This window comes from Podarcis cretensis (assembly GCF_951804945.1).
Source record: "Podarcis cretensis genome assembly, chromosome: 2".
NCBI classification, from domain to species: Eukaryota; Metazoa; Chordata; class Lepidosauria; order Squamata; family Lacertidae; genus Podarcis; species Podarcis cretensis.
The window spans coordinates 125,997,893-126,069,981 of NC_137171.1; the positions used below are offsets into that span (position 1 = coordinate 125,997,893).

Genomic DNA, 72,089 nt, shown 5'->3' on the forward strand with positions numbered 1-72,089 from the left:
TTCCTCCATAGCTTGAGCAGTATAGTGTATTATTACAGCTAAATCTTGCTGCATCAGTTTAAGAATCTCCATAAGCTATTTTAGGGCAGTGGGATTCAAATAGGTTCTAGCCGCCCCCCCCTTTTTTTGGATCGGCTATTGCATGCACAGTTGAAGGGGCTCCATCTTCCGCAATAGTTCTGGTATTTATGTTGCTCTTAATTGAGCCTCTTCAAGATTAGGAGTAAAATAAGGTAGCAGATACAATATTACCCAATTAGCCATGATTTTTGTTTGCACAGCTTAGTATTATAGAAGTATTATAGAAGTCCGGAAGATATTTAGCAGAGAAAGGAGAAGGAGGTATCTGCTCATGGGGCCATGAGCGTGAGAAATGATGAGCTGTCGGCAACTGTGTTTGGCTCCATTCCCTGGCTCCTTCCGAAACGTCATGTGATATCATGCGTCGTGTGTGATGTCATATGTGCAACCATCCTCCTCAATCTTAGGTGCAGTTTTTATTTTTTATTTTTATTTGATTTATATACTGCCATTGATCCTAAGATATCTGGGAAGTTCACAGAATAAAATACTGTTGGCACCTTTGCCACTGGAGCTGGTGGTGGGTTCAGGGGGCTGATTTGTTTCCTAGTTTTTTCTCCGTTCTCCTCTCCTGCAAAAAATACCATGCACATTGCCCTAGTTACTGTGCTCCTTTCCCATTTGGTTTGATTTATATGAAAAAGAACGTGACTTGCAATTTCATGGAATCAAATACAACTATGTGGCACAATTCTTTTTGCAGTTATTTAAATAAGAGGGGATGGCAAATCCTTAGCTTCTTGCTGGCCGTTCAGGATGTCAATCATAACTCCTGGCTCCTACCCAACATCACCCTGGGCTACAGCATCTATGAGACCCTTTTTGATGGCAGAACGACTTCGGATGCTCTGACAGATCTGCTTGCTGGCGGGAAAATCAATATCCCAAACTACACCTGTGGAAGGCAGAAAAGGTTACTGGCTGTTCTTGAACGGGGTGAATCCGACATCTCCATGCACATTGCAGGCATGTTGGGCATCTACAAAATCCCACAGGTAAGAATGGGCTTCAAGTCAGGCACACCCCACATTTGCCATCTCATGAAACAACAAGCTATGCTGAGGATAATAGAACTATATTAATAAATAAATTGAGCAAAATGATACTAAGAAAGGAACCCTTCTGACCTAGGAATGGCCATCCGTCAAATGAATCTCAGCTGCCAGTTCAAAAAATGGATTGACCTTTAATACAATAGTTCTGGATGGGGTTGGACTCCATGCGAAATAACAGGTTGGGTCTTTGGGATAGTTTCAACATGTTGTTGTTTAGTCATTTAGTCGTGTCCGACTCTTCATGACCCCATGGACCAGAGCACGCCAGGCACTCCTGTCTTCCACTGACTCCCGCAGTTTGGTCAAACTCATGCTGGTAGCTTCGAGAACACTGTCCAGCCATTTCATCCTCTGTTGTCCCCTTCTCTTTGTGCCCTCCATCTTTGCCAACATCAGGGTCTTTTCCAGGGAGTCTTCTCTTCTCATGAGGTGGCCAAAGTATTTGGAGCCTCAGCTTCAGGATCTGTCCTTCCAGTGAGCACTCAGGGCTGATTTCCTTCAGAATGGAGAGGTTTGATCATCTTGCAGTCCATGGGACTCTCAAGAGTCTCCTCCAACATCATAATTCAAAAGCATCAATTCTTCGGCTATCGTCCTTCTTTATAGTCCAGCTCTCACTTCCATACATCATTACTGGGAAAACCATAGCTTTAACTATACGGACCTTTGTCGGCAAGGTGATGTCTCTGCTTTTTAAGATGCTGTCTAGGTTTGTCATTGCTTTCCTCCCAAGAAGCAGGCATCTTTTAATTTCGTGACTGCAGTCACTATCTGCAGTGATCATGGAGCCCAAGAAAGGAAAATCTCTCACTGCCTCCATTTTGTCCCCTTCTATTTGCCGGAAGGTGAAGGGCCCAGTGGCCATGATCTTCGTTTTTTTGATGTTGAGCTTCAGACCATATTTTGTGCTCTCCCCTTTCACCCTCATTAAAAGTTCCTTTAATTCCTCCTCACTTTCTGCCATCAAGGTTGTGTCATCTGCATACCTGAGGTTGTTGATATATCCAGCCCAGCCTTTCGCATGATGAATTCTGCATATAAATTAAATAAGCAGGGAGACAATATACAGCCTTGCCGTACTCCTTTCCCAATTTTGAACCAATCAGTTGTTCCATATCCAGTTGTAACTGTAGCTTCTTGTCCCACACAGAGATTTGTCAGGAGACAGATGAGGTGATCAGGCACTCCCATTTCTTTAAGAACTTGCCATAGTTTGCTGTGGTTGACACAGTCAGAGGCTTTTGCATAGTCAATGAAGCAGAAGTAGATGTCTTTCTGGAACTCTCTAGCTTTCTCCATAATCCAGCGCATGTTTGCAATTTGGTCTCTGGTTCCTCTGCCCCTTTGAAATCCAGCTTGCACTTCTGGGAGTTCTCAGTCCCCATACTGCTTAAGCCTGCCTTGTAGAATTTTAAGCATAACCTTGCTAGCGTGTGAAATGAGTGCAATTGTGCGGTAGTTGGAGCATTCTTTGGCACTGCCCTTCTTTGGGATTGGGATGTAGACTGATCTTCTCCAATCCTCTGGCCACTGCTGAGTTTTCCAAATTTGCTGGCATATTGAGTGTAGCACCTTAACAGCATCATCTTTTAAAATTTTAAATAGTTCAGCTGGAATATCATCACTTTCACTGGCCTTGTTATTAGCAGTGCTTTCTAAGGCCCATTTGACTTCACTTTTCAGGATGTCTGGCTCAAGGTCAAGTTTGGACATGGTGACCCTCAAGACTTGATTGGTGCAAAATGCTCTATATGAGGCTACTCCTAGACCTGTTCTGGAACCTCCAAGGGAAGCAAAATTCTACAGCTAGACCACTGACAAGAACTGGCTATTGCTAGCATGTAACACCAGGGCTAGTTCAAGTTTCTTGTATTTGTTTAAAAGATGCTTAACTTTTTGCGTCCAGGATACCTCTAGAACCACCTGATCCATTATGATCCTCCTCAATCACTAAGCTTTAAGGGTAAGTCATGGTTTGGGGTCCCCAGTGGCTCAGATGCTCAGTTCGTTTCCAACATGACCTTTGTGCATATTATTGTGGGACCAATTTTCTATAACTTCCTTCCACTTTAGGTAAAACAAGGCCCTTCTCTATTGACCTTATGTGTCCTGCTGAAGATTTATTATTATTATTGCTACAGGCATTTTAATTGAAGTTTGGTTTAATAGATGTACCTTCTTGGTTCTTTTCTTATTGACTCTTTCTTAACTGCTTAGTGACTACTGCAGTTTAGTGGTATATACATTGCTAAAATAAAATTAAAATACTTTCTTTTTCCAAATAAGGTTAAGGTTGATAATTAAATTTGTCCTGAAAAGCAAAGCATCAGTCTCTTTCCCTTCTCTCACCAGCTCAGTACTGGCTTCGTTCTTCATGATAAAAAACAATCCCCTTTTGTCAACTCAATGGCCCCAAATGAAGAAGCTCAGTACCAGGGGGTGGTCGAACTCCTCCTGCACTTCAGGTGGACATGGGTCGGCCTCTTTGCTTCAGACAATGACAATGGTGAAAAGTTCTTGAGCACTTTGACACCTCTGATGAGCAAAAGGGAAATTTGTGCTGCCTTCACTGAAAGAGTACAACGGAAAACTTCCTTGTGGTTCTCTCATGAGCCATCTGCCATGTGGAGACAAGTCAATGTATTTGTTTATTATGCAGACTCTCAGTATGGATTTTTTGTCATCATAGAGGTACAATCTTTCTTTGAAAGGACACAAACTGGGGGGAAAGTCTGGATCACCACAGGTCTTCAGGATAACATCTTGTTTTATGAGACAGAAGCCTTCCGATATGCCCATGGTTCTTTGTCCTTTGTAATGAAGCCCAAAAAGGGGGCAAAAAAGGACTACTATGACCCAATAGCTTCTGCTTCTTGGCACGAAGCATTTGGTTGTTCATATTCAAAGCATGCCTTATCTGTGAGGAGTTGGGAAAGATGCAGAGAGAAGGAGAATCAGATGCTGCTGCCCCAGGAAGAGATTGAAGGAATCCACTCCCAAGACAGTTATATCACTTACTACAGTGTCCAAGTTGTGGCTCAGGCCTTGAATGCAGCCTATTCATCCAGATCAAAGCGGAGGTTGATGGTGGGTGGAGGAGACAAGATGGAGCTTCAAAGTCTACAGCCATGGCAGGTATGGCCTCTTGCTTTTGAAGATTGTGATTTATTTTCCAACTCTGGAATCATCATGATAGGAGCATAGCATACCCTACAAGTGTCCTGGAAAAACTGGGGCATCAGCCATGTACCCATGTGACAAATAGAAGGAATAGCCAACCAATGATTTTCACCTTCAAAGGTCTTTATAATCTGTGACTACCAGGTTTCTGGTGCCACTGTATAGCCATCTTGTGGTCTAAACTACTGAATCTCTTGTCGATCACAAGGTTGGCAGTTCAATCTGCACAACAGAGTGAGCTCCAGTTGCTGTCCCAGCTCCTGCCAACCTAACAGTTTGAAAGCATATCAGTGCGAGTAGATAAATATCTACTGCTGCGGCAGGAAGGTAAACCGCGTTTCCATGTGCTCTGGGACTCGTCCCGGTCCTCTCTGCACCAGAAGTGGTTTAGTAATGCTGGCCACATGACTTGGAAAGCTGTCTGCGGACAAATGCTGGCTCCCTTGGCCTGAAAGTGGAGATGAGCATCACTCTCAAAATCGAATTCGACTAGATTTAACTGTCCAGGGGTCCTTTACCTTTTTTCTTTTTAAGCTTATAGCCTTTTTTATATAGTTTCCTGGTGCTATAGAAAACAGGATCCTGTAGCAGACAGATGACTCCATCCTTCTTAGAACTTTGTGTTCCACCTTTATTAATTCCATGATGACATACAGTGGTGCCCCGCAAGACGAATGCCTCGCAAGACGGAAAACCTGCTAGACGAAAGGGTTTTCTGTTTTGGAGGTGCTTCGCAAAACAAGTTTCCTATGGGCTTGCTTCGCAAGACGAAAATGTCTTATGAGTTCCTGTGGTCCCCCCCCCCTTTTTTCCAAGCCGCTTATCCGCATATCCGCTAAGCTGCTAAGCCGCTAATAGCGCTAATCCGCTAAGCCATCAATGGGCTTGCTTTGCAAGACGAAAAAACCGCTAGACGAAGAGAATCGCGGAACGGATTCTTTTCATCTTGCGAGGCATCACGGTACATAATTTTACATAATTTCTCAAAATCATAACCAATCTTTTCTAATGGATGCCATCCAACATGGTTTTCTCTTTTTTTAAAAAATGATATTTATTAGAAGTTTCAAAAATTACAGAAAAAAGCAAAAAAGAGAACAACAAAAAATTAACAAAGCATACATCAAAAAGGAAAAAAAATAACACATAAAAAACCAATACACCAATAGCAATAAAAAACCAAAAAAACAACAACACACACCTTCCATATTCCATATCTCCATCCTTCATTTACTTGTTTCATCGACCTCCTCACACCTCCCTTTTTGTATTCTAGTTTAGTTATCTGTTTATGCAAATTCTTTTCATCTTTCTCAATTTTTATTGGGTAATTTGTCTTAACAGTCTAACCTATTAGTTAACTCAGCAAATCCTTTCCATCTTTCACTATATTCTGTCATTCAATTTACCTTAATTTATTTTAACCTTATCTTGCTATAAGATACCTTAAAGCTTAAAACTTAGTATTTATTTATACATAATTCCTTATATCATTTCTACTAAAGCCAAATATTTTCATTCCAACATTTTTCCTAATGCTCCTTAATTTTACATTAATTCCCAAAATAATTTTTTTAAATTTTTTTTTCTTCCAATCTTCCTCCAGCGTCTCTTCTTCCTGGTCTCGGGTTATGTCAATCCTTACTGTCCATTCCATCTAATCCATCAGAGCCAGTGTGGTGTAGTGGTTAAGAGCGGTAGTTACGTAATCTGGGGAACCGGGTTCGTGTCTCCACTCCTCCACATGCAGCTGCTGGGTGACCTTGGGCCAGTCACACTTCTTTGAAGTCTCTCAGCCCCACTCACCTCACAGAGTGTTTGTTGTGGGGGAGGAAGGGAAAAGGAGATTGTTAGCCGCTTTGAGACTCCTGAAGGGGAGTGAAAGGCGGGATATCAAATCCAAACTCTTCTTCTTCTTCATCAACCTGGTAATCTTATGTCCGAGGCTCTTAAGTCTTTTCCATGTCCCTTCTGCAGATCTTCTTCTTGTTTGTACTTGCACTTTACTTCATCTTTTGTTGATCTCTTTCTTAATTTCTTTCCTTTCTCATTGAGGAGTAGGTCTCGGGGATGTTCCAACTCACAAATATCTCTGTCTCTCCTCAGCAGATCGGCCCATTCCCCACAGTCCCATTCCCCACAGTCAACAGTAAAGCCCAAAAAATGTTTAAAGGCATATTTCAAAGTCCCTCCAAACTTAAGGGCCCCCACAACTCCAGACCCCCCCTGGCCCACTCCAGATTCAACTTTCAACAACAACGGCTTATACTCCTGTAGGGCTTCGGGCTTCTCCATTTGTGTTACTTGAGGTTCAACAGCAGCCTCCTCCATTATCTTCTGCGTTTGCACTTGCTCTTTCAGAACAGGTTCTTGAGTTGGCTCCTGGATGGTTTCTGTATAAATATTCACTGTTTGTCCAAAATTTTTGACTGCAACAGTCATCAAATCCATCTTCTCGTGTATCTGCTCCAACAAAGCACTTGTCTTGCAAGAAGCAAGCACCAAAACCTCTTCCAAACACATCTTTGTTCAAGGTCACAGTCTGATCCCACGATCCTTATCACCACAGCTGTAAAATCCCCAGATCGACTCCAGCAGCAATTTAACAAGCTCCCTCTAGAGGAGACAATTTCTATTTGTATCCATCTTTCGAAAGCAGATCCAACAAAAGAAAGTTACTTTCACTTTTCAGATTTTTTGTTTCTTTTAAATGCAAAAGGCAACATTGGAGACAATTTGTTTCTCTTCTTTAACTATCTGTCAACGGATGTTACTTTCACAGTCAATGAACTTCACCAAAAATCTCTGTCTCTGACACCCCGTTCCCAGGTTTGAGACAGTGGAAATTTATCTTTCTTTACTCTCTCTCCTGCAGGCTTAAACAGTCAAAAATCCCCCTCTTTACTCCTGCATCCAAGAGGGGTTTAGATGGTTAAAACAGGAGGAATTTTAAACCTTTATGTACAACTTTCCAGACTTTAGCTTGCACGATTTTTGCTTCAGGCTATTTACAAAAACGGAAGGCGGACTTCCTGTTTTAGACCTTCCCGCTTGAGTGCCAAATTAAAGTGTTTCTAAGCCCAATTTTCCATTCTACTCACGGGTACTTGTTTAGAGTCCAGAGGTTCAGAGACGTGTGATTTAATTTCACTCTCTTCTGCAGGCTCGCTTGGTCAGGATTTCCCCCCTTTTCCCCTGCCTCCAAGGGGGGCTTAGTTGTCTCAATCAATGGGAGTTTAATCCTTTACATGAAGCTTTCCAAGACCTTAGCAAGCGACTACTTTGCTTCAGTCTATTTACAAAAAGGGAAGGCGGACTTCCTGTTTTGATCCTTCCCCGTTCAATGCCAAATTAAGGTGTTTAAAAATCCAATTTTCCGTTCTACTCACGGGTACTTGTTTAGAGTCCAATTGTCCACAGGAAAAAGTCAGCGCTCTCCGGCAACGGCTGTGCAGCTTCACTCCGTAAAAATAGTGGTCAATTCAAAACACTGTGCCGCTATACTCACGTCACTTCGGATCCCCGAAAAGGGGTTTCCTTGCATGTAGGGGGGGGCGCTCCTGGTGTCAGCCGAATCCCACGTTCCCAGGCTTCCTCTGCCTGGGATTTTTAAGGGGTCTCCACCTTCGCCGCGGCGGCAAGACCCGATTTTCGCGGAGCAGGTTCCTCTGAATCAGAGGAATTCCGCCATTACCGATGGCGCTAACCCGGAAGTCCCCAACATGGTTTTCTCTGTTGTTTTAGCTTCATTCATTCTTGAAGGAAGTCCATCTGTCTTCTAATACTTCAACTGATGGACAGTACTTGGATGAGAATGGAGCACTGGCCATTGACTTTGATATTGTGAATTGGGTGCTGTTTCCTAATAACTCTAAGGCTAGAGTGAAAATTGGGAGCGTAGAGAGACAGGAGTCCTCAAATCTAAAGTTCACCATTAGCCCAGAAACAATAGTATGGCCCACACTGTGTAAGAAGGTAGGAGAAATGTTATGTGCCTTTTTAATATCTCTGATATCTGCTACATTCTAATAGCTTGTTGAACATTACATATGAGGTTTTTATTGCAAACATGGACACTTCCCTGGAGCTAAATCCCATTGAGCTTAAAGGATCTCCCTCTTGAATAAGCATCTATAAAATTTGACAGTGAAAGAGTGGCTTACAGAATGAGCAGCTGTAATAAATATTTATTCATCCAGCTGGGAAAGCTTCCTAAAATGAAAATGGGAAGTGCAGATATGCCACACGAGCAAACTAGGTGCCAATTTTTGCACTAGGTGCAGCCTGCATGCCAACCTCAACAACACCATTTTGCCTTTGAAGCAAAGCAGAAATCAGTCAGTCCAGCATAATCTCATAACTGCACAAACACATAGCAGATGCGATGGCAACTGTGTCAGGAGTTTAGTGTGCCATTTTGTAGGAGTATTTTTTATGAAGGCTGGTTCAATTCTGATGTTTGTGCTTATTGTGATCCTAGGATTGTCATTAGGTTCTTGTTCCTCATATCTTTCTTTCTGCCTGAATTGTCTGTATGCATAGAAAAGTGCAGTATATCAATGTTAAAGGGAAGAAGCAGAAAAACTAAAGAGATTTCACAGCCATGTTGCTTTACAAAAAGCAAAAAAAGAGATCACTCCTAATTGGGTCTGAGCTCATTTTAGGCCATTGGAAGATGCTTTTAATGTTTCACGCTTCATTAAATTTTAAACAGGGTGAGTCTTTTAAAAGAGGTCCTGTGGAACATGGAGCTCTAAAGGGCAGGGCATTCTTTTCACACATGTTCCACGGAGCATCTTTTAAAAGACTCACCCTGTATGTGCTGGAAGCAGGCCAGAGTGTCTGGGGAAACCCAGCCAGATGGGTGGGGTATAAATAATAATAATTATTATTATTCTGGGATCCTTCCAAAACTCAACAATCCATTTCCTAAAGGCTCGATGCTCCTCCTTCTATTGATTTCCAGACCACGCCTCATGCAAGATGCACAAAGAGCTGTTGCCCTGGATATGCCAAGAAGATTCAGGAAGGGAAACCCCCATGCTGCTATGACTGTGCTCCCTGCTCAGAAGGGACAATCTCCACTCAGGAAGGTAGGACACGACACCAGTGGAAAGAAGCCATGGATCGAATGTTCTCTACTGGTGAACACAGCGTTCTTTCTTTATCTCTCCCATATGCCAACCATTCCCCACAACTGTAACGGCATTCAGACTGCTCTAGGTATATGACTAATGTTAACATACTGAAGTCTTTCTTTCTCTGTGCAGATGCCAATGAATGCACCAAATGTCCAGAAGATCAGCATCCAAACAAGGAGCAAGATCATTGTGTCCCCAAAGCAACCAACTTCTTGTCCTATGAAGGTTATTTGGGGAAACTCCTGGCTTGCTTTGCCCTACTCTTATCTTCAACCACAGGCTGCATTTTGGGAATATTCTTAAAATACAATGAAACTCCCCTAGTCAAGGCCAACAACCGGGACCTCTCCTACATCCTCCTCTTCTCCCTCCTGCTCTGCTTTTTGTCCTCTTTCCTCTTCATCGGACGGCCAAGGAAAGTCACCTGTCTTCTTCGACAAATGGTCTTCAGCATTGTGTTTTCATCTGCCATCTCTTCTGTGTTGGCAAAAACCATCACTGTGGTTCTGGCCTTCTTGGCCACTAAGCCTGGGAACAGGGTGAGGAAATGGCTGGGCAAGAGTCTGGCCATCTCCATTGTCATTTCCTGCTCCAGTGTGCAAGTTGTCATCTGCACCACCTGGCTGGGACTTTCTCCTCCATTCCCAGACTCTGACATGCACTCCCAGCCTGGAGAGATCATCTTGCAATGCAATGAAGGATCTGTTGCCATGTTTTACTCTGCCCTCGGCTACATGGGTCTCCTGTCTGCCATCTGCTTCACGGTGGCTTTCCTAGCCAGGAAGCTGCCTGGGGCCTTCAATGAAGCCAAGCTGATTACTTTCAGCATGCTGGTCTTCTGCAGTGTTTGGGTGTCCTTTGTGCCCACCTACCTGAGCACCAAGGGGAAATACATGGTAGCTGTGCAGGTCTTCTCTATCTTGGCTTCCAGTGCTGGGCTTCTGGGCTGCATCTTCATACCCAAGTGCTACATTATTATACTGAAGCCTGAACTGAACACGAAGGAGTTCCTGACAGCAAAAAACTAAGGGGGGGGGGGGGGGGAGAGAGATTATCAATCTTTCCTTTTTGTCTGTATTTAAAGCATTGTCAATCACTTTCAACAGGTGATGCTGAGTTCTTGTGTTCCTCCAGGGAGTTCAGGCATTCAGCTTTTGTTTAAAATTGTCATTTTCCTTTCAGTCTCTCTCTAATCTCTTTCAGTGGTTTAAACAACCACATTTTGTCTGTCCACGTCCCTCCCTTCTCACCCTCCTCAGTTGCCTCCTGGCTGTGAGGCCTGCTAGACCTGCACTCTGCTTAACAAGCCTTCTCCCACCTGGCCTTAGACAGCACTGGGTCCTGACTGACCAGCTGTAAAGGCTGAGGCTGCTGAACAATATTTTGGGTTGGGTTGGGATCTTGTTTAGAGAGTTACCGCATTTTCCGCTCCATAAGACACACTTTTCCTCCTAAAAAGTAAGGGGAAATGTCTGTGCATCTTATGGAGCGAATGTGTGGTCCTTGGAGCCAAATCGCCCGAGTGTGGCAGGCTCCTAGGCTGCTCTTTGGGGGTGGGAGCCACCCTGCTCTGCCGGCAACCTCCTCTTTCCCCTGAAGCCCCGGGAAGGTTTTGGAGCAGCGGGCAGGCTGTGCACTGTTGCTCCACACTCCTGGGCTGCTCTTTGGGGGTGGGCTGGGGAGCCATGCTCCTGTCTAGCTTTGCTGCTTTAAAGCGAATTTGCCGTTTCTCAGTGCCTCCTAATTCAACTGCAAAGGCTTGATTGCCTAACTGGATTCTGAGCTCCATTTGAAGTTTAAAAATACTAAGTTTGGGGATTTCTTCAAGTAGCAGTTTTGCGGAACTAGTCATCAATACATGTAAAGCATCTCCAAAAACCAGTAATAGTGAGCTCAGCTAAAACTGAGCAGGCATCTGGCTCAGTAATAATAATAATAATAAATTTTATTTATATCCCGCCCTCCCCAGCGGAAGCTGGGCTCAGGGCGGCTAACAACACTAAAACAGTGCAACATTATAAAAACATTATAAAAATTAATTAAAATCAAAATTGATGGCAACCATAAACTAAAGTTTTGTAAAGATTGCCAAAGGAGGGAGTCAGGCTGCGCCCTGACCAAAGGCCTGGTGGAACAGCTCTGTCTTGCAGGCCCTGCGGAAAGATGTCAAGTCCTGCAGGGCCCTTGTCTCTTGTGACAGAGCGTTCAACCAGGTTGGAGCCGCAGCCGAAAAAGCCCTGGCTCTAGTTGAGGCCAGCCTAACCTCTTTGTGGCTTGGGACCTTCAAGATGTTTTTATTTGAAGACCGTAAGTTCCTCTGTGGGGCATACCAGGAGAGGCGGTCCCGTAGGTACGAGGGTCCTAGGCTGTATAGGGCTTTGAAGGTTAAAACCAGCACCTTAAACCTGATCCTGTACTCCACCGGGAGCCAGTGCAGCTGGTATAGCACCGGATGAATGTGATCTCGCAGCGAAGACCCCGTAAGGAGTCTCGCCGCGGCATTCTGCACCCGCTGGAGTTTCTGGGTCAGTCTCAAGGGCAGCCCCACGTAGAGCGAGTTACAATAATCCAGTCTGGAGGTGACCGTCGTGTGGATCACAGTGGCTAGGTCAGGGTGAGAGAGGTAAGGAGCCAACTGCTTAGTTTGGCGGAGATGAAAAAATGCTGCCTTTGTTATAGCTGCAATCTGCGCCTCCATGGAGAGGGAGGTATCAAAGATTACACCCAAACTCTTAACGGATGGTGCTGGCACTAATTGCAACCCTGCAAGAGATTAATCCCATATCGTCCCGTCCCAGCCAGAGGACCTCTGTCTTCGAAGGATTTAACTTCAACCGGCTCCCACGTAACCATCCAGCCACAGCTTCCAAGCATCTGATCAGTGTGTCTGGGGCCGAGTCAGGCTGGCCATCCATCAACAGATAGAGCTGGGTGTCATCGGCATACTGATGGCAGCCCAGCCCAAAACTCCGGACAAGCTGGGCGAGGGGGCGCATAAAGATGTTAAAAAGCATCGGGGAGAGTATCGCACCCTGGGGCACTCCACACACCAAGGAGTGGCGGGATGACAATTCCCCCCCCAAGCGCCACCCTCTGTCCCCAACCAGAGAGAAACGAGCACAGCCACTGAAGGACTGTGCCCTGAATCCCAACATCGGCAAGGCGGTGGTCCAGGAGCTCGTGATCGACCATGTCGAAGGCTGCTGACAGGTCTAGAAGAATCAGCAATCATTTGATCTCTTTGCTGTTCCTCCATACTCCAAGCATTTGTATAGCCCTGGTTTCTCTCCCTGACTATTACTATTCTTGATTAATAATAGTAAAATGCTCAAATTTTAGTTTACGCGACAGCTGCCAATACTGACTTCCCAGTGATAATGAAAACAGCCACATTGAAATGGAATGTCTATCCTTTTTCCATTCTCTTCATTATATACCGTGGCTCGCTTTAAAGCAGCAGAGTGGACAGGAGCCACCTGCTTTGCTGTTTTAAATAGTTTAGTACAACATTTGATTCAGAATTTTTTTTTCTTGTTTTCCTGCTCTAAAAACTAGGTACGTCTTATGGTAATGTGCGTCTTATGGAGCAAAAAATACGGTAACTGGTTTTAACGTGTGTGGGGTTTTTTGTTTCTATTGAAGGAAGGGTGATGTCTCTGGGAAGAGAGGAGCTGGGGAGAGCAGGCTGCCCCCCGTTGCAGTTGTTCAGAGTAGGGGGAGGTATAGTGTGGGTGGTGAGGCAGGCCGGACCAGAAGCACATGGCACAGGGAGTGATTGTGCTGTTTGCTATCTGCTCTTCCAACCTGTTGTCCTATCAGCCAGCTCTTCGGCCTACGGCTTCTGCTGTTGCATCTCAGGTCAGCTCAGAGTAAGACCTCTTTTGTCCATGATTTCCTTGTGGATGACAAGGCCAATCGTGTCTATATCATAGAAACCTGGGTGGGTGAGCAGGGTGGAGTTGGTCTCACCTAGGTATTCAGGGCAGCATCAGGGTAGACCTCAGGGTCAGGGAGGGGAAGTTGCTGTGATCTGTAGAGATCCCATCTCTCTCTCCCCAAGTTTTCTGTCAAGTTGGGGGATCTAGAGTGTGTGTTCCTGGCAATGAGTAGTCAGGACAGATGAGGGACTCTGCTGGTTTACCACCCATCTCACTCCCCAGCAGTCTCTCTGCCTCAGCTGACAGAACTCATCTCAGAGGTAGTGTAGAGGATTCCCAGACTGTTGCTTTGGGCGGACTTCAACATCCAGACTGAGGCGAATGATTCCAGGGTGGCTCAGGACTTTATGGCTGTCATGGGGCTGTCCCAATATGTCACCATCCCATCGTATGTGACAGGCTACCTTCTGGACCTTGTATTTTCAACAGGGCAGGAAGAGGGTGATCTGAAAGTGGGGGACATTGCCATCAGTTCCTTGTCAAGTTCAGATCACTTCCTGTTAAGGTTAAGGCTATCAGACCTTTTCCTCTTTGCAGTTGGTCCACCCTTGGAGACTACTTGATCCAAGGGTTTCTAGATTGCTCTGGGGTATTTTCCAGTCAATATGTATTTGTATATTTGACAATAATTCAGTTTTGAATCTATTTCATGGTCCTTGGACATAAATTCTCTTCAATCATATATAAGGTGTTACTTTACATTCTTGTTACCAATAAAGTGAAACAACCATGTGGCATATTATTTCTTGATGCAGAGAAAGCCTTTGATCATGTAGAATGGGGCTTAATATATCGTGTATTGGATTATATTGGACTAGGCAGGGAATCTATCGCATGGATCAAGTTTATATATTTTAATTCTAAAGTCAATATTTCAGAGAAAAAGGACAAAATCAGACTCATTCAGATTTTGCAGAGACTGTCCTTTATTCCCCTTGTTGTTTACACTCCCAATTAGCAGAGGCAATCAGATGTAATGATATAACCCACAGAGTTACAACTAGTAGAGAGAGAGAAAAATTGATCTCTGCAATGACCATGTTGCATAAATTGCGGGGTAAACCTGAAAGAAACCCTTGGGGATGTCATGACTCTGCTTGATTAAATTAGCAGGATGTTGGGATATAAAATTAATATAACAAAATCAGAAAGTATGGTATTGAATGTTGACAGAAGACCAGACCAGTTGGCAGTACCACGTAGACCTCATCAAAGGAAGCCAGTTACTCTTTGTTATGTAGATGTTCATAAACAAGAGGAGTGGGCCATGTGCTGTGACCCTCCAAATATTGCGAGAAGACAACTCACATCAGCCCTGTGCTGGCTGTGCTGGCTGCTGGGACTTGTAATCAAACAAAATCTGGAGGGCACCATGTTGATGACCCCTGTTTGGACTAGCAAAGGCCAGTCCAAACCCAACTTTCCCTTTGAGAGCCATTTATCAGAAGTTTCCCAGAGTGGCTGAGACAACCCAGTCAGATGGGCAGGGTACAGATAATAAACTATGATGATTATTATATCATTGAGTCAAATGGAGGATGTTGCAAGGCGCTTGTTTATTCCCCCTATAATTACCAAAGTCATTGTCATTTATTCTTGTTCTTGCCAAAGCACAAAGGGCCCTTAACCTCCCACAACGCTCATCATTGAGCCTAGCAATATAAACATCACAATCAAGAGCAACAGTAAGTAGTTTTCATGTCTATGTGTCAAATACTCAGATGCCCCTGAGAGCCTGGCAAAGTTTGAAGGGGAGGGGAATCTTTCAGTGATATTTTCCATCATGTACAGTGGTACCTCGGATTAAGTACTTAATTCATTCTGGCGGTCTGTTCTTAACCTGAAACTGTTCTTAACCTGAAGCACCACTTTAGCTAATGGGGCCTCCTGCTGCTGCTGCGCACCGCTGCACGATTTCTGTTCTCATCCTGAAGCAAAGTTCTAAAGCCGAGGTATTATTTCTGTGTTAGTGGAGTCTGTAACCTGAAGCGTATGTAGCCTGAAGCGTATGTAACCCAAGGTACCATTGTACTTTAGATCTGAAAACCCAGCTGGACTCCAACTAGCTGAATGAGCTGCCCCAATAAAGTTCTGACTTTTAGGTCTCTACACACCAAAATAAACTTTGGACTACCCTATTTAATATATATTTATGACTATCTGAATAATTTTGACACAACATTTTTTCTAATCAAATCCACGGTGTTTTTGTAACTTAAAAAAAAAAAAAAGGCATGTTGGGGACTCCCTGAACACTGAGACAGCACCTAATCCAGGTAGGATCACATACAATGTGATAAAACAAAAGCATGTGCACAGATTATTCTGTCAACCTACAGCAGAAATTCCTAATATAAAGGTCACAATTGTGGTTCGATGTGCTTGGATTGCATCCAAGTAGGAAATGGGTTTTCACCTTGTAATGAGGATATGCCCTTTCTCCCTCATCACAAACCCAGAGGCCTATATCTGGGGATCAAATAATACATGACCTCAGTCCAGTGTGTTGGTGCTGACCTTTAAAGCCCTAAACGGCCTCGGCCCAGTATACCTGAAGGAGAGTCTCCACCTCCATCGTTCAGCCCGGACACTGAGGTCCAGCTCCAAGAACCTTCTGGCAGTCCCCTCCCTGTGGGAAGTGAGGTTACAGTGTAGCACCCTGCTTGTGGTTAACGCTTAGCTGGAATGAAATATTCAACGCAGCAATAGAGAAATTAAAATAATAATTTATTTGTCAGACAAATAAATATGAGGCACAGTGGTATATGGTTACCAAGCTCTGGCCTGGCCTCCTGCCATTCTGGCCAGCACTTATATTTCCTTAATCCAGCCCCCTTGCTCCTCCTGTGGCTGCCTCTGTCCAATCAGCCTGGTTGAAATTCCTATTGGCTGTTTGCTAGAACCAATCACAAAAGATACACCCATTTCCTCTTGTCCTTTTATGGGAAACAAAAAGCTATATATTCTTCTATCTATAAATGACAAATAAGTAGTAATATATCTTACATGTGTCTCAACAAGGAACCTTAATTACCAGCTCACCTCGCCCTATTGCCCTCCAAAACAGATGGTTAATCTTAAATTTGTATCTTAAACAGATGTCAAGGATCATCATTGAAAGATCTCCTTCCTTTGGAGGTCTCTAAACAAAAGCTTGACAACCATATGTATGCTCTAATGATGTTTCCTGCTTGGCAGGGGGGGCTGGGCTGGTGGCTGATGGCCCCTGTGATCTCTTCCAACTATATGAAATAAGAATCTAGCATAAGGATTTAACATTTCTTAGCTTCTAATTCCTTTGCATAATTACATTTAAGCCAATATATTTAATACATAACATAAATAACCTTTTAAAAGGAAAAGAAATCTTAAAAGGATCTCAGTTTAAGAAAGAAACAACTTTAGAAAAAGACTTCCCAAAATACTCTCTTCCTTTCTGCCAGCTAGATGCTTTTCCATTGCTCTTGACCTTTGAACCTTAGGAAAATATGGCTCAAGTTTAATGGGAGGCACATGGTTTTATTTTACTATTTACCCACTCTTAATTATGTTTATCTCTTTTTTTATCTTCTGTAATATGTAGGGTCAGTGTAACCTTGGCTGTCAGCCTGTAATTCCCTTTTTACGACTTTGAGAATTGTTTTCTGCTATAAATCAGGGGGCCCCCTTGTCTAGGAGGAAAAACATTGCCAAGGTTCTTAGGCAGCTGCTCTTCTGCCTGGCATGAAACATTTGAAGATCTTTAAGCTCATTTTAAAATACAGGCCCTGATCAAGCCTCAATAAAAATGCAGGCTATGATTAGATGCCTCAACAGGGATCCAGGCAGAGGGCCTTCTCGGCGGTAGCACCCTCCCTGTGGAACACCCTCCCTTCAGATGTCAAGGACATAAATAACTACACAACTTTTAGAAGACATTTGGGGGATGGGATTTCTGTCCCACATATTTACAGCCGTCTTCCCTGGACTTTCTGAGATGCTGTCTGCCATTCGAGTTACTTCTCAAAAAGTATTTCAGGGAAGCGAGAGGCACAGGAAAAGATTCCTGGAATAATAAAGAGCTTGGAGCATTTGAGGACAGACTGGTGCATTTTTGGTTTTTCAGTAGAGAAATCACTGAGCCTAGGGTTTGCCGATTGGAAGGTCAGCGGTTTGAATCCCTGCAACGAGGTGAGCTCTCGTTGTTCGGTCCCAGCTCCTGCCAACATAGCAGTTTGAAAGCATGCAGTGCAAGGAGATAAATACCGTATTTATTGCTCTATAAGACTCACTTTTTCCCTCCTAAAAAGTAAGGGGAAATGTGTGTGCGTCTTATGGAGCGAATGCAGGCTGCGCAACTATCACAGAAGCCAGAACAGCAAGAGGGATTGCTGCTTTCACTGCGCAGCGATCCCTCTTGCTGTTCTGGCTTCTGAGATTCAGATTTTTTTTTTCTTGTTTTCCTCCTCCAAAAACTAGGTGCGTCTTGTGGTCTGGTGCGTCTTATAGAGCGAAAAATATGGTAGGTACCGCTCTGGCGGGAAGGTAAACGGCATTTCCGTGCGCTGCTCTGGTTCTCCAGAAGCAGCTTAGTCATGCTGGCCACATGACCCGGAAGATCTACGCTGGCTCCCTTGGCCAATAAAGAGAGATGAGCACTGCAACCACAGAGTTGTTTGCAACTGGACTTAACTGTCATGGGCCCTTTACCTGAACTCCTTGGAGAAACACTACAACTCAGCACCGCCTGCTGAAATTGATGGACGATGCTTTGAATTTAAACCAAAAGAAGGACAAACAATTTCAGACTCTATATGACATATGGAAGTTTGAAAAAAGTAATATTGTGCTGTGGAAAAAGAAGCAAAATAGAAAGCCACGAGCCTTGGATCCCATCCAAATATGATTAGTATTTATTTGTGTAGCTGAAGTCGTTACAAGAAACAAAAACTTAAAACACAATAAAATGCATTACAAAGTTAAAATAATTATTGAAACCAGGAATTCTGCCAGGGTAGAGTTTGATTCCCTGAGGAACCTAACTTACGAACACCACAAACATTTCTCCTTAATATTGTCACTCTGATGGCAAAACAGATCATTTTCCAGAGGTGGAGGGAGATCTGATCCCTAATAAAAAAATTAACACAAATATATTTCACAGAATTGTGGAATGGATCCCATCCAGATGTTTTTTGTCCCAACAGGAAGCCATGGTTCTGGTCCAGATTCTGCTGTACAAAGTATTAATTAGTAAGTATTTTAGTAAGTATTTTACTTACTACTAAGAAGTAGCACACAGCTCCTTCTCCACCAAACCCTGGCCAATTTGGGGCATACCCCCCTGGATCTAGCCCTAGATTAAGTCCAATTAAATATATGGTTCAGAGGGTGACAGGAGAAGGAAATGCTCCATTTCGCTCCCACACCTAAACAAGAGAGTTCAGTTCTGCACGGGGCTGCTTCAAACTCTTTGCAGTGGTACCTTGGTTCTCAAACTTAATCCAGTCTGTTCCAAAACCAAAGCGTTCCAAAACCAAGGCACGCTTTCCCATAGGAAGTAATGCAAAATGGATTAATTCCTTCCAGACTTTTAAAAACAACCCCTAAAACAGCAATTTAACATGAATTTCACTATCTAACAAGACCATAAAATGAAAGCAATAAACAATATACTGCGGTCACACAATCAATCAATCAATCAATCAATAGCTGAACTGGGTTCCACACAGTCGCAAAAACAAAATGGAGCTGAAAAAACAAAAACGCAAAATAAATAACAAAAACAGACAGACCTCAGCATAATGCTCAAAACGGAACTGTGGCACCCAAAACAGAAGTGTGGTACTCAAATCGGAAGCGTAAGACTCAAAACGGAGCACATTTAGCTTCCCAAAAATTTCGCAAACCGGAACATTTACTTCAGGTTTGTAGTGTTTGGGTTCCAAGTTGTTTGAGTACTAAGGCGTTTGAGAACCAAGGTACCGCTGTATTAGAGTTCCGCCCTATTACAGATCTGATGTTTAGTGTTTTGTTGTCAGATGCTCCTTCGTGTTCAGATCAGGCCTCAGTAAAATAATGTAGCACTTGGGAATGAAGATGCAGCCTAGGAGCCCAGCACTGGAGGCCAAGATGGAGAAGACCTGCACAGCTACCATGTATTTCCCCTTGGTGCTCAGGTAGGTGGGCACAAAGGACACCCAAACACTGCAGAAGACCAGCATGCTGAAAGTAATCAGCTTGGCTTCATTGAAGGCCCCAGGCAGCTTCCTGGCTTGGAAAGCCACCGTGAAGCAGATGGCAGACAGGAGACCCATGTAGCCGAGGGCAGAGTAAAACATGGCAACAGACCCTTCATTGCATTGCAAGATGATCTCTCCAGGCTGGGAGTGCATGTCAGAGTCTGGGAATGGAGGAGAAAGTCCCAGCCAGGTGGTGCAGATGACAACTTGCACACTGGAGCAGGAAATGACAATGGAGTTGGCCAGACTCTTGCCCAGCCATCTCCTCACCCTGTTCCCAGGCTTGGTGGCCAGGAAAGCCAGCACCACAGTGATGGTTTTTGCCAAGACAGAAGAGACAGCAACTGAGAAGATGATGCTGAATGTTGTCTGTCGGAGAAGGCAAGTCACTTTCCTTGGCCATCCAATGAAGAGGAAGGAGGACAAAAAGCAGAGCAGGAGGGAGATGAGGAGGATGCAGGAGAGGTCCCTGTTGTTGGCTTTGACTATTGGAGTTTCTAGGAATTTAATGAAGATTGCCAACACAAAACCTGCAGCTAATGACAGGAAGAGGGCTAGGGAAGCCAAGAGGATCCCCCAATTTTCTTCGTAGTCTAGGAAGTTGATAATCTTGGGAAGACATTGATCTTGGTCCTTGTTTGGGTACTGATCTTCTGGACATTTGGTGCAGTGTGTTGCATCTGAGAATGAGAAAAAGAGTGGCTTTAGTATTCCTTGCATCCATAACCATGTAGCCTCTAATACTTTTTTGGGGGGAGGGGGGTGCTGATGTTCTGGAGTTCAGGAAATAACAATGTTTTATCTGTGTACTTATTTAGTTTTATCTGTGTACTTATTTAGTTTTATCTGTGTACTTATTTAGTTTTATCTGTGTACTTATTTAATTTTCACTGTTGCGCCCCTCCTTTCCTCCAAGGACAGAGAGTTGACACACAAGATTTTTATCACTTTTCATCCACTTGGAATGTAGGTAAAGCTGAGAGGCAATGACCTCCCTCCAGAGGTGTCTCTGCTGTCTTCATTCTCCCACTCTCTTTGCCTGGTTGAAGACACATTTCTTACCTTCACCTTTGGCAGTTAAGGTGTTTTGTTTTGCGGGAGATGATTACAAACTCTGAAGGGGACTCAGATACAGTGGGGTTTTTTAAAAAAGCATTTAAAATGTGTTATAACACTGTGGCACCAGATGACACTGTAGAGTGATTTCCCCTTATGATGTTTACAACACATTTTCTTGAAACTTTTTTTTGTATGTCTAGATTCAGATTTTGTATGTCTAGATAATTGTTAAGAAATTTCTCTCAGATCTCAACAGAAAATGTATCTGAGTGAATCTTCGCCCTCTTTTTATTCCCCCAAGAAATGGCCTCTCCCTTGGAGTCACCCACCTTCCTGGATGGAGATGGTCCCTTCCGCACATGGAGAACAAACATAGCAGCAAACTGGCTCCCCTTCTTTGATCACCTTGAAATATCCAGGGTGACAGTTTTCGGTGCATCTGGAGCAAGGCACAGTCTAAGCACAAAGAGAGGAAGGTGTATAAAGGGGACAATTTCTGTCTATGGAATTGGTTGATAGAGTCTGGAATGGGCCCAACAGCATCTCATGGACCACTAGCCCTGCCAGGACTTCTGGCATGTTCCTCAAAAACCTATTTGGTGTGTTTCCTTGCTTGGTGTCACTGTCAAACCCAAATTTCCAGATATCAAAATGGAATGTGGATATTCCATGTCCATTTCATGGATATGGGGCTCAAGGTATGAGGGGGACACCCTTGGATGTCAGCTCCCACCCCTGCACTGGGCAAAGGACTGCAGTCCAAGCCCTGTGTGAATTATTCCACAAATTAATGTATATCAACAGATGCCATACAGAAAAAGCTTCCCCCACCTGGTTAAACCTCTGGGGCCACAAAATAGCATCCGAGTTGATAGAGAACTTTGTGTCAATGGATGTCTCTCTCTGTATACTCCCAACTTTCACTCTGGCACGAGACTCGTTGGGAAACACCACCCAGTTCACAAGGTCATAGTTGCCTGGCAGCTCCCCATTCTCATCCAAATGCATTCCACCCATGGAGGTATTAGAAAATTGGGTTGCTCTTAAGAAGGGGTGAAGCTGGAATGAAAGTTGCTGGGAGTCACAGGCAGGCAGAGTGTTTTTGTTATGTGAATAGTGCTGAAGACCCCCTGGGTGGGTTACATGGACCCCCAGTGGGAACCACTGACCTAGATGATGATGATGATGATATTTGTACCCACCCATTTGATTGGGTTGCCCCAGGCAGTCTGGGCATTAATGACCAACTGGCCAGAGCTGTTAGAGCTCTTGGGCACAAGAGCGATGAATACAGAATCAACTCTTTTGTCAGGGATAGGCAAACTCGGTCCTCCAGATATTTTGGGACTACAGCTCCCATCACCCCTAGCTAACAGGACCAGTGGTCAGGGATGATGGGAACTGTAGTTCCAAAACATCTGGAGGGCCGAGTTTATCTATGCCTGGCTTATGCTAATGAACATATGGGGTGATTTGTTACTGAATTTTTAGCAGCAATTTGAGAGCCAGTCATTCCATCGCAGTGTACATCTTAGTGGAAACAACATATTGGAGAAGAACAGTAACAGTGCCAATTGTGACAATTGCTGCTTTGTTACACACCTGGTGCTAATTTCTGCACATGGACACAAAGTTAGAAAGTTCCTGTTATTTAATATCTTTGTTCCAATAAGCATTTTCAGTACATGGAAAAGGTCCCTGCTATGGCTATTCTTTTTTTCTTCTGTTTTATCCTATACACGGTTGGTATTGTTTTGAAACTTTCGGCACTTTTAATAAAAGATATCGTAATCGTAATCGATAATTGCGTTCTGTTGATATATTATAAACCAACCAGTGCTCACACACACACACACACACACACACACACAGAGAGAGAGAGAGAGAGAGAGAGAGAGAGAGAACAAAGGGCAGTAAATAAAGATTGAAATAGAAAAAGGTCAATGAGTGTACATCTCAGCATCGTGGGGAAGACCTGTGTGACCAGAAGGCTTGTGTTCCTGCTCTATCCGTGTTGCAGCTGCTCACTGAAGGCCAGCAGAGACAGAGGAGGAGATGAGGACACACCAACTTCAGCTAAGATGACTCCTCTCAGAGCACTAAGGAGTAACCATAGGAAAATGAGAGGGTCTTCTTATGAAATCCCTATGGTGGGCAGAAATATTGATCTGCACAAGAACCTCATCAATTGGATCTGCGTCAAAAAAGGACAAATTCTTCGTCCTGCTACTAACTAGATCTTATTTCACAGTCGGGAAGATGGATTGAAGTTGGCAAAAAGGCGAAAGGAAATACCTGCCATGGCTGTAGACTTTGACACCCCAAACTGTCTGTCCCACTCATCCTCGGCATCTGTTTCGATCTCGATGAACATGCAGCACGTAAAGCATGCGCCACGGCTTGGACATGGAAGTAAGTGGTGTAGCTGTCTTGGGAGAGGGATCTCTCCAGCTCCTCCCTGGGCAGAGTCTCCAGCTTCTCCTTCTCGGTGCATTTTGTCCGACCTTTCACAGACAAGGTATGCTTCGAATATAAGCAATAAAATGCTTTTCTCCAAAACCAATAAAGAAGATATGAAGATGGTGCATAGTAATCACGTTTGGTCAGTTTTTTGGTGTTCATTACAAACGAGAGGGAACCATGGATGTTCTCAAAATCCTTTGGAGCTGAATGCAAATTCATGTTGATGTCCTGAAAATCTGTTGTGATCCAAACTCTTGCCCCAGCTCCTCCCATGATTATATTTTGTAGTGCCATGATTGGTAGCCATCCCGTGTAAGTGTTCTCATAGTAAAGAAATACATTGACTTGTCTCCATATCATAACTGGCACATTTGGCACAAGTGATCGATATGGATTGCTTTCTGATAGCCTATGTGTGAAGGCGACACAGATTCCACAGAGGATCATCTGAGATGTCAGGGCACCCACAAACCTTTCTCCATTCTCATTGTCTGGAGCAAAGAGGCCAACCCATATCCATCCAAAATGCAGGAGCAGCTTGATAATCCCCTGGGACTGAGTATCTTCTTTGGGGAGCATCCGGTAGACAAAAGGGAACTGGGATTTATCATCCATAGCCTGAGCATTCAAGCCATAACTGATCTAGTGAGGGAAGGGAGAGAGTAGTGATTTGTTTTGGTTTCAAGATAAAAATCTTGACTCCCCTGGATAAAAAGTTGGATTTCATTCTGTCCTTCATACCTGTGGGATTTTGTAGATGCCTGACATGGTCGAAATCTGTTTTGAGATTACAGAATTGGCCCCTTCAAGCACACCCAGCAGGTTATTATTCCCTTTTCCACAGGTATAGTTTGGGATGTTGCTTTCCCCACCGGAAAGCAGGTCTAGCATGACATCGGAAGTCATCCTTGCATCGAAAAAGTTCTCATAGAGGTTGTAGCCCAGGGTGATGTTGGGTAAGATCCTGGGGTCTCTGTTGATCTCTTGGATGGTGAACAGGAAAGACAAGATGTGCCAGTAGCGTCTATCTGACACACTGCAATAAACAGATTAATAAAACAATGCGAAACTGCTCTTCACCATTTAATGAAAATAATTATGATATGATCACCAAAGAACAGCCTGTATGTTTGATGTGGGAAGAAACATATCCTTGTTTCAAGGAGAAAATCCATTTCCTGCTTCAGAATTCTGTCTCTCTCTTTCTCTCTCTCTCTGTGTGTGTTTGTAAGTGTGTGTAAAGAAGCATAAGAGACACCAGAATACAGTTACTTACTCATCAAACCTAGTTAATGGGGGCTGGGTAAAGACATATGGAAGTTGATCGAAAAATTGTTTTGGAGAGATGACCCCACTAACAAGGAAGTCTCCAGGCCGGAAGTAATTCTGCGCTCCCTTTTCTTCCCTGATCAGATTCAGGGGGCATTTTGCCTTGGGGTTTCCAAAGACTCCGTGAGGCATCAATAGGACCAGTAGAAGTAGCAGCAGGGATACCATTCTGGCAGTAGCTCCTGCACCTCTCCTGAGAGCCAGTGTGGTGTAGTGGTTAAGAGCGGTAGTCTCGTAATCTGGTGAACCGGGTTCGCGTCTCCGCTCCTCCACATGCAGCCGCTGGGTGATCTTCAGCCAGTCACACTTCTCTGAAGTCCCTCAGCCCCACTCACCTCACAGAGTGTTTGTTGTGGGGGAGGAAGGGAAAGGAGAATGTTAGCCGCTTTGAGACTCCTTAGGGTAGTGATAAAGCGGGATATCAAATCCAAATTCTTCTTCTTCTTCTTCCTGTGAGCTTATGCAAGGGGAATCTCATGCAAGACCAAAGCTGCAGTGTCATCACCCATGGAGCTAGTGGTGACTGATGACTTCAGAGTTTTTAAAGATCACACACACATCTCCCCCAATTACACCTGCTCTAAATCTTGACTCACTCTGTCTCCGACAGAGATATTATTCCCCCAGGAACGATGCAACGAGTAACCTCATGTTGGCCTTGATTCCGATGCCTCGGCAACATCCATAAATCTCTTGGGCTCCGGCTATAGAAAATCACCATGATTTCCGTAATTACAATAGGGAGAAAGCTCATCTCTGTGACATCCTTGAGGTTTGAGGGGAAGGGACAGAGCTGGAGAAAAATATTTTTGTGAGGGATAGCAAATGCAACTTTCCGTCTGACATCAGCCATGTGTTTGTGTTTGTGAGAGAGTTTGGCCTGAACTTTTGTGACAATAGGATTTGAAGAGCCCTACAAATGGGTCGGTCCATACAGCCAGTGGACAAATGGACTGTGGCCATCCAACCTTTTCTTTAAAACCTCAAATGAAGGAGAGTCTGTAGTAGAGAATCATACCATATAAGCTTGTGACTTACCGAGCATGCTCAGAAGGATGTGGTTGGTAACTGAAGGTGAAATCTGATCCTGCAATTAAATTTTAGCAGATCATGAGGAAGCTCCTTTGCTTAAACTGGTAGTCAGTACGCATGCTTTCCACTGTGGTAACTTTAGAGCAATCACATGGGTTAGTTCCTTATAAGGAAAATGGAGTGAGGGAAACCCAGTATTTGGATTGGATAGAAAATTTAAACTTAATGTAATTTGTGGAATGTGGTTTATCAATGTATAAAATGGTATGGAATGCATTAGAATGGGGCCAGAGAATTTGGGAAGAAATCTCTCCTGGTCATTTCTGTACAGAAATAAAATAAAATAAAAGTCGGAATCTTATTTTTCATAACTTGAAGGAGATGCTCCGTGTCATTCCCACACCTGAACAAGAGAGTTCATTCCTGCAAGATGTTGCTTCGACCTCTTTATTAGAGTTCAGCTCTGATAAAGATCAGATGCCATCTTTAGTGTTTTGTCATCTTGTGCTCCTTCATATTCAGATCAGGCCTTAGAATAATAATATAGCACTTGGGCATGAAGATGTCCAAGTTTGTCATCAGTCAGGTGTTTGAGTTTGGCCTGAACTTTGCGGACAAGAGCTTTAGAAAAGCCCTACACCTGGATCAGTCCAAATGACCAATGGAGGCTTGTCCAGTAGCACAACTGGGGCACTGCCACACCAACCTCAGCCTCCTCCACCCGGGACTGCCTTATTTACATGGGATGGGGGGACGTTATTTAAATGGCCCTTTAAGGATACCGTGCGAATGCAGTCTGACACACACAATACCCTCTTGCAGTGCTTTCCCACAAGCCTTCCATACTGTTTGGCTGGCTGAGTGGATTCTCTCCCTTCCCATCAGGGTAAAGTTCAGTGCTCTTTTTCTAGAAAAAGAGGTGCCGGAACTCACCACGAACGCATCACTGTTTCTCTTATAATAGCAATGGCACCCACTCTGTTCCGGCAAGCTCCAGCTGGAAAAAAAAGCCCCATTTAAGTTGGTTACTAGTTTCCTGCCTTGGTGGCTGATGCTGTATCTGATGCAGAGTCTGTCAGCTGCTGGAAATGGTGTTAATCAAAAGTTTGGGAGATTGACTAGTCTGTGGTGAATAACCCTCTACATTTGACACAGTCTTTCTTCCTCGTTTTTCAGACCTGAAATGTTGGGTGTTTAGGCCAAGGAGTGGTGCCATGGATTTGGATGCTTCTGTGGAGAAAAGGTTAAACTTTTCTCCTCAGAACAAGCAGGGATATATGAACCATCTGGGCAGAGACATGGGAGTCTCCCTCTATCTGAGGAGTTTCCCGCTCTTTTTTCCTGAGGGAGCTGAAAGGTCATGTCCAAATGGTCTCTCTGTGGAGAAATGCTGCCCTCTTTCCATGCAAGGTCTGAAGAGTCAGGGAAGGGTTGTTCCTTCTTCTAGGGGGCCACATTAAAATAATTGAATAAATACAAATTACCTCAGGAGTTTTGTCATGTGAGGATTCAAAGTATTTTTGTGGTTTTTTTCCTGAGGCAAAGCCCCATAACAGGCGTTTGTGGAAGCTCCAACTAGCTTTCCTAAATAGTGACAGTTTGAAACTAAATTTATAATCGGATTACCTCACAAGTCAACAAGGAGTATAGAGGATTTGCCTAGGGTAAAATGTTCCCAAACTCCCTCCGCCACTCTGGACCAATTGAAAGGGGCTAAGGGGGTCTCGAAGCTACCACATGAGTTTGACCAAACTGTGGGAGGCAGTGGAAGACAGGAGTGCCTGGCGTGCTCTGGTCCATGGGGTCACGAAGAGTCGGACACGACTAAATGACTAAACAACAAACAACAACAAGGGGGTCTTGGCAAACCACTTAATGGCTTTTCTGGAAGTTGTTAAGCAATTGGAATGCACTCTGCTAGATAATGATTTTCAGTTGTTAATACTGTTATGAATTCATTGAGCCCAGCTGAACGACTGGGCTCCCTTCTAATAGCCAGGCTAGCTTCCTGGTGAGGTGATAGCATGGGCAAGGTGCCATTAAGAGAAACAAAGGGTGGGTCTCTGAGCGAGAGGCCAAGTAAGGAAGCGAGGAAGCGAGAGAGTCAGAGCTGTGAACCCCTCTATGGCAGGGTCAGGTTGTACATATGTGTAAATAAACCATATATCACAAAGACACCAGTCTCCACTATACCTCATTCATTTCTTTGAAGCATTCTGGGGGAATGGGCGGCAGTGAAGAAATTAATGGAGCATAGTTACAGGTACAGTGCAAGTAGATAAATAGGGACCGCTTTATAGCGGGAAGGTAAACGGCGTTTCTGTGCGCTGCGCTGGTGCTGGCTCGCCAGCTGCAGCTTCATCACGCTGGCCACGTGACCCGGAAGTGTCTTTGGACGGCGCCGGCTCACGGCCTTTAGAGAGAGATGAGCACGCAACCCCAGAGTCGGACACGACTGGCCCGTACGGGCAGGGGTACCTTTACCTTTAGTTACAGGTACATGTATGTGTAGACAAGCGAGGCTTGTAAAGTTGATTTGATTCCTCCCTTGTTCCCAATGTCGATCTTCAATCACCCCTTCTTCCCTGGTGTGTGTCTGTGTGTATCATTTTGTGGTTTGCTTCAGGTGCCAAAGTGTAATGTCCAGTCCTACCCCCAGTGCTAAAACTCAAATGCCATGCTTAGTTGTTGTCAGGTGCTCCTTCATGTTCAGCTCAGGCCTGAGTACAATAATGTAGCACTTGGGCATGAAGATGCAGCCCAGAAGCCCAGCACTGGAAGCCAAGATAGAGAAGACCTGCACAGCTACCATGTATTTCCCCTTGGTGCTCAGGTAGGTGGGCACAAAGGACACCCAAACACTGCAGAAGACTAGCATGCTGAAGGTGATCAGCTTGGCTTCATTGAAGGCCCCAGGCAGATTCCTGGCTAGGAAAGCCACCGTGAAGCAGATGGCCGCCAGGAAGCCCATGTAGCCCAGGGCACAATAAAACATGGCGGCAGATCCTTCATTGCATTGCAAGATGATCTCTCCAGGTTGGGAGCTCATGTCAGAGTCTGGGAATGAAGGAGAAAGTCCCAGCCAGGTGGTGCAGATGACAACTTGGACAGTGGAACAGGAAATGACAATGGAGTTGGCCAGACGCTTCCCCAGCCATTTCCTCAGCCTGTTCCCTGGCTTGGTGGCCAAGAAGGCCAACACCACAGTGATGGTTTTTGCCAAGACAGAAGAGACGGCAGATGAGAAGACGATGCTGAAGACCGTTTGTTGGAGAAGACAGGTGACTTTCCTTGGCCAGCCGATGAAGAGGAAAGAGGACAAAAAGCAGAGGAGGAGGGAGAAGAGGAGGATGTAGGAGAGGTCCCTGTTGTTGGCTTTGACTAGGGGAGTTTCATTGGATTTCACGAATATTCCCAAAATAAAACCTGTGGTTGAGGAGAAGAGTAGGGCAACGGAAGCCAGGAGGATCCCCAAATAATCTTCATAGGACAAAAAGGTGATTGCTTTGGGGACACATTGACCTCGCTCTTTGTTTGGATGCTGATCTTCTGGACATTTGGTGCATTCATTGGCATCTGCACAGAGAAAAAGAGACTTTAGTCATACACTTACAGCAATCTGAATGCTGTTACAATTGTGCGGAATGGTTGGCATATGGGAGAGATCAAGAAAGAACACTGAGTTCACAGGTAGAGAAGTTCCATGGCTTCTTTCCACTGGTGTCGTGTCCTACCTTCCTGAGTGGAGATTGTCCCTTCTGAGCAGGGAGCACAGTCATAGCAGCATGGGGGTTTCCCTTCCTGAATCTTTTTGGCATATCCAGGGCAACAGCTCTTTGTGCATCTTGCATGAGGCGTGGTCTGGAAATCAATAGAAGGAGGAGCTTCGAGGCTTTAGGAAATGGATTATTGAGTTTACGGAGGATTATCATTGTTGTTGTTGTTGTTGTTTATACCCCACCCATCTGGTTTGGTTTCCCTAGACACTCTGGGCAGTTTCTAGCACATATAAAAAGATCATGAAACATGAAACATGAAAAGGCATATTTACTTTCTATGATCCAAAGTGAGCTCAGGCCCAATTAGGAATGATTCCTTTTTTGCTTTTTGTTGAGCAGCATGGCTATGAAACCTGTTAAGTGTTTTCATTTTTGAAAGTTTTCCATTAATAGGCAAGATGTTAAATTGTTTTTATATGCAACAACTGCGGCAAGAGTATTGTTAGCCCAGAAATGGAAACAAGAAGAAATTCCGACGAAAGAAGAATGACAGACGAAATTAATGGACTATGCAGAATTGGACAAAATGACAGGAAGGATTCATGATCAAGGTGTCTCCCCTGCCAGGTAAGTATGAAGAAAATGACAGGAAGGATTCAAAACCTATGGGACCAGAGATTTACAGAAGATTGGAAGAAGTACATGAATTATTTGAAGAGCAACTTTAATCAACAAATTACACTAGTAGGACTACAAGACGTTTTGTAAGGAGAAATATACGAAGTGTTACCAAGTAGAAAAAGATAGAGATATTGGTTATGAGTTTGAAATGTAATAGGGAAGATAAGAAATGCATACTGAGAGATTAGATTGGAAAATTTTCAGACAGGATTGATGGAAGTCAAAAATTTGAATAAGATGTAAAAGTATGTTTAATTACTGTTGAAAATGATATGTTAAAAAAACTAATAAAAGGTTATAATAAGAAAGCTTTCCCAGGTGGATGAATATATATTTATTACAACTGTTCATTTGGTAATTCATTTTGTAGGCCTCTTATTCATTGTCAAATTTTATACATATTCAAGTGTGAGATCCGTTAAGCTCCAGGGGATTTAGCTCCAGGGAAGTGTCCATGATTGCAATAAAAGCCTCATATGTAATGTTCAACTAGTTATTATAGTGTAGAATATATCATAGATATTTAAAAGGCACATAACATTTCTCCTACCTTCTTCCACAATGTGGACCATACTATTGTTTCTGGGCTAATGGTGAACTTTAGATTTGAGGATTCCTGTCTCTCTATGCTCCCAATTTTCACACTAGCATGCAACTTATTAGGAAACAGCACCCAATTCACAATATCAAAGTCAATGGCCAGTGCCCCATTCATATCCAAGTACTTTCCATCAGCTGAAGTACTAAAAGACAGATGGAGAAAGCTAGAGAGTTCCAGAAAGACATCTACTTCTGCTTCATTGACTATGCAAAAGCCTTTGACTGTGTCAACCACAGCAAACTATGGCAAGTTCTTAAAGAAATGGGAGTGCCTGATCACCTCATCTGTCTCCTGAGAAATCTCTATGTGGGACAAGAAGCTACAGTTAGAACTGGATAAGGAACAACTGATTGGTTCAAAATTGGGAAAGGAGCACGACAAGGCTGTATATTGTCTCCTGCTTATTTAACTTATATGCAGAATTCATCATGTGAAAGGCTGGGCTGGATGAATCCCAAACCGGAATTAAGATTGCCAGAAGAAATATCAACAACCTCAGGTATGCAGATGATACAACGTTGTTGGCAGAAAGTGAGGAAGAATTAAAGAACCTTTTAATGAGGGTGAAAGAGGAGAGCGCAAAATATGGTTTGAAGCTCAACTTCTAAAAAACGAAGATCATGGCCACTGGTCCCATCACCTCCTGGCAAATAGAAGGGGAAGAAGTGGAGGCAGTGAGAGATTTTACTTTCTTGGGCTCTATGATCACTGCAGATGGTGAGAGCAGTCACGAAATTAAAAGACACCTGCTTCTTGGGAGAAAAGCAATGACAAACCTAGAAAGCATCTTAAAAAGAAGAAACATCACCTTGCCGACAAAGGTCCATATAATTAAAGCTATGGTTTTCCCAGTAGTGATGTATGAAAGTGAGAGCTGGACCATAAAGAAGGCTGATGGCTGAAGAATTGATGCTTTTGAATTCTGGTGCTGGAGGAGACTCTTGAGAGTCCCATGAACTGCAAGATCAAACCTATTCATTCTTAAGGAAATCAGCCCTGAGTGCTCACTGGAAGGACAGAGTGTGAAGCTGAGGCTCCAATACTTTGGCCACCTCATGAGAAGAGAAGACTCCTTGGAAAAGACCCTGATGTTGGGAAAGATGAACGGCACAAGGAGAAGGGGATGACAGAGGACGAGATGGTTGGACAGTGTTCTCGAAGCATGAGTTTGACCAAACTGTGGGAGGCAGTGAAAGATAGGAGTGCCTGGTGTGCTCTGGTCCATGGGGTCACAAAGAGTCAGGAACGACTAAACAACAACAAATACCAGAACGACTGAGTGAGACCCCCTTCAACAGTGCATGAAATAGCTGATCCGAAAATGAATGTGGAGGGGAGGCTGGAACATATTTGAATCCCACTGCCCTAAAATAGTTTATGGAGATTCTTAAACTGATGCAGCAAGATTTGGCTGTGATAATACACGGTACTGCACGAACTATGGAGGAACGTTCTCAGATGCACAAAAAAATTGGAACGCTTTGAACAGTGAGCACGTTGAACACATGAAACGATTCCAAAGTCGAGTCAAAACATGTATAGTGGAACCTCGGGTTGCGAACGTGATCCGTGTGGGAGGCACGTTCGCAACCCGCAGAATTCGCTACCCACAGTGCTGCATCTGCGCACGCATGTGTCCCAATCGGGCAGTTCTGCACATGCACAAGGTGTGATTTAGCGCTTCTGTGCATGCACGGACGCCGAAACCCAGAAGTAACCCGTTCCGGTACTTCCGGGTTCAGCACATCTGTAACCCGAAAACGCGCAACCTGCAGCGTTCACAACCCGAGGTATGACTGTAGACATATAGATTTACTGGTACCAAAACTTCATTGATTGTATGAAGAGATTTTTTTTTTCCTCCACTCTTTCATTTTTTTTTTTTTATAATAATATTTATTAAATTTTGTATAACCAATAAAAAACATACATAATAACATAATATTTTCCATTATCCACATTTCATTCTCAACTTTGGACTTCCTCACATCTCTTGTTCCTGCTTTCTAAACATAAATTTTACCAGCAAATTATTAACTTGATTTAATTCATATAATATAATTTTCCAATATTTAATATCTCAAATTTTGGGCTTTAACATACACTTATTAAAGCTTAATCATAAAATATTACTTATCCCAGATTTATCTTTTCATCTTCCAATTGAATTTAAATTTATATTCTTTATAACTAGTTTGTTGAAGCCATGTTTTTACTAATCTTACATCTTTCTTAACAATCATACAATTTACAATATTTTTGTAGATAGTCCTTGAATTTCTTCCAGTCTTCCTCCACCAGTTCTTCTCCCAGGTCTCGGATTCTGCCCGTCATCTCCGCCAGTTCCATATAGTCTATCAGTTGCATCTGCCATTCTTCCAGTGTGGGTAGTTTTTGAGTTTTCCAGCTTTTAGCGATGAGTATCCTTGCTGCTGTTGTAGCGTACATAAAAAAGGTTCGATCCTTCTTTTGCACACTCTGACCAACAATGCCCAAGAGAAAGGCCTCTGGTTTCTTAGGGAAGGTATACTTAAATACCTTTTTCAGTTCATTGTAAATCATTTCCCAGAAAACCTTCACTCTAGGGCAAGTCCACCAGAGGTGAAAGAATGTTCCTTCAGCTTGTTTACACTTCCAACATTTATTATCAGACACATGGTATATCTTTGCAAGCTTGACTGGGGTCATATACCACCTGTAAATCATTTTCATAATATTTTCTTTCAAGGCATTACATGCCGTAAATCTCAAACCTGTAGTCCATAACTTTTCCCAGTCAGCAAACATGATGTTGTACCCTATGTCCTGTGCCCATTTTATCATAGCTGATTTGACCGTTTCATCCTGTGTATTCCATTTTAACAGCAAATTATACATTCTTGAAAGTATCTTAGAGCTGGGTTCTAATAGTTCAGTTTCTAACTTTGATTTTTCCACCTGGAATCCTACCTTTTTATCCAACTTAAAAACTTCTTTAATCTGAGCATAATGTAGCTAATCTCGCACTTTATCTTTTATTTTCTCCATACTCTGCAACCTCCAGTTATCTCCATCTTTTTCTATTATTTCCCAATATTTCGGCCATTTGGCCTCCATATTGAGTTTTTTCACGGCCTTAGCCTCCATGTATGAAGAGATCTTTTTTGCAGATAGTTGCTCAGATTCAGAAAGGGAGACTCCACCATGGGAGCAGGGCCAGGGCAGGAGAATGCTAGAGTCCTGTCTAGTCAACTTACATGGGATCAATTTTCAGAGGCAAATATTCTATTCAGTTATATACCCCTTGTATGGAAATTGGCAACAGGAGAGCAAAAATGGATTCCATGTGCCCCAATGGTTGCCAAAAGGCTGATGAATTTAATCAAAGGCTTGACAACATGACAACACTGGCAACATATGAACAGACAGCTTATAGACACAGACTTTCTTGGTATAAATGCAATAGTATCTGGAATGTGTTTACATAGAATATATTAGGTTATTGTATGGTAATGTAACAGTATTTTTGCTCTTTTTTCATTTTTACTTTTTTCCTCATTTCTTTCTCACCCTTTATATAAATCAAATGCTTCTAATACGTTTTTCAATAAAATCTCTGACACTCAGCAGCTTTTCATGGCTTAGAATCCTCCACCCCACGAGGGCCGGGAAGATTGGGGAAGTCTGGCTCCACTTTGTCCAGCGGTCAGTAGCTGCCACTGTATCTAAGGTCTTCTCCAGGCATTATATATCTCACAAACATTGCTTCCCATAAAATGGTTGGCATGTTTGGAATCAAAGCATGAGAGGAGCACCTGCCTAAGCATAGTAGAGAGTTACAGTTTTTAGTTGCAAAGATTACTTTAATAATAATAATAATAATAATAATAATAATAATAATAATAATAAATTTTATTTATACCCTGCCCTCCCCAGCCAAGACCAGGCTCAGGGCGGCTAACACCAGGTATAAAAACAATTGATTAAAATACAACATTAAAATGCAGCCTCATTTCAGTAGACGCTCAAATAAAAAAATTTGGGGGGATGAAAATGTCAAATCTTCACCAAGACCAACTATCCAGACTGGTCTTACGTGGACCAAAAAAAAAAAAAAAGCCAGGGAAGTCCCCCTATAAGAGTTCCATCACAGAAGGAGAAAAGAAAAAGAAAAGGGGAAGGGGATCAAGTTGATTCCGAGCCAAAGGCCAGGCAGAACAACTCTGTCTTACAGACCCTGCAGAAAGAAATCAGATCCTTTGTGCCTATCACTGCACCCAGCTATAAAAGACAAGCCTGCCTTCCAACCTTCACTTTTCTGAGTGAGAGAACCAATCTCCCGTTCATCTCCAGGTGAGGGTAGTGGTTCACTTTTGGGGCACTAATTCATGAACTTGTAGAAGATTTTATTGGGTTGAGAGTGGGAGAACTCCACAGTTTTCATGCCAAGAAATGCTCCAAGGTTCCATGAGACACAATGAAAGAATGAATTTCCTTTGGCTAACTACAGAAAACGTGCAATAGGCATATCCCATAGACCTCCATAGATCTCTAGGAGCCCATAGACCTCCAGGAGTGACCCACTCTTGCTTCAGTCACTTTCATCTTAGAGGGGCTGACCCACGTGCATCATGAGACCAGGAGTGTAGGAGAAACACATCAATACATTACTCACGCAGAAACCCAGTTCAAGGGGGTGCTGTAGAAGTTGAAGGGGTACTGCTCTCCAATGATTTTTGCAGATACTAATGCACTAATGAGATGGCTTCCTGGCCTGTAAAAATTTGCAATGTAATTGACATCCTTGATCAGATTCAGTGGGCATTTTGCCTTCTGCTGCATCCCGTAGGTTACAAGAGGGAGCAACAAGAGCAGTGTTATCATTCTGAATCCACCTGCTAGACATCCCTTCTGACTGTTCCTCTCAACTCCATAGCCAGCTTATCAGAAGAAGCCTAAACTCCTGTAAAGAGGTTTCCAGCTCTGGCTCCAGAGAGAAAGAGGAAAGGATATAGCTGAGTGGTAGAGCATTGGTTTGCACCCAAAAAGTGCCAGGTTCAACCTCTCCCAACTGTTCCAGGTAGGGCTGAGGATGTCCTCTACTTGGAGAGCTGCCACCAGTCAGTAGATAGTACTAAGCTAGAAGACAGCTGCCTATATTCTGATTAAGCTACACAAGGACTTATCCCCTACACCCTTTCACCTGACGTATATCTTGGCTGCAAGGACTCCGTGGCACACAAGATATTTTATATATCTAACTTCTCAGGCACGGTGGAGTAAATAACCTCCTGCTGCTCTTGATCATGATGTTTGTGTTATTGTTCCCAAAGGCAGCATTCAAAGGGTGTGCAAGGGGATAATAATAGATCACTGTGGTTCTGATGATTGTAAGGGGAAGAGAGGTCTCCTCTGGGAGCAGGTGCAGAGCAGGAGAAAAACATGTTGACTCAAGAGACTGAAGGTTCAAGGAGTGAGAAAGTTGAGTTTGGTTGAGTATGATTGACATCAGAAGAGCCCTGAAGCTGGATCAGGCAAAGGGCCCATAAAGTCCAGCATCTTCTTCTCAAAATGGACAGCCAGTTGCCCCAAAGGGAAGCCCACAAGGAAGGGGTCAGTGCAGCAGCCCTTTCCCTACATGGGATTCCCAAAAACTAGCACTCACAGTCTTCCTGCCTCAAACAGTGGAGGGAGGTCATCTTCATAAGGGCTAGTGGCTGTTTATAGCCTTATCCACCTCCATGATGTGGCCTAAATTTCTATTTTTATTTTAAACAAAATTCAAATACCACTTTATTGTAGATAGAGGTTTACAAAAAAATAACCCAAGAAGGATAATAAATTTCTGGGGAAAAGACAACGATAAAAACAGATATATTTAGAAATCCAAACTATTGTTAAGTAAAAAGTTAAGCTAAAGAAAGATTAAAGAACATGTCAACTTCTACATGTCTACATAGTTTATTAAGGTTTAAACCAAACCAAGACTTTTATATAGATACAATAAAAACACAGAAAGGTGTTTTTGGGAGGGAGAGGGAGAGAGAGAGAGAGAGATTCTATAAACCTATTAACAAAACTTATTTTCAACCCTCAAATCCACATGTCATTATTTAAATTTCTTTTTCAAGCAAAATGTCTATGAGAGGTTTCCAGTCTTTAAAAATGTTAATAATGGCTTTCTCTGATTCAACATGTCAATTTTGCCAACTCAGCTAAACCTGTTAGCTTTAACAGCCATTATTCCATTGTTGGTCATGATGTGTCCTTGCATCTTTGTGCATATAAAAGTTTCGCAGCGATGATCATATATGATGATTCCAAAGAGGAACACACATTCTAGTTACCCGCCCAACTAGACAGAGACATGGGTTCTCTTTAAACCCAGATCCTACCCCTTCCTGACCCTCAGGTCTGCCCTGATGCTGCACCAAATACCCAGGTGGGCACAGCTGGGTGAGGCCAACTCCAGCCTGTTCACTCTTCCAGTCAGATCTCTGTGATATAGAGACAATCATCCTCAGGAAAGATGGATAATATCTCTCTCCCTCCCTCTCTTTGTTTAGTTTTTTGCTGTCAGGTACTCCTTCGTGTTCAGTTCGGGCTTCAGTATAATAATGTAGCACTTGGGTATGAAGATGCAGCCCAGAAGCCCAGCACTGGAAGCCAAGATAGAGAAGACCTGCACAGCTACCATGTATTTCCCCTTGGTGCTCAGGTAGGTGGGCACAAAGGACACCCAAACACTGCAGAAGACCAGCATGCTGAAAGTAATCAGCTTGGCTTCATTGAAGGCCCCAGGAAGCTTCCTGGCTAGGAAAGCCACCGTGAGGCAGACAGCAGACAGGAGACCCATGTAGCCGAGGGCAGCGTAAAACATGGCAACAGACCCTTCATTGCATTGCAAGATGATCTCTCCAGGCTGGGAGCTCATGTCAGAGTCTGCGAATGGAGGCGATAGTCCCAGCCAGGTGGTGCAGATGACAACTTGCACACTGGAGCAGAAAATGACAATGGAGTTGGCCAGACTCTTGCCCAGCCATTTCCTCAGCCTGTTCCCTGGCTTGGTAGCCAAGAAGGCCAGAACCACAGTGATGGTTTTTGCCAACACAGAAGAGACAGCAGATGAGAAGACGATGCTGAAGACCATTTGTCGGAGAAGACAGGTGACTTTCCTTGGCCGGCCGATGAAGAGGAAAGAGGACAAAAAGCAGAGGAGGAGGGAGAAGAGGAGGATGTAGGAGAGGTCCCTGTTGTTGGCTTTGACTAGGGGAGTTTCATTGTATTTCATGAATATTCCCAAAATGCAGCCTGTGGTTGAGGAGAAGAGTAGGGCGAAGGAAGCCAGGAGGATCCCCAAATAATCTTCATAGGACAAGAAGGTGATTGCTTTGGGGACACATTGACCTCGCTCTTTGTTTGGATGCTGATCTTCTGGACATTTGATGCATTCCCTGGCATCTGCACAGAGAAAAAGAGACTTTAGTCATACACTTACAGCAATCTGAATGCTGTTACAATTGTGCGGAATGGTTGGCATATGGGAGAGATCAAGAAAGAACACTGAGTTCACAGGTAGAGAAGTTCCATGGCTTCTTTCCACTGGTGTTGTGTCCTACCTTCCTGAGTGGAGATTGTCCCTTCTGAGCAGGGAGCACAGTCATAGCAGCATGGGGGTTTCCCTTCCTGAATCTTCTTGGCATATCCAGGGGAACAGCTCTTTGTGCATCTTGCATGAGGCGTGGTCTGGAAATAAATAGAAGGAGGAGCTTCGAGGCTTTAGGAAATGGATTGTTGAGTTTTGGAAGGATCCCAGAATAATAATAATAATAATAATAATAATAATAATAATAATAATAATAATAATAATTTATACCCCAGCCACTCTGGCCAGCTTCCAGCACATACAGGGTGAGTCTTTTAAAAGATGCCCCGTGGAACATGTGTGAAGAGAATGCCCTGCCCTTTAGAGCTCCGTGTTCCACAGGACCTCTTTTAAAAGACTCACCCTGTTTAAAATTTAATAAAGCGTGAAACATTAAAATCATATTTACGTCCAATGGCCTAAAATGAGCTCAGACCCAATTAGGAATGATTTCTTTTTTGCTTTTTGTAGAGCAGTATGGCTGTGAAATCTCTTTAGTGTTTCTACTTCCCTTTAATATGATATACTGCACTTTTCTATGCATACAGACAATCCAGGCAGCATGAAAGATATGAGGAACAAGAACCTAACAGCAATGCTAGGATCAAAATAAGCACAAACATCAGAATTGAACCAGCCTTCATAAAAAATACTCCTACAAAATGGCACACTAAACTCCTGACACAGTTGCCATCGCATCTGCTATGTGTTTGTGCAGTTATGAGATTATGCTGGACTGACTGATTTCTGCTTTGCTTCAAAGGCAAAATGGCGTTGTCGAGGTTGGCATGCAGGCTGCACCTAGTGCAAAAATTGGCACCTAGTCTTCTCGTGAGGCATACCTGCACTTCCCATTTTCATTTTAGGAAGCTTTCCCAGCTGGATGAATAAATATTTATTACAGCTGCTCATTCTGTAAGCCACTTTTTCACTGTCAAATTTTATAGATGCTTATTCAAGAGGGAGATCCTTTAAGCTCAATGGGATTTAGCTCCAGGGAAGTGTCCATGATTGCAATAAAAACCTCATATGTAATGTTCAACAAGCTGTTAGAATATAGCAGATATCAGAGATATTAAAAAGACACATAACATTTCTCCTACCTTCTTACACAGTGTAGGCCATACTATTGTTTCTGGGCTAATGGTGAACTTTAGATTTGCAGATTTCTGTCTCTCTACGCTCCCAATTTTCACTCTAGCCTTAGAGTTATTAGGAAACAGCACCCAGTTAATGATATCGAAGTCAACAGCCAGTGCCCCATTCTCATCCAAGTACTGTCCATCAGCTGAAGTATTGACTTTCTTCAAGAATGAATGAAGCTAGAACAACAGAGAAAATCACATTGGATGGCATCCATTAGAAAAGATTGGCTATGATTCTGAGAAATTATGTAAAGAATGGTCATTATGGATTTAGTAAAGGTGGAACTCAAAGTTCTAAGAAGGATGCAGTTATCTTTTTTAAAAAAATAATATTTATTACATTTAAACATTACAAAAAAAGAAATAAAAAAGAAGAGAAAACAATACAATACAATATATAAACATTACACAACACACCATTAACACAACAAACCAAACCAAACACAGCAAAAACAATTTAAAACACGCATGATACCATTTCAATATCTTATCTTTCATTCACTTGTTTCAACGACCTCCTCACACCTCCCTTTTTGTATTCCACTTCTATTAATTGTTTCAGCAATTCCTTTCCATCTTCCTCTATTTTCTGTCATATAGTTATCTTAACATATTTTAACCTTATTTTCCCTTTAATACTCTAATAATCTATTTATACTTAATTCCTTATAACATTTCTGCTAAAGCCACATAGGTTCATTCCAACATTTTTCTAACACTCATTAATTTACAATATTTCTATAAATAGTCTTTAAACTTTTTCCAATCTTCTTCCACCATCTCTTCTCCCTGGTCTCGGATTCTGCCAGTCATTTCCGCCAATTCCATTGAAGATTACCATCATTTCCGCCAATTCCGTTGAAGATTACCATCAACCTGGTAATCTTCTGTCCGATGCTCTTAACTCTTTTCCAAGTCCCTTCTGCAAATCTTCTTCGTATTTATACATGCACTTTACTTTGTCTTCTACTGATCTTATTTTTATTTTCCTTCCTTTGAAGCTGAAGAGTAGATTTCGGGGAAACTCCCACCTAGAGATGATTTTATTCCTTCTCAGCAGGGCAACCAAATCTGCATAGTTAAACCCAAAATCCAAAAGATATTTCGGGACGTCTTTCAAAATTTCCACTATTGACTGTTGTTCTTCTAGGTTCTTCTGGTAGTTCCAACAGTCTCTTATTTTGTTCTTCTCTTTTTTCCCTCCTCTTCCAAGTCTGAAGGCCCTCACAATTTTAATCTCTTCTTGACCCAAGTCCAGGTCCCAAGAATCAGCAAATTCCTGCATGATGAAATCCATCAAACTCTCCTTCTCCAGTTCAAGTAGAGCTCTAATCCTCAAAGTCTGATTTTCTTTAAATTCAGTCGTAGAAGGCATCGACTTATGGTCATCAAATTGCATCTGTAAGGCTGGGACTCTCTCTCCAACTGTGTTGCTTTAGGTTCAAGGGCAACAACTTTCTCCCTAGCCTTCTCCGCAGTTTGCCATGTCAAAGTAGATTCCTGTGTCAATTTCTGAATAGTTTCTGTATTATTGTTCACCTTTTGTCCCAAATTGTCAATTTTGGTAGTTACCACATCCACCTTCTTGTTAAGCTGTTCCAGTGAGTTATTTATCTTACTTAATGCGACCGCTAAGGCCTCTTCTGTTGACATTCTTAACCGATTCAAGGTCAGTCCCAGAGTCTCACAGCTTTTTACCTTGCAGCTGGAAATTCCCCCAGATCAGCTCTTGTAACAGTTTCAAAAGCTTCCTCTAGAGGGAAACAGTTTCTATTTGTATTAGTCCTTTTAGACACAGTTCAAACAATAAGGTTAGTTTCAATTTTTGGTTACTTTTACACCTTTTTAAATGCAGACAGAGACATTGGAGACAATGTATTTCTCTTGTTTAACTAACTGTCAGTGAACGTTCTAGTCACGATCAATGAGCATTCCATAAGACGTCAGTCTTACTAGCAGCCCGTATCCAGGTTTGGAGTGGTGGTATTTTAACTTCCTTCACTCTCTCCTGCAGGCATATACAATCCAAAACTTCCCTCCTCTTCTCCTGCTTCCAAGGGGGATTTAATATTTTTTACTGATGGAAATTTAGTACTTTACCGTAGGCTTTCAAAGACTTTAGCTTTCAGCCTCTTTGCTTCAGTCTATTTACAAAAGGGGAAGGCGGACTTCCTGTTTTGAACCTCCCCATTTCAGTGCCAAATTAAGACATTTAAAAATCCAATTCTTCACTCTATTCACAGGTAGTTGCTTTAAGATCAAATTGTCCACAGGAAAAAGTCAGCGCTCTCCGGCAACAGCTATGCGGCTTCGCTCCATGGAAAAAGCAATCAATTTGAAGCACCGCACCGCTCACCCCATGTCGCTCCGGATCCCCGAAACCGGGTTTCCCCGCGAGTAGGGGAGGCGCAAAAGGTGCCAGCCAAATCCCACTTTCACAGGCTTCACCCGCCTGTGATTTTTTGTGGGTCTCCGCCTTCGCCATGGCGGCCAGACCCGAATTTCCACGAAGCAAATTCCTCCCGATCAGAGGAATTCTGCCATTACCGGAGGCGCCAAACTGGAAGTCTCAGAAGGATGCAGTTATCGTTCTACTACAGGATCCTTTTTTATAGCACCAGTCTTAAAGGAAGGCGTTGCCACTTTCAGGCCGAGGGAGCTGACATTTGTCTGCAGACAGCTTTCCAAGTCATGTGGTCAGCTTGACTAGACCACTTCTGGTGCAGGGAGGACTGTGACGAGTCCCAGAGCACACAGAAATGCTGTTTACCTTCCCACCACTGTGGTACCTTTTTATCTACTCACACTGGCAAGCTTTCAAACCGCTAAGTTGGCAGGAGCTGGGACAAAGCAACAGGAGCTCACCAGCAATCGGCAAGAGGCCCAGTAGTTTAGACTTTAGGATGATTTTACAGTGGCATCAGGACCCTGGCAGTCATAGATTATAAAGATGTTTGGAGGTGGAAATCATTGGCTGGATATTCCTTCCATTTGTCATATGCACATGAGAAAAAAATGGGATGTCCCAGTTTTTCCAGGACACTTGTAGGGTATGCTGTGTTCCTATTATGATGATTCCAGAGTTGGAAAATAGATCACAATCTTCAAAAGCGAGAGACAATTTATGTAATCTACCCCCCACTCTTTAACCCAAATCTAATTTTAATCCTCCTTGCCCCCCCACTTTCACACTTAATGTCAGCGCAACTGAATAGGTCCGATGTAGACAATGTAAGGTGAGAAACACTAGCAACAGTGGTTTGCAGCTGGCTCAGGAAGGACTTGTGGAGTAGCTATAATGCTCAGTAGAGACCTGAACCTCAAAGCCACGACAGTTCTAAAAGACAAAAGAGGCAGATTCATTTTTGTTAAGGGACACTAGATAGGTAAAACTAAACTGAGAATTGGCTCCATATATGCCTCAAACACAAAACAACTAGAGTTCATCCAAAAAACCCCAAAAACCCGTAAACAAATTCCTCTCCTTCTCCAAAGAAGAATCAATCCTGGGAGGTGACCTCAACCTAAATATGAGAGGTATCTCTCTGAAAACCCCCCACCTTAAATCCCCATGGCCATGTAGGGTGTGTGTGTGTGTGTGTGTGTGTGTGTGTGTGTGTGATGCGAGAGGCCATACCTGCCATGGCTGTAGACTTTGAAGTTCCATCTTGTCTCCTCCACCCACCATCAACCTCCGCTTTGATCTGGATGAATAGGCTGCATTCAAGGCCTGAGCCACAACTTGGACACTGTAGTAAGTGATATAACTGTCTTGGGAGTGGATCCCTTCAGTCTCCTCCTGGGGCAGCAGCATCTGATTCTCCTTCTCTCTGCATCTTTCCCAACTCCTCACAGATAAGGCATGCTTTGAATATGAACATACAAATGCTTTCTGCCAAGAAGCAGAAGCTTTTGGCTCATAGTAGTCCTTTTTTGCCCCTTTTTTGGTCTTCATTGCAAAGGACAAAGAACCATGGGCATGCCGGAAGGCTTCAGTCTCATAAAACAAGATGTTGTCCTGAAGACCAATGGTGATCCAGACTTTCCTCCCGGTTTGTGTCCTTTCAAAGAAAGATTGTACCTCCATGATAGCATAAAATCCATACTGAGAATCTGTATAGTAAACAAATACATTGACTTGTCTCCACATGGGAGATGGCTCATGAGGGAACCACAAGGAAGTTTTCCATTTTACTCTTTCAGTGAAGGCAGCACAAATTTCCCTTTTGCTCATCAGAGGTGTCAAGGTGCTCAAGAACTTTTCTCCATTGTCATTGTCTGAAGCAAAGAGGCCGACCCATGTCCATCTGAAGTGCAGGAGGAGCTCAACCACCCCATCATACTGAGCTTCTTCACTTGGGACCATCGAGTTGACAAAAGGAGACTGTTTTTTATCATGAAGAACGAAGCCAGAACTGAGCTGGTGAGAGAAGGGAAAGAGACCGATGCTTTGCTTTTCAGGACAAATTTAATTATCAACCTTATTTGAAATAAACTATTTTTATTTTATTTTAGCAATGTATTCCACTTAAGTGCCATAGTCCCTAAGCAGTTAGGAAAGAGTTGATAGGGAAAAAACTCAAGAAGGTACACCTATTAAACCAAACTTCAATTAAAATGCCTGCAGGAATAATAATAATAAATCTTCATCAGGCCGCATAAGGTCAATAGAGATGAGTCAGAATGGATCAGGTTACCTCTGGAGTAATATTGTGGCCAAAAACATTAATAAAGATATTGTGCTACCTCACCTCTAACTCTTTCATTTGGCAAGATGTAGTTGTCCAAACATAATATTTTGTTAGCTAGAACTTCTGCAAGTTGTATTTTATCAATATTGGGGCACGATCAGCATAGGTCATTGGGTGGATTTCAGTTTCAGTCATTTTTGCTACTGGGAATGAAGTAATGGGGGAAAATCTCTATGGATATATGAATTGTGGACATGAGAATAGAAAGAGAGGTCGTTATCAGTAGGATGGTAGAATCTCCAAATATCTATAAAGCCATTTTCTTTCAATGATGTTTTATCGTGTTTTTAATATTCTGTTTGGAGCTGCTCAGAGTGGCTTTTGAAACCCAGCCAGATGGGCGGGGTATAAATATTATTATTATTATTATTATTATTATTATTATTATTGTTGTTGTTGTTGTATTGGCTACGTTGCCTTGCTTCAGATCATAGATGAAATCATAACATTGAAACACCTCAAAGTATAATTCCACCTTTAGCATGGCTTGGGGGGGGGGTTGGTTATTTATTGTTTTGTAATTGCATATTGAAGATGATCTATATTGAAACAATTGTACATTTAGCATTAAGTTCCTTTCTTACTATCATTTTGCTCAATTTATTTAATAAATTAGTTATAGTATCCTCAGCAAAACTCGTTGTTTCATGAGATGGCAAATGTGGGGTGTGCCTGACTAGAAGCCCATTCTTACTTGTGGGACTTTGTAGATGCCCAACATGCCTGCAATGTGCATGGAGATGTCAGATTCACCCCGTTCAAGAACAGCCAGTAATGTTTTCTGCCTTCCACAGGTGTAGTTTGGGATATTGATTCTCCCACCAGCAAGCAGATCTGTCAGAGCATCAGAAGTGGTTCTTCCATCAAAATGGGTCTCATAGATGCTGTAGCCCAGGGTGATGTTGGGTAGGAGCCTGGAGTTATGATTGACATCCTGAACGGCCAGCAAGAAGCTAAGAATTTGCCATCCCCTCTTAGTCACAAAACTGCAAAAATAATTATGTCACATATTTATGTTAGATTCAGTGAAATTGAGACTCACATTCTTTTTTGTATAAAGGAAAGCCAATGGGAAAGGAGCACAGTAAGTAGGGCAAAGTGCAGCAATGTCCACAGTATCTTTGCAGGAGAGAAGAATGGAGAAAAAACCAGGACACAAATCGTCCCCCTGAACTCACCACTAGCTCCAGTGGCAGAGGTGCCAACAGTATTTTATTCTGTGAACTGGCCTGAGATATTAGTATGAATGGCAGTATATAAATTAATTGAATGAATAAATAAATAAATAAATAAATAAATAAATAAATAAATAAATTACTAAATAAATAATAATAATAATAATAATAATAATAATAATAATAATAATAATATTTTATTATTTATACCCTGCCCATCTGGCTGGGCCTCCCCAGCCACTCTGGGCGGCTTCCAAAAGAATATTAAAATACTATGATACATCAAACATTAAAAGCATCCCTAAACAGGGCTGCCTTCAGATGTCTTCTAAAAGTCTGGTAGTTGTTGTTCTCTTTGACATTTGGTGGGAGGGCATTCCACAGGGAGGGCGCCACTACCGAGAAGGCCCTCTGCCTGGTTCCCTGTAACTTGGCTTCTCACAGTGAGGGAACCGCCAGAAGGCCCTCGGTGCTGGACCTCAGTGTCCGGGTAGAACGATGGGGGTGGAGACGCTCCTTCAGGTATACTGGACCTAAGATTGAGGTATACTTGCACCTAAGATTGAGGAGGATGGCTGCGCATAAGACATCACATGCATGACATTTTGGGAGGAGCCAGGGAACAGAGCCAAACACAGTTGCCGATGGCTCCTCATTTCTCACGCTCAACACTTCCGGTCTGAGATGTCTGCATAAATAATGCTAAACTGCAAACAATGCTAATCTGTGTGAACAAAAATGATGGCTAATTGGGTAATATTGTCTCTGCTACCTTATTTTACTCCTAATCTTGAAGAGGCTTAATTATGAGCAACATAAATAGCACAACCCCCTTCATGGATCACTGCCTTGCTGTGGACAGGTCATAGTGGAGAGTTTTGACCAAACGTGATCCACCTGGAGCAGGAACCGGCAAGCCACTCGAGTATCCCTGCCAAGAAAACTCCATGGACAAAGACAACAGGCATATAAAAGTTATGACGCTGGAAGATGAGCCCCTCAGGTCGGAAGGCGTCCAACATGCTACTGAGGAAGAGCGGAGGACAAGTCCAAGTAGATTCAGAGCTGATGAAGCGTCTGGGCCAAAGCCGAAAGGTCGCTCAGTTGCGGATATGCCTGGAAGCGAAAGGAAAGTCCAATGCTGTAAAGAAAAATATTCCATAGGATCCTGGAATGTAAGAACCATGAACCTTGGTAAGTCGGATGTGGTCAAAAATGAGACGGCAAGATCAAATATTGACATCCTGGGCATCAGTGAACTAAAATGGATGCGAATGGGCGAATTCAGTTCGGATGACCATCATATCTACTACTGTGGGCAAGAATCCCATAAAAGAAATGGAATGGCCCTCATAGTCAACAAAAGAGTGGCGAAAGCTGTACTGGGACGCAATCTCAAAAATGATCTCGATACGAATCCAAGACAGACCTTTTAACATCACAGGAATCCAGGTATATGCACCAACTACTGGTGCTGAAGAAACTGAAATTCAGTAAAAACAAGACCTGGAGCTGACTGTGGCTCAGATCATCAGCTTCTTATAGCAAAAATCAAGCTTAAACTGAAGAAAGTAGGAAAAACCACAGGACAGGTTTAAGGATTTAGATTTGGTGGAGAGAGTGCCTGAAGAACTATGGATGGAGGCTCGTAACATTATACAGGAGGCAGCAACGAAAACCATCCCAATGAAAAGGAAATGCAAGAAAGCAACGTGGCTGTCCAACGAGGCCTTACAAATAGCGGGGGAGAGAAGGCAAGCAAAATGCGAGGGAGATCATGAAACATACAGGAAGTTGAATGCAGATTTCGAAAAAATAGCAAGGAAAGACAAGAAGGACTTCTTAAACGAGCAATGCAAAGAAATAGAGGAAAACAATAGAATGGGAAGAACCAGAGACCTGTTCAAGAAAATTGGAGATATGAAAGGAACATTTCGTACAAAGATTACCATAATAAAGGACAAAAGTGGAAAGGACCTAACAGAAGCAGAAGACATCAAGAAGAGGTGGCATGAATACACAGAATACCAGAAAGATATGGATGTCTCGTACACCCCAGGTAGTGTGGTTGCTGACCTTGAGCCAGACATCCTGGAGAGTGAAGTCAAATGGGCCTTAGAAAGCACTGCAAATAACAAGGCCAGTGGAAGTGATGGTATTCCAGCTGAACTATTTAAAATTTTAAAAGATGATGCTGTTAAGGTGCTACACTCAATATGCCAACAAGTTTGGAAAACTCAGCAGTGGCCAGAGGATTGGAGAAGATCAGCCTTCATCCCAATTCCAAAGAAGGGCAGTGCCAAAGAATGCTCCAGCTACCGCACAATTGCACTCATTTCACACGCTAGCAAGGTTATGCTTAAAATTCTACAAGGCAGACTTAAGCAGTATGTGGACCGAGAACTCCCAGAAGCGCAAGCTGGATTTCAAAGGGGCAGAGGAACCAGAGACCAAATTGCAAACATGCGCTGGATTATGGAGAAAGCTAGAGAGTTCCAGAAAGACATCCACTTCTGCTTCATTGACTATGCAAAAGCCTTTGACTGTGTCGACCACAGCAAACTATGGCAAGTTCTTAAAGAAATGGGAGTGCCTGATCACCTCATCTGTCTCCTGAGAAATCTCTATGTGGGACAAGTAGCTATAGTTAGAACTGGATATGGAACAACTGATTGGTTCAAAATTGGGAAAGAATTCCCCTTAATCAATGGCTTGACAACATGACAACACTGGCAACGTATGAACAGACAGCTTATAGACACAGACTTTCTTGATATAAATGCAATAGTACCGTATTTGGAATGTGTTTACACAGAATATATTAGGTTATTGTATGGTAATGTAACAGTATTTTTGCTCTTTTTTCATTCTTACTCACTTTTTTCCTCATTTCTTTCTCACCCTATCTTTTTATAAATCAAATGCTTCTAATATTCTTTTCAATAAAATCTCTGACACTCAGCAGCTTTTCATGTCTTAGAATCCTCCACCCCACGAGGGCCGGGAAGATTGGGGAAGTCTGGCTCCACTTTGTCCAGTGGTCAGTAACTACCACTGTATCTAAGGTCTTATCCAGGCATTATATATCTCACAAACATTGCTTCCCATAAAACGGTTGGCATGTTTGGAATCAAAGCATTAGTGGAGCACTTGCCTAAGCATAGTAGGGAGTTACAGTTTTCAGTTGCATAGATTGCTTTAATAATAATAATAATAATAATAATAATAATAATAATAAATTTTATTTATACCCCACCCTCCCCAGCCAAGACCAGGCTCAGGGCGGCTAACACCAGGTATAAAAACAATTGATTAAAATACAACTTAAAAACAAGATTAAAATACAACATTAACATACAGCCTCGTTTCAGTAGAAACTCAAATCAAAAACTTTTTGGGGATGAAAACGACAAATCTTCACCATGGCCGACTATCCAGACTGGTCCTACATGGGCCAGAAAAAAGCCAGGGAAGTCCCCAAATAGGAGTTCCATCACAGAAGGAGAAAAGAAAAAGAAAGAGGGAAATGGGTTCAAGTTGATTCCAAGCCAAAGGCCAGGCAGAACAACTCTGTCTTACAGACCCTGCAGAAAGAAATCAGATCCTTTGTGCCTATCACTGCACCCAGCTATAAAAGACAAGCCTGCCTTCCAACCTTCACTTTTCTGAGTGAGAGAACCAATCTCCCGTTCATCTCCAAGTGAGGGTAGTGGCTCACTTTTGGGGCACTAATTCATAAACTTGTAGAAGATTTTATTGGGTTGAGAGTGGGAGAACTCCACAGTTTTCATGCCAAGAAATGCTCCAAGGTTCCATGAGACACAATGAGAGAATGAATTTCCTTTGGCTAACTACAGAAAACCTGCAATAGGCATATCCCATAGACCTCCATAGATCTCTAGGAGCCCATAGACCTCCAGGAGTGACCCACTCTTGCTTCAGTCACTTTCATCTTAGAGGGGCTGACCCATGTGCATCATGAGACCAGGAGTGTAGGAGAAACACATCAATACATTACTCACGCAGAAACCCAGTTCAAGGGGGTGCTGTAGAAGTTGAAGGGGTACTGCTCTCCAATGATTTTTGCAGATACTAATGCACTAATGAGATGGCTTCCTGGCCTGTAAAAATTTGCAATGTAATTGACATCCTTGATCAGATTCAGTGGGCATTTTGCCTTCTGCTGCATCCCGTAGGTTACAAGAGGGAGCAACAAGAGCAGTGTTATCATTCTGAATCCACCTGCTAGACATCCCTTCTGACTGTTCCTCTCAACTCCATAGCCAGCTTATCAGAAGAAGCCTAAACTCCTGTAAAGAGGTTTCCAGCTCTGGCTCCAGAGAGAAAGAGGAAAGGATATAGCTGAGTGGTAGAGCATTGGTTTGCACCCAAAAAGTGCCAGGTTCAACCTCTCCCAACTGTTGCAGGTAGGGCTGAGGATGTCCTCTACTTGGAGAGCTGCCACCAGTCAGTAGATAGTACTAAGCTAGAAGACAGCTGCCTATATTCTGATTAAGCTACACAAGGACTTATCCCCTACACCCTTTCACCTGACGTATATCTTGGCTGCAAGGACTCCGTGGCACACAAGATATTTTATATATCTAACTTCTCAGGCACGGTGGAGTAAATAACCTCCTGCTACTCTTGATCATGATGTTTGTGTTATTGTTCCCAAAGGCAGCATTCGAAGGGTTTGCAAGGGGGATAATAATAGATCACTGTGGTTCTGATAATAGTAAGGGGAAGAAAGGTCTCCTCTGGGAGCAGGTGCAGAGCAGGAGAAAAACATGTTGACTCAAGAGACTGAAGGTTCAAGGAGTGAGAAAGTTGAGCTTGGTTGAGTATGATTGACATCAGAAGAGCCCTGAAGCTGGATCAGGCAAAGGGCCCATAAAGTCCAGCATCTTCTTCTCAAAATGGACAGCCAGTTGCCCCAAAGGGAAGCCCACAAGGAAGGGGTCAGTGCAGCAGCCCTTTCCCTACATGGGATTCCCAAAAACTAGCACTCACAGTCTTCTTGCCTCAAACAGTGGAGGGAGGTCATCTTCATAAGGGCTAGTGGCTGTTTATAGCCTTATCCACCTCCATGATGTGGCCTAAATTTCTATTTTTATTTTAAACAAAATTCAAATACCTCTTTATTGTAGATAGAGGTTTACAAAAAAATAACTCAAGAAGGATAATAAATTTCTGGGGAAAAGACGACGATAAAAACAGATATATTTAGAAATCCAAACTATTGTTAAGTAAAAAGTTAAGCTAAAGAAAGATTAAAGAACATGTCAACTTCTACATATCTACATAGTTTATTAAGGTTTAAACCAAACCAAGACTTTTATATAGATACAATAAAAACACAGAAAGGTGTTTTTGGGGGAGAGAGAGAGAGAGAGAGAGAGAGAGAGAGAGAGAGAGAGAGAGAGATTCTATAAACCTATAAACAAAACTTATTTTCAACCCTCAAATCCACATGTCATTATTTAAATTTCTTTTTCAAGCAAAATGTCTATGAGAGGTTTCCGGTCTTTAAAAATGTTAATAATGGCTTTCTCTGATTCAACATGTCAATTTTGCCAGCTCAGCTAAACCTGTTACCTTTAACAGCCATTATTCCATTGTTGGTCATGATGTGTCCTTGCATCTTTGTGCATATAAAAGTTTCGCAGCGATGATCATATATGATGATTCCAAAGAGGAACACACATTCTAGTTACCCGCCCAACTAGACAGAGACATGGGTTCTCTTTAAACCCAGATCCTACCCCTTCCTGACCCTCAGGTCTGCCCTGATGCTGCACCAAATACCCAGGTGGGCACAGCTGGGTGAGGCCAACTCCAGCCTGTTCACTCTTCCAGTCAGATCTCTGTGATATAGAGACAATCATCCTCAGGAAAGATGGATAATATCTCTCTCCCTCCCTCTCCCTCCCTCTCTCTGTTTAGTTTTTTGCTGTCAGGTACTCCTTCGTGTTCAGTTCGGGCTTCAGTATAATAATGTAGCACTTGGGTATGAAGATGCAGCCCAGAAGCCCAGCACTGGAAGCCAAGATAGAGAAGACCTGCACAGCTACCATGTATTTCCCCTTGGTGCTCAGGTAGGTGGGCACAAAGGACACCCAAACACTGCAGAAGACCAGCATGCTGAAAGTAATCAGCTTGGCTTCATTGAAGGCCCCAGGAAGCTTCCTGGCTAGGAAAGCCACCGTGAGGCAGACAGCAGACAGGAGACCCATGTAGCCGAGGGCAGCGTAAAACATGGCAACAGACCCTTCATTGCATTGCAAGATGATCTCTCCAGGCTGGGAGCTCATGTCAGAGTCTGTGAATGGAGGCGATAGTCCCAGCCAGGTGGTGCAGATGACAACTTGCACACTGGAGCAGAAAATGACAATGGAGTTGGCCAGACTCTTGCCCAGCCATTTCCTCAGCCTATTCCCTGGCTTGGTAGCCAAGAAGGCCAGAACCACAGTGATGGTTTTTGCCAACACAGAAGAGACAGCAGATGAGAAGACGATGCTGAAGACCATTTGTCGGAGAAGACAGGTGACTTTCCTTGGCCGGCCGATGAAGAGGAAAGAGGACAAAAAGCAGAGGAGGAGGGAGAAGAGGAGGATGTAGGAGAGGTCCCTGTTGTTGGCTTTGACTAGGGGAGTTTCATTGTATTTCATGAATATTCCCAAAATGCAGCCTGTGGTTGAGGATAAGAGTAGGGCGAAGGAAGCCAGGAGGATCCCCAAATAATCTTCATAGGACAAGAAGGTGATTGCTTTGGGGACACATTGACCTCGCTCTTTGTTTGGATGCTGATCTTCTGGACATTTGATGCATTCCCTGGCATCTGCACAGAGAAAAAGAGACTTTAGTCATACACTTACAGCAATCTGAATGCTGTTACAATTGTGGGGAATGGTTGGCATATGGGAGAGATAAAGAAAGAATGCTGTGTTCACTGGTAGGGAACATTCGATCCATGGCTTCTTTCCACTGGTGTCGTGTCCTACCTTCCTGAGTGGAGATTGTCCCTTCTGAGCAGGGAGCACAGTCATAGCAGCATGGGGGTTTCCCTTCCTGAATCTTCTTGGCATATCCAGGGCAACAGCTCTTTGTGCATCTTGCATGAGGCATGGTCTGGAAATAAATAGAAGGAGGAGCTTCGAGGCTTTAGGAAATGGATTGTTGAGTTTTGGAAGGATCCCATAATAATAATAATAATAATAATAATTATTATTATTATTATTATTATTATTATTAATACCCCAGCCACTCTGGCCAGCTTCCAGCACATACAGGGTGAGTCTTTTAAAAGATGCCCCGTGGAACATGTGTGAAGAGAATGCCCTGCCCTTTAGAGCTCCATGTTCCACAGGACCTCTTTTAAAAGACTCACCTTGTTTAAAATTTAATAAAGCGTGAAACATTAAAATCATATTTACGTCCAGTGGCCTAAAATGAGCTCAGACCCAATTAGGAATGATTTCTTTTTTGCTTTTTGTAGAGCAGTATGGCTGTGAAATCTCTTTAGTGTTTCTACTTCCCTTTAATATGATATACTGCACTTTTCTATGCATACAGACAATCCAGGCAGCATGAAAGATATGAGGAACAAGAACCTAACAGCAATGCTAGGATCAAAATAAGCACAAACATCAGAATTGAACCAGCCTTCATAAAAAATACTCCTACAAAATGGCACACTAAACTCCTGACACAGTTGCCATCGCATCTGCTATGTGTTTGTGCAGTTATGAGATTATGCTGGACTGACTGATTTCTGCGTTGCTTCAAAGGCAAAATGGCGTTGTCGAGGTTGGCATACAGGCTGCACCTAGTGCAAAAATTGGCACCTAGTCTTCTCGTGAGGCATACCTGCACTTCCCATTTTCATTTTAGGAAGCTTTCCCAGCTGGATGAATAAATATTTATTACAGCTGCTCATTCTGTAAGCCACTTTTTCACTGTCAAATTTTATAGATGCTTATTCAAGAGGGAGATCCTTTAAGCTCAATGGGATTTAGCTCCAGGGAAGTGTCCATGATTGCAATAAAAACCTCATATGTAATGTTCAACAAGCTGTTAGAATGTAGCAGATATCAGAGATATTAAAAAGGCACATAACATTTCTCCTACCTTCTTACACAGTGTAGGCCATACTATTGTTTCTGGGCTAATGGTGAACTTTAGATTTGCAGATTTCTGTCTCTCTACGCTCCCAATTTTCACTCTAGCCTTAGAGTTATTAGGAAACAGCACCCAGTTAATGATATCGAAGTCAACAGCCAGTGCCCCATTCTCATCCAAGTACTGTCCATCAGCTGAAGTATTGACTTTCTTCAAGAATGAATGAAGCTAGAACAACAGAGAAAATCACATTGGAAGACATCCATTAGAAAAGATTGGCTATGATTCTGAGAAATTATGTAAAGAATGGTCATTATGGATTTAGTAAAGGTGGAACTCAAAGTTCTAAGAAGGATGCAGTTATCTTTTTTTAAAAAATAATATTTATTACATTTAAACATTACAAAAAAAGAAATAAAAAAAGAAGAGAAAACAATACAATACAATATATAAACATTACACAACACACCATTAACACAACAAACCAAACCAAACACAGCAAAAACAATTTAAAACACACATCATACCATTTCAATATCTTATCTTTCATTCACTTGTTTCAACGACCTCCTCACACCTCCCTTTTTGTATTCCACTTCTATTAATTGTTTCAGCAATTCCTTTCCATCTTCCTCTATTTTCTGTCATATAGTTATCTTAACATATTTTAACCTTATTTTCCCTTTAATACTCTAATAATCTATTTATACTTAATTCCTTATAACATTTCTGCTAAAGCCACATAGGTTCATTCAACATTTTTCTAACACTCATTAATTTACAATATTTCTATAAATAGTCTTTAAACTTTTTCCAATCTTCTTCCACCATCTCTTCTCCCTGGTCTTGGATTCTGCCAGTCATTTCCGCCAATTCCATTGAAGATTACCATCATTTCCGCCAATCCCGTTGAAGATTACCATCAACCTGGTAATCTTCTGTCCGATGCTCTTAACTCTTTTCCAAGTCCCTTCTGCAAATCTTCTTCGTATTTATACATGCACTTTACTTTGTCTTCTACTGATCTTATTTTTATTTTCCTTCCTTTGCAGCTGAAGAGTAGATTTCGGGGAAACTCCCACCTAGAGATGATTTTATTCCTTCTCAACAGGGCAACCAAATCTCCATAGTTAAACCCAAAATCCAAAAGATATTTCGGGACGTCTTTCAAAATTTCCACTATTGACTGTTGTTCTTCTAGGTTCTTCTGGTAGTTCCAACAGTCTCTTATTTTGTTCTTCTCTTTTTTCCCTCCTCTTCCAAGTCTGAAGGCCCTCACAATTTTAATCTCTTCTTGACCCAAGTCCAGGTCCCAAGAATCAGCAAATTCCTGCGTGATGAAATCCATAAAACTCTCCTTCTCCAGTTCAAGTAGAGCTCTAATCCTCAAAGTCTGATTTTCTTTAAATTCAGTCGTAGAAGGCATCGACTTATGGTCATCAAATTGCATCTGTAAGGCTGGGACTCTCTCTCTCTCCAACTGTGTTGCTTTAGGTTCAAGGGCAACAACTTTCTCCCTAGCCTTCTCCGCAGTTTGCCATGTCAAAGTAGATTCCTTCTGATTAGTTTCTGTATTATTGTTCACCTTTTGTCCCAAATTGTCAATTTTGGTAGTTACCACATCCACCTTCTTGTTAAGCTGTTCCAGTGAGTTATTTATCTTACTTAATGCAACCGCTAAGGCCTCTTCTGTCGACAGTCTTAACCGATTCAAGGTCAGTCCCAGAGTCTCACAGCTTTTTACCTTGCAGCTGGAAATTCCCCCAGATCAGCTCTTGTAACAGTTTCAAAAGCTTCCTCTAGAGGGAAACAGTTTCTATTTGTATTAGTCCTTTTAGACACAGTTCAAACAATAAGGTTAGTTTCAATTTTTGGTTACTTTTACACCTTTTTAAATGCAGACAGAGACATTGGAGACAATGTATTTCTCTTGTTTAACTAACTGTCAGTGAACGTTCTAGTCACGATCAATGAGCATTCCATAAGACGTCAGTCTTACTAGCAGCCCGTATCCAGGTTTGGAGTGGTGGTATTTTAACTTCCTTCACTCTCTCCTGCAGGCATATACAATCCAAAACTTCCCTCCTCTTCTCCTGCTTCCAAGGGGGATTTAATATTTTTTACTGATGGAAATTTAGTACTTTACCGTAGGCTTTCAAAGACTTTAGCTTTCAGCCTCTTTGCTTCAGTCTATTTACAAAAGGGGAAGGCGGACTTCCTGTTTTGAACCTCCCCATTTCAGTGCCAAATTAAGACATTTAAAAATCCAATTCTTCACTCTATTCACGGGTAGTTGCTTTAAGATCAAATTGTCCACAGGAAAAAGTCAGCGCTCTCTGGCAACAGCTATGCGGCTTCGCTCCATGGAAAAAGCAATCAATTTGAAGCACCGCGCCGCTCACCCCACGTCGCTCCGGATCCCCGAAACCGGGTTTCCCCGCGAGTAGGGGAGGCGCAAAAGGTGCCAGCCAAATCCCACTTTCACAGGCTTCACCTGCCTGTGATTTTTTGTGGGTCTCCGCCTTCGCCATGGCGGCCAGACCCGAATTTCCACGAAGCAAATTCCTCCCGATCAGAGGAATTCCGCCATTACCGGAGGCGCCAACCCGGAAATCTCAGAAGGATGCAGTTATCGTTCTACTACAGGATCCTTTTTATAGCACCAGTCTTAAAGGAAACTATATCAAATTGCTATAATGTAAAAGAAGAAGAAGAAGAAGAAGAAGAAGAATAAAGGGACCCCTGGATGGTTAAGTCCAGTCAAATTTGACTTTGGGGTGTGGCGCTCTTCTCCACTTTCAGGCCGAGGGAGCCGGCATTTGTCTGCAGACAGCTTTCCAAGTCATGTGGTCATTAAGCTTTCAAACTGCTAAGTTGGCAGGAGCTGGGACAAAGCAACAGGAGCTCACTACCAATCGGCAAGAGGCCCAGTAGTTTAGACTTTAGGATGATTATACAGTGGCATCAGGACCCTGGCAGTCATAGATTATAAAGATGTTTGGAAGTGGAAATCATTGGCTGGATATTCCTTCCATTTGTCATATGCACATGAGGGGGAAAAAATGGGATGTCCCAGTTTTTCCAGGACACTTGTAGGGTATGCTATGTTCTTATTATGATGATTCCAGAGTTGGAAAATAGATCACAATCTTCAAAAGCGAGAGACAATTTCTGTAATCTACCCCCCACTCTTTAACCCAAATCTAATTTTAATCCTCCTTGCCCCCCACTTTCACACTTTATGTCAGCGCAACTGAATAGGTCCGATGTAGACAATGTAAGGTGAGAAACACTAGCAACAATGGTTTGCAGCTGGCTCAGGAAGGAATTGTGGAGTAGCTATAATGCTCAGTAGAGACCTGAACCTCAAAGCCACGACAGTTCTAAAAGACAAAAGAGGCATATTCATTTTTGCTAAAGGGACACTAGATAGGCAAAACTAAACTGAGAATTGGCTCCATATATGCCCCAAACACAAAACAACTAGAGTTCATCCAAAAAACCCCAAAAACCCGTAAACAAATTCCTCTCCTTCTCCAAAGAAGAATCAATCCTGGGTGGTGACCTCAACCTAAATATGAGAGGTATCTCTCTGAAAACCCCCCACCTTAAATCCCCATGGCCATGTAGGGTGTGTGTGTGTGTGTGTGTGTGTGTGTGTGTGTGAGTGATGCGAGAGGCCATACCTGCCATGGCTGTAGCCTTTGAAGTTCCATCTTGTCTCCTCCACCCACCATCAACCTCCGCTTTGATCTGGATGAATAGGCTGCATTCAAGGCCTGAGCCAGAACCTGGACACTGTAGTAAGTGATATAACTGTCTTGGGAGTGGATTCCTTCAATCTCCTTCTGGGGCAGCAGCATCTGATTCTTCTTCTCCCTGCATCTTTCCCAACTCCTCACAGATAAGGCATGCTTTGAATATGAACATACAAATGCTTTCTGCCAAGAAGCAGAAGCTTTTGGCTCATAGTAGTCCTTTTTTGCCCCTTTTTTGGTCTTCATTGCAAAGGACAAAGAACCATGGGCATGCCGGAAGGCTTCAGTCTCATAAAACAAGATGTTGTCCTGAAGACCTGTGGTGATCCAGACTTTCCCCCCGGTTTGTGTCCTTTCAAAGAAAGATTGTACCTCCATGATAGCATAAAATCCATACTGAGAATCTGTATAGTAAACAAATACATTGACCTGTCTCCACAAGGGAGATGGTTCATGAGAAAACCATAAGGAAGTTTTCCGTTGTACTCTTTTAGTGAAGGCAGCACAAATTTCCCTTTTGCTCATCTTAGGCATCAAGGTGCTCAGGAACTTTTCTCCATTGTCATTGTCTGAAGCAAGGAGGCCGACCCATGTCCATCTGAAGTGCAGGAGGAGCTCAACCACCCCATCATACTGAGCTGCTTCATTTGGAACCATGCAGTTGACAAAAGGCGACTGTTTTTTATCGTGAAGAACAAAGCCAGAGCTGAGCTGGTAAGAGAAGGGAAAGAGACCGATGCTTTTTTAAAGAGACCGATGCTGGTTAAAAGAATGGATTACTGGATAATGCAGACATCCTGGATTTAGAAGGTCAGGATCTAAAATTTGTCTGGCATGCATGTCTTTGGTATGGGAAGGCAAAAATTTATAAAAGTTTTATGAACCATATTCTAAGGGAGAATCTATATAGAGTTTGGGAGGAAATATAAAAATCTGCTGGAAAAGAAAACACCTTTATGATTATCTCCTATAGAGGCTATTAGAATCAAGAGAGTCAATATGGATAGGCAGTGGGCAACTTACAGAGAATTGCTACAATTTACAGAGGGGAACCTAAACTGAAATCAATGGAAAATGTAAAGAGCCATGTTACGGATTGGTTACAATATCATCAGTTACATGAAATGTTTAAAACAGACAGGAAAAATGACTTTTTAGACCAAAGCTTGATATTTGAAAAAGATCTACAAAATAAAGAAAAACTTTTATCTAAAATGTACAATCTCTTATTAGATTGGGAAACAAAAGACGAGCTTCTCAAAGCTTCTATGACACACTAGGCAATGGATATAGATCAAAATATAGACTTTAGCCTCTGGGAAAAACTTTGGAAAAGTTATTTGAAGTTCACAGCATGTTATTCCTTGAAGGAGAACTACATGAAAATGATTTACAGAAGGTATCTAAGTCTGAGTAGGCTTGCTAAGATGCATACGACTGAATCAGATAAGTGCTGGAGTTGCTAGGAGGTTGAGGGTATGTTCTGTCACATGTGGTGGACTTGTAAAAGGGTAAAAGAGTATTGGGAAATGATTCATAATAAAATAAAATAAAATAAAATAAAATAAAATAAAATAAAATAAAATAAAATAAAATAAAATAAAATAAAATAAAATAAAATAAAATAAAATAAATGTTAAAGGTACCTTCCAAAAAAAGCCAGAGACCTTTTTGTCTGGGTTAATTCAGACAGAAATTCCAAAGTGTCAAAAAAAAAGTTATTTATGTATGCCACTGCTGCCACCTGTGTTTTGTTAGCCCAGAAATGGAAAACGGGAGAGGTTGCAACCAAAGAAGAATGGCAACTTAAACTGGTGGAATATGCACAACTTGCAGATTTAACAAATAGAATAAGAAGAATATACATTTAAAGAAGATAGGAAAATGTTTATTGAATATATGGGGGAAATTGTGTACACTTGAAATGCTGGCAGCATTAAGATAAATTCAACAGTGTAAATAAGTTTTGATGGATGTAGTAATGTAATACTGAATGGTTTAGTTTTGTAAAATATGCAGAGATTAATGTTATGCAAAATGAACTATGGAAAGAGAAGAAGGGAAGTCACTGATATTGCAAGGATGTTTAAATTAGTATTTTAATTGTAAAACAGAAAATCATACACACACACACACTGCTTTTTATTGTGTATGTGATTTTATACTATTTAATTTTGTTCTGAACTTTTAATTTTTGTAATTGGTGTTTTTATCTTGATATTGGTCATTGACCATAATAAAACAACTATACTATACATTTTTGAAGGATTCTTTCTAGAAAGGGTCATTCAACCCTATCCAAAGTCCCCCTCCCCACAGTTGAAACCAGTAAGATTGGTTTTAGCTTAATTTTTTACTGAATTTGAAGCAGTCAGTAATTCTTTTTATTTTCTCTCATAGTTTCCTATTTTTTATAAAGCTGCTTTTGTGTGGATATACATATTTATGTATAGTATAAATCAAAAGCTTAGCAATTACTTAGGACCATATCATACCACCTTGGTTTAGCAAAGGACGTTTTCTGTATGATTCAGCAAGTTTAGGTCCATTTGTTAAGAATACATCATCTTAAAAAACAAAAAACAAAAATACTTCTCCGACTTTGTATCAAACATTCTGTGTGTGTGTGTGCTGCACTTTTCCGATTTTAAATCAATCACTCTGTATGTGTGTGTGTGTGTGTGCTGCTCTTCTCCAATTTTAAAACAGACACTCTCCCTGTCTTTGTCGGCAGCATCGCAGCGTGCTCGAAAGGAGGGAAATCTGAGCGCTACGGGGGTGGGTGCTATGAGCGCGTACTGCGCACGTGGTCAGTGTGAGTCTCAGCGTTTGTTTGAATTGCTGGTGCATTTTAAAACTGTTGTTTTGCTGTGTATTTCCGTGAGGGCTTCTCCCCCTCCCCCTTCATTACCCCCCCCCCCCCACTGCTCTTGGAATTTTGTTTCTCCTGAGCTGATTGCCATTTCAGGGTGCGGCAGCTCCGCTCGAAATTCCTTCAGTTGATTGCCATTGCCCTGATTGCCATTGCCCCAATTTTGCTATTGTCTCAGCTTGCTTCTGCTCTCCATTACACCCTTCCTGGTGCTCTGAGCTCCCTCGTCACCCCCCCCTTGCTTGGTTTAAAGCTGGATAGTATTTCTGGGTTTGCTTGGTGTCTTCTCCTGGTAGTTGTATTGGAAACGCAACCCTGTTGCCCCACAGTAAGAAAAGCTAGAGCTGGGTGTTTTCTTTATTCCATTTAGTTTTAAAACTTCCCTGTGCTCCGGGCTTGCACCCCCCCCCCCGGTTGTTTTAAAAGTGTGCTTTTCTCTGTGTCTGGCTGGCGATTCATTCTGTTGTGCCATAGAAACACCATTGCTGTTGCCCCATAAAAGGATAGCTATTGTTGCCTGCTGGCTCTTTGGGTAGCCATAGATACGCCATTGTTGTGCCGGCCTTAAGGCAGGGGGACAATAGCTCTTCAGCCTTCTCTTTCATAAGAGGCAGAGTTTCCCCAGGCTGCTTCCCCAGAGTTAATCTTTGTCCTTTGTTTTACCGGATTAGGTGATTGCCAGGCCGACATACTTTGTTACTTGGCAGTTGTTGCATTCAAAACCACCTGGCTTTTGGGGACAACATTGAGCTGTTTGGCTTGAGGCTTCCCTGTAATTTTCCTGCTTCTGTGTGGTGTTTCTTTATTTCTTTAGCAGCTATAGGATTGCTGAGTGTTGTTTCCTATTGTATAGTAAAGTAAAGCCTAGTTCGCAGCCTGGTTTCATTAATGGATGCTTTAGATTCTGCTTCCATGAAATTTACTTTTGTAATGGGAGTGGCTTCTCTGTTTTAAGAGAGCAGCTCCACGTGTCTAGCTGCTGCTCACTTTACTTCATTATTTAGCTGCTGATCATTTTATTTATGTATTGTGCCGCTGGGGCACCATAGCTCTTGGGACTTAGGCTTGGTACATTGCTACTGATACAGGGATATCTTCATTAATGATTGTTTATCATTTTATGATCTTATAAAGGTATTATATATTTGATTTAACTGCACATAAATAAATTTATAGACATATACAAGCGGAACAGTCAAGTGATGAATAATTATTTCATATCGTCAGTTACGGTAGACAATTGATAGTATCAGTAATTAATTCTACTTACAGTGGTAATCGATTGAACAAATAATTCCTTGATTAGATTGTAATAAATAACAATAATAATAAATAATAATAACAATAAATAAATAAATAAATAAATAATAGATAAATAATAATAGAATGATAACAACAACAATAACAATAATAATACTAATATTATTAATAATATAATAACATTAATATAAAGAGTATTATTATATTATTATTAATAATATATATATATATATATATATATATATATATATATATATAAAAATAAAGAGAATAAGTGGAATGGCATCACATACCAAGATTAAATTGATTAATTAATTAAATAAATCAATCTAAAGATAAATATATAAATAGACAAATAAAATTGATAAAAATAAAAACAAAATTTATAATAAATAATTGACATATTGCGGAACCCTCAGTTGCTTAGATCATGGTGACAATAAGGCCAAGGTTGCAGGTTCGATCCCTGTATGGAACAACTGCATACTCCTGCATTGCAAGGGGTTGGACTAAATGACCCATGGGGCCCCACACAATTCTAGAGAGCCCGAATAGCTCGATTGGTTAGAGCATGGGGCTGATTATGCCAAGGTGGGTGGTTTGATCCCTGTATGGAACAACTGCATATTCCTGCATTGCAAGGGGTTGGACTAAATGACCCTCGGGGTCCCACACAATTCTAGAGAGCCTGGATAGCTCAACTGGTCGAGCATAGTGCTGATAATGCCTAGGTTGCTGGTTTGATCCCTGTATGGGACCCCTGCATATTGAAGGAGATATTATAATATGAAGTAGGAAGCATCTTTAATACATACATATATATATATATATATATTGTCAGGGACTCAGCGGGAGCGCAGGGAGGAGAGGAGATGGAAAGCGAGGGGGAGCAATCCGAGGGCAGCGTAGGAGAATATGACAGCAGCTCGATAGATTCCATGAGCCTCTCCAGCGAATCGGAAGATTCACAGAAGGGGGCGCCGATGGGCAGGACAAGGGGCGACCCAAGGGGGACACCCCAGAAGCAAGGGGCCAGCGGGGACTCCCAGAGCAGCAGTTGCAAATCAGGACCAGCTTCCCCACCAGAGCGTAGTGGGGGGGAGGAGTTCCAGGTGTCAGAGCCCACACATGCACCACCAGCGAGAGAAGATGAGTCAGGGTGGACCACGCCTCCATCAGAGAGCGAGTTAACGGTTAAGAGGAAAGTTGCAGGCTGGGCGCGCGCGCCAAGTTCAAAGGTACAGGCGAGCGGCACAGAAGGTAGCCCGGATAGGGAACCAGGTCCTAAAGCCCGCCGGAAGGAGGGGCAAGAATCGTCAGGGTCAGCGTCAGAGGAGTCCAGGAAGGATGAGACCCTAGCGGGCAGGAGGACCCAGAGGAGAAAGGAATTTAGGAAGAGGTGGAGCAAAGCGAGAGTCTTAAACTGGTGTGGAGGGGGAGGAGACTCAGACAGGACTTCGCCGGTCTAAGGTCGGGACGTAGAGCTGCACGCTGCGGCTTTAAAATGGAGACTGAATCTCAATAAAGACTTTTGTACATAACTACAGCCTAGCGTTGGTCCTCTGTGAGCTGGGACCTGGAGGCAGCTCTGACAGTAAGTCCTGTCTCATATTTCAAAGAACCTCGCAACGTGAGAGGACGCAGCGAGGGGCGAAGATTGGTGCTTCGCGAGCTCACAAAAGCAGCACAAGATGACTACAGAAGAACGACTGGCAGCTTTGCAAGAAGCAGTGGTACAACTTAACGCAGAAATACGAGCGGCAAGGAGGAGAGAAGAGGAATCAGATGCTGTCTGCAAGGATCTGCAAAACAGGTTGGAAATGTTGACTAAACAGGGGCCACCGGCAGCCAAATCCGAAGGGATCGGGCTCGGGAAGAGAGGGGGGAGCCTGGTGTCGCATTTCGATGGGAGTCTGCAGCAATATCCTAACTTCAGAGCAGACGTAGTTTTTGCGCTAAAGTTGCTGGAGAAGGACTTTAGAGATGAGCAGGAGAAAGTAGGCTTCATACTAACGCATCTCCATGGAGAAGCTAAAGCGTGGTTGCGCAATCTGTGGAGAGATAATGATCCAGCCCTCCAAAACGCAAAAGCCTTCATTAAGGCGATGGACGCTTGTTTTTTATCAGAGATAGATGTGGATGTCGCTAGAAGAGAGATTCACGGTCTGAAACAAGGCAGAGCCACTGTAAGGCAATATCATTCCCGCTTTTTTGCATTGGTCAACGCGCTGGGATGGGAAAAGGACTCAGCGTCCGTCAGGGACCTGTTCTGGGAGGGGCTCAACGGGGCTGTGAAAGACGAAATCGCAAGGGGGGAGAGGCCACGGAGCACTCAAGAAGTGGTCCAGAAGGCGTTGACGATTGGTGTGCGGCTGGAAGAACGTCCCTGGAGCAAAGATGAAGGGCGTTGGGGACGCACGCCAGCAAGGGCACCTCCTTTCTTCCCCAGAGACTCAGCGCGCGCTCAATCCACGCCTCCACTGGGAGGGGGAGAGGAGCCGATGGAGATAGGTGGTGCCAAGGCTCAGTCAGCGACCAGAGCCCTCACACCAGGAGCAGCCAAGGTGAAGCCTCCTAGAGGGAACAGGAAGTGTTACATCTGCGAAAGTGCTCAGCATATGGCAAAAGAGTGCCCCCAGAGGCTCCACAAGCACAATGCAGCCTCAGCAAAAGTAACAGAAGCAGTTCAGCAGAGGGAACCGCAGCAGGGAAACGACGAAGTCTGGCTGGAAGCAGAGCCGCTGGGGCCCAGCCAGACGAATCAGTAAAGCAGTCCCCAGGAATCTTACAGCCCACAGACCCCCTCCCGCCCAAACCAGTGGTGCAGCTCACCGCAACACTCCAGCTTCCCAATGGGCTCACCATGGAAGTGCCTATTACCATTGACTCTGGTAGCAATGCAGACTTTATGGGGGTGGATTTCATCAAGCAACATAGCATAGCGCTCCTGCCTGCCACGATGCCCCTGAAAGTAGTGACAGTCGATGGAAGAGAATTGCTGGGGGGACAGGTGGTACAGCAAACGCCGCCAATGGTGATGCGCATTGGAAATCACCGCGAAGTCATCAGCTTCAACGTCACCCAACTGTCAGACACGCCCATAGTGTTGGGCATGAGCTGGTTGGACAGGCACAGCCCGGCATTGGCATGGTACCAGCGTAAATTGACCTTCTGCTCCTCCTACTGCTCAGAACATTGCATCATGACTAACCAGGAGGACGAGGGGCAAGAGGATGACCCACAGCTACAACTGGGCATGCTGCAAGCGGTACCCGACAAGTACAAGGCGTTTTTGGAGGTCTTCTGCGAGAAGGAAGCGGACAAGCTGCCTCCCCACAGACCCTACGACTGCAAGATTGACCTCCTGCCGGGGGCAACGCTGCCGACCGGAAAACTGTACTCCATGTCTGAAGACGAACTGCAAGAGCTCAGGGAGTTCATAGATCACAATTTGAAGCGGGGATTCATCCGAGAATCCAAAGCAGTGGGGGGCAGTCCTGTGTTCTTTGTGAAGAAGAAGGACACGCCCCAGAAGAGGCTTGTAGTTGATTTCAGAATTTTAAATTCGAAAACCAAGCCCACGGCTTTCCCGATGCCCAAGATCGACGACTTGCTCGCGACGGTGAGGAAGGGACGCATCTTCACCAAGCTGGATCTACGAGGGGCGTACAATCTTATACGCATGCGGGAGGGCGACGAGTGGAAGACGGCCATGTTCACGCCCTTGGGCACCTATGAGTATAGGGTTATGCCCTTCGGTTTACAAAATGGCTCCCACTGCTTCCAAGCATTCATGCATCACGTGTTAGCGGGGCTCCTCTACAAGAAGTGTGTCTGCTTCCTGGACGACATTCTGATCTTCTCGGAATCGCAGGAGGCTCACGAGGGAGATGTCAAGGAAGTCCTGCAAAGACTACGGGAGCACAGGCTTTACGCCAAGCTGGAGAAATGCCAGTTCGACATGACGGAGGTGGATTTCCTGGGCTACAAGCTGTCCGACAAGGGAATCGCCATGGACAGTGCCAAGGTACGATCAGTACTGGACTGGAAGAGCCCGCGCAATCGGAAGGAGGTCCAGAGGTTTGTCGGCTTTGCTAACTTTTATCGCAAGTTCATCAAGGGTTTCGCTATGCAGACGGCGGCCATCACGGACACCCTCAGCTCCAAAAAGAAGAAGTTCGTCTGGACGGAGCAGGCGGAGCAGTCCTTTCAGAAACTCAAGCGTCTTTTTGCTTCCGAGGAACAACTGCTGCATGTGAACCCCAGCAAGCCCATGAGGGTGGAGACGGATGCCTCCGACAGAGCCGTGGGGGCAGTCCTGTTGCAGCGAGACCCGCAAGGGGATTGGAGGCCGTGTGCTTTCTACTCCAGGAAACTCAGCAAGTCGGAGCAGAACTACACCATCTGGGACAGAGAGTTGCTGGCCATTCATGCAGCATTCAAGGCGTGGCGGCACTTCCTCATCGGAGCCAAACACACGGTGCAAGTTCGCACGGACCATAAGAACCTGGAGTACTGGCGCACGGCGCGGTTCCTGAACCAGAGACACATCCGCTGGGCGGAGTTCTTTGCGGATTTCGACTTCAGGATAGAATATATCCCCGGAGACAACAACGTCATGGCTGATGCGCTATCCAGGAAGCCGCAGTATCTGGAGGAAGCAGCACCGGTAGCGGCCAAACACATTTTCGCACCCAAGGCGTGGGCATGCGCTTCTGCCACAGTAGACCTGGAAGCGATACGGCGCGAGCTGCTAACAGATTCCTTCGCGCGCTCCAAGATGGAGGAGGTGCGCAGCGGCACGGCAAAGGACGACGAGTTCCAGATACGCGACGGACTGCTCCTCCGCAAGGGGGCCATCTACGTACCGGGAGATGAACTCCGCGCGACAGTACTGCAACAGCTACACGACGCACCAAGCGCCGGACATTTCGGCAAGGAAAAGACAGTGGAATTAGTAGCCAGAGACTTTTGGTGGCCCAAGATGCGGGGAGAAGTCGCGGATTACGTCACGAGGTGCGACACCTGCCAAAGGGCCAAGCCAGTACACAGACCGCCGGCGGGACTGTTAGAACCGCTACAGACCCCGTCCGAACCGTGGGAGAGGGTAGCCTTGGACTTTGTCACTGACCTGCCCAGCTCGAGGGGCAAAACAGCAGTACTCGTGGTAGTCGACATGTTCACCAAGATGGCGCACTTCATTCCTTGCGCGAAGGTGGCCACAGCGGAACAGACAGCCAAGCTGTTCATAGACCACGTGTTCAAGGTGCACGGCCTGCCACGGTCTATCCTGTCCGACAGGGGGCGCCAGTTCATCTCGAGTTTCTGGCGGAAGCTGATGGGAATCCTGAACGTCAAGGTCAACCTAGCGTCGGCAAGACACCCGCAGACCAACGGACAAGCGGAGAGGGTCAACGCCGTCATGCAGCAGTACCTGAGATGTTACGCCAACCAGCAGCCCTCGACCTGGGTGGACTATCTGCCCCTGGCCGAGTTTGCCTACAACAACACACAACACGTGTCCACGGGGGTGACACCGTTTTTTGCCAACCACGGGCGACATCCCAGGACCTTCCCGGGCTTAGAGAAAGAGGGGGAGGGGGAGCCACAGGGAGCAGAGGCATTGGCAGAGGAGTTACAGGAGGTCCATGAACAGCTCCGTAGACAGTTAGACCTAGCAAAACACGTATACAAGATGCAAGCAGACAAACACAGAAGAGTGGGGGAGGACATACGGGTAGGGGACTGGGTCTGGTTAGCGGCCCAGGCAGTGCCGGCCAGATCCTTAGCTAAGAAGAAGCTAGGACACAAGCAGTTGGGCCCTTACCTAGTCGAGGCACAGATCAACCCAGTGGCTTTCCGTTTGACACTACCGGAGGGTTCCAGAATGCACCCGGTCTTTCATAGATCGGTGCTAACGCCCTACAAGGCACCTCACAGGTTTCAGGAGCCAGGAACAGCTCCCAGTCCGCTTAGAGATGCACCCATGACAGGGGGGTCGCCGAGGGCGGGGCCACTCAACGAGGTGACGGAGATTTTGGACTCGAGATGGGGGGAAGAGGGCGTCGAATATCTCATCGCAAGGGAAGGTGCCCCGGCCAGCGCCAACAGCTGGGTGCCGTACTATGCGGTGGAGGAGCACTACCTCAAAGACGAGTTCCACGCACTCTTCCCACACAGGCCCATGCCGGAGGATTATTTTGATGAATATCTTTTCACCCCCACACTCTCAGCCAGTACGTTTCAGGGGTTCTCCTCGGCTGAGGAGACGGTTCCAGAGACTACCTCGCCGGAGGGGTCGGTCTCAGACTTGGGTGCGGAGCGCTCTTATTGGTGGGACACTCAACCCGAGGAGGAGTGGCGCAGGAGACTGCTCAGAGGGCCCTGGCACGCAGACTACCCAGAGGAAATGGGGGAACAAGGGGGCATGGACGGGTTGGGGGAGGATCCTGGTTTCGAGCACGCCGGCAACGAGATGGAAGCGGAGGAGAGCGACGTCGATGTACCCGTCACGGACTGGCAGCATGCCAGGGGGGAAGACCGGTATCCGGCAGGCACCCCCATAGCATTGGAGCACCCGGAACCCACGCCAGAAGAGGGGGAGGGGGGAAGGGGGGGCTTCGAGGGGGGGATGGATGTCAGGGACTCAGCGGGAGCGCAGGGAGGAGAGGAGATGGAAAGCGAGGGGGAGCAATCCGAGGGCAGCGTAGGAGAATATGACAGCAGCTCGATAGATTCCATGAGCCTCTCCAGCGAATCGGAAGATTCACAGAAGGGGGCGCCGATGGGCAGGACAAGGGGCGACCCAAGGGGGACACCCCAGAAGCAAGGGGCCAGCGGGGACTCCCAGAGCAGCAGTTGCAAATCAGGACCAGCTTCCCCACCAGAGCGTAGTGGGGGGGAGGAGTTCCAGGTGTCAGAGCCCACACATGCACCACCAGCGAGAGAAGATGAGTCAGGGTGGACCACGCCTCCATCAGAGAGCGAGTTAACGGTTAAGAGGAAAGTTGCAGGCTGGGCGCGCGCGCCAAGTTCAAAGGTACAGGCGAGCGGCACAGAAGGTAGCCCGGATAGGGAACCAGGTCCTAAAGCCCGCCGGAAGGAGGGGCAAGAATCGTCAGGGTCAGCGTCAGAGGAGTCCAGGAAGGATGAGACCCTAGCGGGCAGGAGGACCCAGAGGAGAAAGGAATTTAGGAAGAGGTGGAGCAAAGCGAGAGTCTTAAACTGGTGTGGAGGGGGAGGAGACTCAGACAGGACTTCGCCGGTCTAAGGTCGGGACGTAGAGCTGCACGCTGCGGCTTTAAAATGGAGACTGAATCTCAATAAAGACTTTTGTACATAACTACAGCCTAGCGTTGGTCCTCTGTGAGCTGGGACCTGGAGGCAGCTCTGACATATATATATATATATATATATATATTTGTTGTTGTTTAGTCGTTTAGTCGTGTCCGACTCTTCGTGACCCCATGGACCAGAGAGCGCCGGGCGCTCCTGTCCTCCACTGCCCCCCGCAGCTTGGTCGGACTCATGCGGGTGGCCTCGAAAGCACTATCCAGCCATCTCGTCCTCTGTCGCCCCCTTCTCCTTGTGCCCTCCATCTTTGCGAACATCAGGGTCTTCTCCAGGGAGTCTTCTCTTCTCATGAGGTGGCCAAAGTACTGGAGCCTCAGCTTCACAATCTGTCCTTCCAGTGAGCACTCAGGGCTGATTTCCTTCAGAATGGAGAGGTTTGATCTTCTTAATAAATAACACACGCACGCCGCACATACTAATTGGATAAACTATTGAACATTTAACCAAATAATTGGAAAAAATTGTTATTTATTATAAGTGAATGAATTGTTAATTAGTACATTCGTTTCAGAATCTATAACAGGTGCCTGTACAACCGCTTGTAAACAGCAGCACGTGTTTGTGGCAGTAACTTTAGCGCGTTATCCATGGCTCCTAAGAGGAAGTGCTCTGCGGCGGAGTCAGCTCACACCTCAGGCTGCATGGGTGCCACATGGACAGGATAATAACACCAAACCTATTTCGCACTACCTAAAGGCCTTTAGATCGTTCATTGGTGATTATGAGCAGCATTTTTTCGAGCAACCCCTAACCCCATGCCCTCCGCTGCTACCCCTGATACGATACTAGATTCCCAGGTGGTTCCGGAGAGCCTGCCTTTCACCCAAGTTGATGACCTCCCAGGCACCTCTGCCGCCCTCTTCAACGTTTCTCAGTTTTCAGGCACAGGCCCAAGCTCTCTGGCAATAACTGCGGCAGTGAAAACTAGGCCTCTGGCCCTCAGAATCTGCATTGGGTCGCCTGTGCGGAGGCCGCCGGCCTGTGTCAATAACCCTGTTGCGTCCAGTTCTTCCGGTTCTTTGCAGAATATGCAGCCCGCTTCCAGGATCCATCTAGCATGCTGGGATCTAATTGAAGATGTCACCTGGTCTGTGGTGGTCGTCCCGTATGTTGAGAAGAAGCCATTAGATTCTTATCGCACTGGTAAGCCGGACCTGAGAAGGGAGCCAAAGCGCAAGGCCAAGGTACGTTGGGAATTCAATAAGGGGTCATGCCAAAGGCAGTCTTGTAGGTATCTGCACGAGTGCGAGAGCTGTGCAGGGGTACTTCCAGCCGTGGCGTGTTACAGAAGGCAGCAGCCCTTTAGGGAAGGCGGGGTGCCAGTGCCAGGGAAGCCCCCGCAGCAGGGAACAGACGATAGGGACCCTCCGGGTCTAGCATTTTCACTGATCCAGCTCCCTTCTCTCCACATTCTTCGATTGAAGTCTTCGATTGGGCACTAAGACTTATTCGGATTTTTGGTTACGAGGCACTCTTGACAAAACGTGACATGGAGTCAGCCTTCTGTCTATTGCCAGTTCATCCCAATGACTCTCATTGGCTGGGATTAAAATTTCAAGGGAAATATTACATTGGCAAGCTGACACGTTACCTCAGTGACTTTCTACTCGTTGGGAAGCCCAATACTGGCGAATGTGCCTCCCTTCTGGAGGCCTTTTCAGCTTTGGCCCAGGAGCTGGGAGTTCCCCTCGGTGACTTTCTACTCGTTGGGAAGCCCAATTCTGGCGAATGTGCCTCCCTTCTGGAGGCCTTTTCAGCTTTGGCCCAGGAGCTGGGAGTTCCCCTCGGTGACTTTCTACTCGTGGGAAGCCCAATTCTGGCGAATGTGCCTCCCTTCTGGAGGCCTTTTCAGCTTTGGCCCAGGAGCTGGGAGTTCCCCTCGGTGACTTTCTACTCGTTGGGAAGCCCAATACTGGCGAATGTGCCTCCCTTCTGGAGGCCTTTTCAGCTTTGGCCCAGGAGCTGGGAGTTCCCCTCACAGCAGATAAGGCGGACCATCAACGGATCTTACTTGCCTGGGTATAGAGCTTAACACAGCAGCTCAATCCGCCCGCCTGCCAGTGGGGAAAATGGTTGCCCTTAAGGAAACAATTCGTCAAACCCTTCCCGAAATAATAATAATAATAATAATAATAATAATAATAATAAAAAGTCGCTCTTAGACAGGTCCAGTCCTTGCTAGATCATTTCAACTTCGCATGTAGAGTAGTTTCACCAGGCCGCCCATTTCACTCCCGCTTAGCCAGGTTGTCAGCGGGCCTCAAGCATCCGCACCATAGAGTAAGACTTCTCAAGTCGGTCAAGGCGGATTTTGAGATGGGGATCAGATTTCTGGAACACCACAACGGAGTCTCCCTATGGCTGGAAATCATTAATTTAGCCTCTGATTTCCAGGCCCACTCCAATGCGCCTTCTGTGCCCGCCTAGCCAGGCTGTCAGTGGTCTTAGACACCCGCACCACAGGGTCTGCTTCCCCAGGTCGGTCAAGGCAGATCTGGAGGTATGGACGACTTTTCTGTAGAACTACAATGGGGTATCTCTATGGCAGGATGTCTTGAATCTGTCATCAGACTTCCAGGTCCAATCGGACGCGGCTGGGTCCTTAGGCTTTGGCTTGTACTTCAAGGGGCGCTGGTGTGCACTACAATGGCCGACGGCATGGCAAGGTCAGGCCATCACGCGGGATCTCACCTTTCTTGAGTTCTTTCCAATAGTGGTGGCCGTTCACATCTGGACGGAAGATTTTCGAGATCACCGCGTGTGCTTCTGGACCGACAACCTGGTGGTCGTGAACATTCTAGCCAGGCAGTCATCTCGGTCTGAGAGGATCTCCTCCCTTTTGCGGGCATTCGTCCTCCGGTGCCTTGAGTACAACATAATACTTAAAGCCAAATTCGTACCCGGAGCCAATAATGACATAGCCGATGCCTTGTCTCGATTTCCGATACCTCGCTTCCGGTTGCTTGCACCTGGAGCACAACTGTTGCCTTTCCGGAGCACCTGTGGAACGTGGGAGACGCTAAGTGATACAGGGAGTATTGGCGTCCGTGGCACCCTCCACTCTCAGGTCCTACAAGAAGGCCTGGTGTGATTTCCTTGGTTTCAGGTCTGGGTTATCTGGGCTCTCACATGACGTACCTCCTACCACTGACGCTCTCTTGCAGTACCTTTCCCATCCCTATGATCTGGGACGTGCTCCTAAAACCTTAAATATTCACGTAGCCGCCATCAGCTTCTTTTCAAAAGCTACATTTGCTCATGACCCGGGTAGCGACTTCTTGATCCATAGAGCCATTGAGGGTTGGGGCAGGTTACAACCTCACAGGGCCGAGGGCCGTAAGCCGATTTCTTCCGAGTTGTTATCACAGATACGCATAAAACTCAGGTCAATTTGCTACGCTATCGCCTTTTTGGCACGCTTAGAGTTGGTGAGGTGGTGTTTGAAGTTAGTGCACGAGGTTCAACACGCGGCCTCCTGTGCGAGGACGTGCAGTTGTCCGATTCTAACATGACAGTGCGTATATGTCAGT

General features: G+C 44.1%; 4 protein-coding genes across 4 annotated transcripts in view; 1 reads left to right on the forward strand and 3 right to left on the reverse strand.

Annotated features, from left to right (window-relative positions):
• Nucleotides 1-761: 761 nt before the first annotated feature.
• On the forward strand, nt 762-10,485 carry LOC307210996 (vomeronasal type-2 receptor 26-like; the record flags this gene model as incomplete). Its single annotated transcript, XM_079967192.1, has 5 exons — nt 762-1,076; nt 3,489-4,271; nt 8,061-8,291; nt 9,283-9,409; nt 9,587-10,485. The coding sequence occupies 5 exons, from the start codon at nt 762-764 to the stop codon at nt 10,483-10,485; spliced, it is 2,355 nt and encodes a 784-aa protein (XP_079823318.1).
• An 8,912-nt stretch (nt 10,486-19,397) lies between these two features.
• On the reverse strand, nt 19,398-24,185 carry LOC307208652 (vomeronasal type-2 receptor 26-like; the record flags this gene model as incomplete). The annotated part of the gene is made up of 4 exons (XM_079963487.1): nt 19,398-20,296; nt 21,005-21,131; nt 22,971-23,780; nt 23,880-24,185. Coding segments are annotated over 4 exons (2,142 nt in total), but the record flags the coding sequence as incomplete, so codon positions are not given.
• Nucleotides 24,186-28,167: 3,982 nt separating this feature from the next.
• Nucleotides 28,168-49,384, reverse strand: LOC307210997 (vomeronasal type-2 receptor 26-like; the record flags this gene model as incomplete). The annotated part of the gene is made up of 6 exons (XM_079967193.1): nt 28,168-29,075; nt 29,234-29,360; nt 39,228-39,446; nt 42,907-43,689; nt 44,715-45,006; nt 49,218-49,384. 6 exons carry the CDS (start codon nt 49,382-49,384, stop codon nt 28,168-28,170), a joined length of 2,496 nt encoding a protein of 831 aa, XP_079823319.1.
• Nucleotides 49,385-51,137: 1,753 nt separating this feature from the next.
• Nucleotides 51,138-72,089, reverse strand: part of LOC307210999 (vomeronasal type-2 receptor 26-like) — a gene marked incomplete at both ends in the record, with an annotated part of 26,991 nt that continues 6,039 nt past the window's right edge. Inside the window, 4 exons of the mRNA XM_079967194.1 lie at nt 51,138-52,036; nt 52,200-52,326; nt 53,326-53,544; nt 57,003-57,785. Of these exons, the coding sequence (XP_079823320.1) occupies nt 51,138-52,036; nt 52,200-52,326; nt 53,326-53,544; nt 57,003-57,785 (2,028 nt within the window). The remainder of the gene's footprint in view (nt 52,037-52,199; nt 52,327-53,325; nt 53,545-57,002; nt 57,786-72,089) is intronic.